Raw genomic sequence first — 69228 nt, forward strand, 5'->3', positions numbered from 1 at the left:
GTCAGGGAGCGTCAAGGCAGGCATGAATGCCGCCCTCAAAATGGGAAAGCAGGGCTAGTTCCAGCAGGCCCCCGTGTTCATGGGCACACTCGGCGTACATCCCTGTGGTTTCTGACGAGTCCCAGGAGACACCGGTTACCCTGCGTTTCCTTCCCCGAGTCAACTTATCGCAGGAGGGAGTCCCGCATCCAGCGAACTGTCTCAACCAAGGAACGCCGTAGCCGCTCCTCTGGGCCTGGGGCTGCCTGCAGTGCCAAAGAAGGAACAGGACTTGAATTGCAGTAAGAACCCAAGCCGCCGTCCTCTAGGAGGCGCGGTGCCTTCAGTCAGGAGGTCCTGGATGGAATGCGAAGACGAGGGTTACTCTGAGCGCAGCTCCGATTAGGGCAACGCGTAAGACCTCCGCGCCATGTGGGATGTGGCAGAACGGCGTTCGTGAACGTGTGCGAGTGCTGAGGAAACCAAGCTGCTCCAAAAGAGAGGGCAGTGCGTTCCCCTACGCTCGGCGTGCACAGAGGGGCTCTAAGGGGCTACGGGCCTGGATGGTGCTTAGCAGAGCCAGGTGCGCCTGGGGTTACTCAGTGTTCCTGCCGGGAACAGGGCGCCCCGGCTAGCCTCCCAGGTGTCCAGAAGGCTGTGCTGCCGTTCAAGGTATGCAGAGCAGAGGCCACCGCCTCCTGGAAAGTGCAGCACGCCTCCGCTTCTGCACGGCAAACCAGGGCCTTACTTCCAGGCATGGCTTCATGCGGGGTGTGCCGGGAGCCACACAGCACGCTAAGGTGCTGACTTTCTCCTCGAGCAGAGTGACTTCAGGCACGAGGGCGGGCCTCGCAGTGTTGCAAGCACAGCATTCTCTCATGGCAGCTCACACAAGGGCCATGACAGAGTCTTCCTGGGCACCTCGCACCCACCAGCCATGTTGTCCCGAAGGGCGTTCGAGGGCTCTGGAGAGGTAGCGCTCCTCAAGGAACGCGCAGTGTGTGGTTGCCCGGCACTCGGCACGCACGGGGGTCCTCCGAGGGAATCAACCAATGGACCTCGACGTTGCTCAGCCGGCCCACAGGTGTCTGGAGGCACTCAGGGACCTTGGAGGGAAAACGCTGCACGCCCCTGGGGCCTAGGAGTCCCCGGGCGTGTACTGCCTTGAAAGCAAAGCGACTAAGAACTCCCGGAAAGAGCTGCATGCCTCCCTTTCTGCACGGCTACTCAGGGCCTAACCTGGAGGCCAGTTCTCACGTTGAGGCTCCCTTTGGCTCTGGAGCCTGCCGTGCGGACCGCCACCGCGGCCGCGGAAGCCCCTGGTTTAGAGAGAGCAAACTCATGATTTTCCCCGAAGCACTCTTCCAGGGCTCACTGGCCTGTCGGGAGCCGGGAATGTCAGGGAGCGTCAAGGCAGGCATGAATGCCGCCCTCAAAATGGGAAAGCAGGGCTAGATCCAGCAGGCCCCCGTGTTCATGGGCACACTCGGCGTACATCCCTGTGGTTTCTGACGAGTCCCAGGAGACACCGGTTACCCTGCGTTTCCTTCCCCGAGTCAACTTATCGCAGGAGGGAGTCCCGCATCCAGCGAACTGTCTCAACCAAGGAACGCCGTAGCCGCTCCTCTGGGCCTGGGGCTGCCTGCAGTGCCAAAGAAGGAACAGGACTTGAATTGCAGTAAGAACCCAAGCCGCCGTCCTCTAGGAGGCGCGGTGCCTTCAGTCAGGAGGTCCTGGATGGAATGCGAAGACGAGGGTTACTCTGAGCGCAGCTCCGATTAGGGCAACGCGTAAGACCTCCGCGCCATGTGGGATGTGGCAGAACGGCGTTCGTGAACGTGTGCGAGTGCTGAGGAAACCAAGCTGCTCCAAAAGAGAGGGCAGTGCGTTCCCCTACGCTCGGCGTGCACAGAGGGGCTCTAAGGGGCTACGGGCCTGGATGGTGCTTAGCAGAGCCAGGTGCGCCTGGGGTTACTCAGTGTTCCTGCCGGGAACAGGGCGCCCCGGCTAGCCTCCCAGGTGTCCAGAAGGCTGTGCTGCCGTTCAAGGTATGCAGAGCAGAGGCCACCGCCTCCTGGAAAGTGCAGCACGCCTCCGCTTCTGCACGGCAAACCAGGGCCTTACTTCCAGGCATGGCTTCATGCGGGGTGTGCCGGGAGCCACACAGCACGCTAAGGTGCTGACTTTCTCCTCGAGCAGAGTGACTTCAGGCACGAGGGCGGGCCTCGCAGTGTTGCAAGCACAGCGTTCTCTCATGGCAGCTCACACAAGGGCCATGACAGAGTCTTCCTGGGCACCTCGCACCCACCAGCCATGTTGTCCCGAAGGGCGTTCGAGGGCTCTGGAGATGTAGCGCTCCTCAAGGAACGCGCAGTGTGTGGTTGCCCAGCACTCGGCACGCACGGGGGTCCTCCGAGGGAATCAACCAATGGACCTCGACGTTGCTCAGCCGGCCCACAGGTGTCTGGAGGCACTCAGGGACCTTGGAGGGAAAACGCTGCACGCCCCTGGGGCCTAGGAGTCCCCAGGCGTGTACTGCCTTGAAAGCAAAGCGACTAAGAACTCCCGGAAAGAGCTGCATGCCTCCCTTTCTGCACGGCTACTCAGGGCCTAACCTGGAGGCCAGTTCTCACGTTGAGGCTCCCTTTGGCTCTGGAGCCTGCCGTGCGGACCGCCACCGCGGCCGCGGAAGCCCCTGGTTTAGAGAGAGCAAACTCATGATTTTCCCCGAAGCACTCTTCCAGGGCTCACTGGCCTGTCGGGAGCCGGGAATGTCAGGGAGCGTCAAGGCAGGCATGAATGCCGCCCTCAAAATGGGAAAGCAGGGCTAGTTCCAGCAGGCCCCCGTGTTCATGGGCACACTCGGCGTACATCCCTGTGGTTTCTGACGAGTCCCAGGAGACACCGGTTACCCTGCGTTTCCTTCCCCGAGTCAACTTATCGCAGGAGGGAGTCCCGCATCCAGCGAACTGTCTCAACCAAGGAACGCCGTAGCCGCTCCTCTGGGCCTGGGGCTGCCTGCAGTGCCAAAGAAGGAACAGGACTTGAATTGCAGTAAGAACCCAAGCCGCCGTCCTCTAGGAGGCGCGGTGCCTTCAGTCAGGAGGTCCTGGATGGAATGCGAAGACGAGGGTTACTCTGAGCGCAGCTCCGATTAGGGCAACGCGTAAGACCTCCGCGCCATGTGGGATGTGGCAGAACGGCGTTCGTGAACGTGTGCGAGTGCTGAGGAAACCAAGCTGCTCCAAAAGAGAGGGCAGTGCGTTCCCCTACGCTCGGCGTGCACAGAGGGGCTCTAAGGGGCTACGGGCCTGGATGGTGCTTAGCAGAGCCAGGTGCGCCTGGGGTTACTCAGTGTTCCTGCCGGGAACAGGGCGCCCCGGCTAGCCTCCCAGGTGTCCAGAAGGCTGTGCTGCCGTTCAAGGTATGCAGAGCAGAGGCCACCGCCTCCTGGAAAGTGCAGCACGCCTCCGCTTCTGCACGGCAAACCAGGGCCTTACTTCCAGGCATGGCTTCATGCGGGGTGTGCCGGGAGCCACACAGCACGCTAGGTGCTGACTTTCTCCTCGAGCAGAGTGACTTCAGGCACGAGGGCGGGCCTCGCAGTGTTGCAAGCACAGCGTTCTCTCATGGCAGCTCACACAAGGGCCATGACAGAGTCTTCCTGGGCACCTCGCACCCACCAGCCATGTTGTCCCGAAGGGCGTTCGAGGGCTCTGGAGAGGTAGCGCTCCTCAAGGAACGCGCAGTGTGTGGTTGCCCAGCACTCGGCACGCACGGGGGTCCTCCGAGGGAATCAACCAATGGACCTCGACGTTGCTCAGCCGGCCCACAGGTGTCTGGAGGCACTCAGGGACCTTGGAGGGAAAACGCTGCACGCCCCTGGGGCCTAGGAGTCCCCGGGCGTGTACTGCCTTGAAAGCAAAGCGACTAAGAACTCCCGGAAAGAGCTGCATGCCTCCCTTTCTGCACGGCTACTCAGGGCCTAACCTGGAGGCCAGTTCTCACGTTGAGGCTCCCTTTGGCTCTGGAGCCTGCCGTGCGGACCGCCACCACGGCCGCGGAAGCCCCTGGTTTAGAGAGAGCAAACTCATGATTTTCCCCGAAGCACTCTTCCAGGGCTCACTGGCCTGTCGGGAGCCGGGAATGTCAGGGAGCGTCAAGGCAGGCATGAATGCCGCCCTCAAAATGGGAAAGCAGGGCTAGTTCCAGCAGGCCCCCGTGTTCATGGGCACACTCGGCGTACATCCCTGTGGTTTCTGACGAGTCCCAGGAGACACCGGTTACCCTGCGTTTCCTTCCCCGAGTCAACTTATCGCAGGAGGGAGTCCCGCATCCAGCGAACTGTCTCAACCAAGGAACGCCGTAGCCGCTCCTCTGGGCCTGGGGCTGCCTGCAGTGCCAAAGAAGGAACAGGACTTGAATTGCAGTAAGAACCCAAGCCGCCGTCCTCTAGGAGGCATGGTGCCTTCAGTCAGGAGGTCCTGGATGGAATGCGAAGACGAGGGTTACTCTGAGCGCAGCTCCGATTAGGGCAACGCGTAAGAACTCCGCGCCATGTGGGATGTGGCAGAACGGCGTTCGTGAACGTGTGCGAGTGCTGAGGAAACCAAGCTGCTCCAAAAGAGAGGGCAGTGCGTTCCCCTACGCTCGGCGTGCACAGAGGGGCTCTAAGGGGCTACGGGCCTGGATGGTGCTTAGCAGAGCCAGGTGCGCCTGGGGTTACTCAGTGTTCCTGCCGGGAACAGGGCGCCCCGGCTAGCCTCCCAGGTGTCCAGAAGGCTGTGCTGCCGTTCAAGGTATGCAGAGCAGAGGCCACCGCCTCCTGGAAAGTGCAGCACGCCTCCGCTTCTGCACGGCAAACCAGGGCCTTACTTCCAGGCATGGCTTCATGCGGGGTGTGCCGGGAGCCACACAGCACGCTAAGGTGCTGACTTTCTCCTCGAGCAGAGTGACTTCAGGCACGAGGGCGGGCCTCGCAGTGTTGCAAGCACAGCGTTCTCTCATGGCAGCTCACACAAGGGCCATGACAGAGTCTTCCTGGGCACCTCGCACCCACCAGCCATGTTGTCCCGAAGGGCGTTCGAGGGCTCTGGAGATGTAGCGCTCCTCAAGGAACGCGCAGTGTGTGGTTGCCCAGCACTCGGCACGCACGGGGGTCCTCCGAGGGAATCAACCAATGGACCTCGACGTTGCTCAGCCGGCCCACAGGTGTCTGGAGGCACTCAGGGACCTTGGAGGGAAAACGCTGCACGCCCCTGGGGCCTAGGAGTCCCCGGGCGTGTACTGCCTTGAAAGCAAAGCGACTAAGAACTCCCGGAAAGAGCTGCATGCCTCCCTTTCTGCACGGCTACTCAGGGCCTAACCTGGAGGCCAGTTCTCACGTTGAGGCTCCCTTTGGCTCTGGAGCCTGCCGTGCGGACCGCCACCGCGGCCGCGGAAGCCCCTGGTTTAGAGAGAGCAATCTCATGATTTTCCCCGAAGCACTCTTCCAGGGCTCACTGGCCTGTCGGGAGCCGGGAATGTCAGGGAGCGTCAAGGCAGGCATGAATGCCGCCCTCAAAATGGGAAAGCAGGGCTAGTTCCAGCAGGCCCCCGTGTTCATGGGCACACTCGGCGTACATCCCTGTGGTTTCTGACGAGGCCCAGGAGACACCGGTTACCCTGCGTTTCCTTCCCCGAGTCAACTTATCGCAGGAGGGAGTCCCGCATCCAGCGAACTGTCTCAACCAAGGAACGCCGTAGCCGCTCCTCTGGGCCTGGGGCTGCCTGCAGTGCCAAAGAAGGAACAGGACTTGAATTGCAGTAAGAACCCAAGCCGCCGTCCTCTAGGAGGCGCGGTGCCTTCAGTCAGGAGGTCCTGGATGGAATGCGAAGACGAGGGTTACTCTGAGCGCAGCTCCGATTAGGGCAACGCGTAAGACCTCCGCGCCATGTGGGATGTGGCAGAACGGCGTTCGTGAACGTGTGCGAGTGCTGAGGAAACCAAGCTGCTCCAAAAGAGAGGGCAGTGCGTTCCCCTACGCTCGGCGTGCACAGAGGGGCTCTAAGGGGCTACGGGCCTGGATGGTGCTTAGCAGAGCCAGGTGCGCCTGGGGTTACTCAGTGTTCCTGCCGGGAACAGGGCGCCCCGGCTAGCCTCCCAGGTGTCCAGAAGGCTGTGCTGCCGTTCAAGGTATGCAGAGCAGAGGCCACCGCCTCCTGGAAAGTGCAGCACGCCTCCGCTTCTGCACGGCAAACCAGGGCCTTACTTCCAGGCATGGCTTCATGCGGGGTGTGCCGGGAGCCACACAGCACGCTAAGGTGCTGACTTTCTCCTCGAGCAGAGTGACTTCAGGCACGAGGGCGGGCCTCGCAGTGTTGCAAGCACAGCGTTCTCTCATGGCAGCTCACACAAGGGCCATGACAGAGTCTTCCTGGGCACCTCGCACCCACCAGCCATGTTGTCCCGAAGGGCGTTCGAGGGCTCTGGAGATGTAGCGCTCCTCAAGGAACGCGCAGTGTGTGGTTGCCCAGCACTCGGCACGCACGGGGGTCCTCTGAGGGAATCAACCAATGGACCTCGACGTTGCTCAGCCGGCCCACAGGTGTCTGGAGGCACTCAGGGACCTTGGAGGGAAAACGCTGCACGCCCCTGGGGCCTAGGAGTCCCCGGGCGTGTACTGCCTTGAAAGCAAAGCGACTAAGAACTCCCGGAAAGAGCTGCATGCCTCCCTTTCTGCACGGCTACTCAGGGCCTAACCTGGAGGCCAGTTCTCACGTTGAGGCTCCCTTTGGCTCTGGAGCCTGCCGTGCGGACCGCCACCGCGGCCGCGGAAGCCCCTGGTTTAGAGAGAGCAAACTCATGATTTTCCCCGAAGCACTCTTCCAGGGCTCACTAGCCTGTCGGGAGCCGGGAATGTCAGGGAGCGTCAAGGCAGGCATGAATGCCGCCCTCAAAATGGGAAAGCAGGGCTAGTTCCAGCAGGCCCCCGTGTTCATGGGCACACTCGGCGTACATCCCTGTGGTTTCTGACGAGGCCCAGGAGACACCGGTTACCCTGCATTTCCTTCCCCGAGTCAACTTATCGCAGGAGGGAGTCCCGCATCCAGCGAACTGTCTCAACCAAGGAACGCCGTAGCCGCTCCTCTGGGCCTGGGGCTGCCTGCAGTGCCAAAGAAGGAACAGGACTTGAATTGCAGTAAGAACCCAAGCCGCCGTCCTCTAGGAGGCGCGGTGCCTTCAGTCAGGAGGTCCTGGATGGAATGCGAAGACGAGGGTTACTCTGAGCGCAGCTCCGATTAGGGCAACGCGTAAGACCTCCGCGCCATGTGGGATGTGGCAGAACGGCGTTCGTGAACGTGTGCGAGTGCTGAGGAAACCAAGCTGCTCCAAAAGAGAGGGCAGTGCGTTCCCCTACGCTCGGCGTGCACAGAGGGGCTCTAAGGGGCTACGGGCCTGGATGGTGCTTAGCAGAGCCAGGTGCGCCTGGGGTTACTCAGTGTTCCTGCCGGGAACAGGGCGCCCCGGCTAGCCTCCCAGGTGTCCAGAAGGCTGTGCTGCCGTTCAAGGTATGCAGAGCAGAGGCCACCGCCTCCTGGAAAGTGCAGCACGCCTCCGCTTCTGCACGGCAAACCAGGGCCTTACTTCCAGGCATGGCTTCATGCGGGGTGTGCCGGGAGCCACACAGCACGCTAAGGTGCTGACTTTCTCCTCGAGCAGAGTGACTTCAGGCACGAGGGCGGGCCTCGCAGTGTTGCAAGCACAGCGTTCTCTCATGGCAGCTCACACAAGGGCCATGACAGAGTCTTCCTGGGCACCTCGCACCCACCAGCCATGTTGTCCCGAAGGGCGTTCGAGGGCTCTGGAGATGTAGCGCTCCTCAAGGAACGCGCAGTGTGTGGTTGCCCAGCACTCGGCACGCACGGGGGTCCTCCGAGGGAATCAACCAATGGACCTCGACGTTGCTCAGCCGGCCCACAGGTGTCTGGAGGCACTCAGGGACCTTGGAGGGAAAACGCTGCACGCCCCTGGGGCCTAGGAGTCCCCGGGCGTGTACTGCCTTGAAAGCAAAGCGACTAAGAACTCCCGGAAAGAGCTGCATGCCTCCCTTTCTGCACGGCTACTCAGGGCCTAACCTGGAGGCCAGTTCTCACGTTGAGGCTCCCTTTGGCTCTGGAGCCTGCCGTGCGGACCGCCACCGCGGCCGCGGAAGCCCCTGGTTTAGAGAGAGCAAACTCATGATTTTCCCCGAAGCACTCTTCCAGGGCTCACTGGCCTGTCGGGAGCCGGGAATGTCAGGGAGCGTCAAGGCAGGCATGAATGCCGCCCTCAAAATGGGAAAGCAGGGCTAGTTCCAGCAGGCCCCCGTGTTCATGGGCACACTCGGCGTACATCCCTGTGGTTTCTGACGAGTCCCAGGAGACACCGGTTACCCTGCGTTTCCTTCCCCGAGTCAACTTATCGCAGGAGGGAGTCCCGCATCCAGCGAACTGTCTCAACCAAGGAACGCCGTAGCCGCTCCTCTGGGCCTGGGGCTGCCTGCAGTGCCAAAGAAGGAACAGGACTTGAATTGCAGTAAGAACCCAAGCCGCCGTCCTCTAGGAGGCGCGGTGCCTTCAGTCAGGAGGTCCTGGATGGAATGCGAAGACGAGGGTTACTCTGAGCGCAGCTCCGATTAGGGCAACGCGTAAGACCTCCGCGCCATGTGGGATGTGGCAGAACGGCGTTCGTGAACGTGTGCGAGTGCTGAGGAAACCAAGCTGCTCCAAAAGAGAGGGCAGTGCGTTCCCCTACGCTCGGCGTGCACAGAGGGGCTCTAAGGGGCTACGGGCCTGGATGGTGCTTAGCAGAGCCAGGTGCGCCTGGGGTTACTCAGTGTTCCTGCCGGGAACAGGGCGCCCCGGCTAGCCTCCCAGGTGTCCAGAAGGCTGTGCTGCCGTTCAAGGTATGCAGAGCAGAGGCCACCGCCTCCTGGAAAGTGCAGCACGCCTCCGCTTCTGCACGGCAAACCAGGGCCTTACTTCCAGGCATGGCTTCATGCGGGGTGTGCCGGGAGCCACACAGCACGCTAAGGTGCTGACTTTCTCCTCGAGCAGAGTGACTTCAGGCACGAGGGCGGGCCTCGCAGTGTTGCAAGCACAGCGTTCTCTCATGGCAGCTCACACAAGGGCCATGACAGAGTCTTCCTGGGCACCTCGCACCCACCAGCCATGTTGTCCCGAAGGGCGTTCGAGGGCTCTGGAGATGTAGCGCTCCTCAAGGAACGCGCAGTGTGTGGTTGCCCAGCACTCGGCACGCACGGGGGTCCTCCGAGGGAATCAACCAATGGACCTCGACGTTGCTCAGCCGGCCCACAGGTGTCTGGAGGCACTCAGGGACCTTGGAGGGAAAACGCTGCACGCCCCTGGAGCCTAGGAGTCCCCGGGCGTGTACTGCCTTGAAAGCAAAGCGACTAAGAACTCCCGGAAAGAGCTGCATGCCTCCCTTTCTGCACGGCTACTCAGGGCCTAACCTGGAGGCCAGTTCTCACGTTGAGGCTCCCTTTGGCTCTGGAGCCTGCCGTGCGGACCGCCACCGCGGCCGCGGAAGCCCCTGGTTTAGAGAGAGCAAACTCATGATTTTCCCCGAAGCACTCTTCCAGGGCTCACTGGCCTGTCGGGAGCCGGGAATGTCAGGGAGCGTCAAGGCAGGCATGAATGCCGCCCTCAAAATGGGAAAGCAGGGCTAGTTCCAGCAGGCCCCCGTGTTCATGGGCACACTCGGCGTACATCCCTGTGGTTTCTGACGAGTCCCAGGAGACACCGGTTACCCTGCGTTTCCTTCCCCGAGTCAACTTATCGCAGGAGGGAGTCCCGCATCCAGCGAACTGTCTCAACCAAGGAACGCCGTAGCCGCTCCTCTGGGCCTGGGGCTGCCTGCAGTGCCAAAGAAGGAACAGGACTTGAATTGCAGTAAGAACCCAAGCCGCCGTCCTCTAGGAGGCACGGTGCCTTCAGTCAGGAGGTCCTGGATGGAATGCGAAGACGACGGTTACTCTGAGCGCAGCTCCGATTAGGGCAACGCGTAAGACCTCCGCGCCATGTGGGATGTGGCAGAACGGCGTTCGTGAACGTGTGCGAGTGCTGAGGAAACCAAGCTGCTCCAAAAGAGAGGGCAGTGCGTTCCCCTACGCTCGGCGTGCACAGAGGGGCTCTAAGGGGCTACGGGCCTGGATGGTGCTTAGCAGAGCCAGGTGCGCCTGGGGTTACTCAGTGTTCCTGCCGGGAACAGGGCGCCCCGGCTAGCCTCCCAGGTGTCCAGAAGGCTGTGCTGCCGTTCAAGGTATGCAGAGCAGAGGCCACCGCCTCCTGGAAAGTGCAGCACGCCTCCGCTTCTGCACGGCAAACCAGGGCCTTACTTCCAGGCATGGCTTCATGCGGGGTGTGCCGGGAGCCACACAGCACGCTAAGGTGCTGACTTTCTCCTCGAGCAGAGTGACTTCAGGCACGAGGGCGGGCCTCGCAGTGTTGCAAGCACAGCGTTCTCTCATGGCAGCTCACACAAGGGCCATGACAGAGTCTTCCTGGGCACCTCGCACCCACCAGCCATGTTGTCCCGAAGGGCGTTCGAGGGCTCTGGAGAGGTAGCGCTCCTCAAGGAACGCGCAGTGTGTGGTTGCCCAGCACTCGGCACGCACGGGGGTCCTCCGAGGGAATCAACCAATGGACCTCGACGTTGCTCAGCCGGCCCACAGGTGTCTGGAGGCACTCAGGGACCTTGGAGGGAAAACGCTGCACGCCCCTGGGGCCTAGGAGTCCCCGGGCGTGTACTGCCTTGAAAGCAAAGCGACTAAGAACTCCCGGAAAGAGCTGCATGCCTCCCTTTCTGCACGGCTACTCAGGGCCTAACCTGGAGGCCAGTTCTCACGTTGAGGCTCCCTTTGGCTCTGGAGCCTGCCGTGCGGACCGCCACCGCGGCCGCGGAAGCCCCTGGTTTAGAGAGAGCAAACTCATGATTTTCCCCGAAGCACTCTTCCAGGGCTCACTGGCCTGTCGGGAGCCGGGAATGTCAGGGAGCGTCAAGGCAGGCATGAATGCCGCCCTCAAAATGGGAAAGCAGGGCTAGTTCCAGCAGGCCCCCGTGTTCATGGGCACACTCGGCGTACATCCCTGTGGTTTCTGACGAGTCCCAGGAGACACCGGTTACCCTGCGTTTCCTTCCCCGAGTCAACTTATCGCAGGAGGGAGTCCCGCATCCAGCGAACTGTCTCAACCAAGGAACGCCGTAGCCGCTCCTCTGGGCCTGGGGCTGCCTGCAGTGCCAAAGAAGGAACAGGACTTGAATTGCAGTAAGAACCCAAGCCGCCGTCCTCTAGGAGGCGCGGTGCCTTCAGTCAGGAGGTCCTGGATGGAATGCGAAGACGAGGGTTACTCTGAGCGCAGCTCCGATTAGGGCAACGCGTAAGACCTCCGCGCCATGTGGGATGTGGCAGAACGGCGTTCGTGAACGTGTGCGAGTGCTGAGGAAACCAAGCTGCTCCAAAAGAGAGGGCAGTGCGTTTCCCTACGCTCGGCGTGCACAGAGGGGCTCTAAGGGGCTACGGGCCTGGATGGTGCTTAGCAGAGCCAGGTGCGCCTGGGGTTACTCAGTGTTCCTGCCGGGAACAGGGCGCCCCGGCTAGCCTCCCAGGTGTCCAGAAGGCTGTGCTGCCGTTCAAGGTATGCAGAGCAGAGGCCACCGCCTCCTGGAAAGTGCAGCACGCCTCCGCTTCTGCACGGCAAACCAGGGCCTTACTTCCAGGCATGGCTTCATGCGGGGTGTGCCGGGAGCCACACAGCACGCTAAGGTGCTGACTTTCTCCTCGAGCAGAGTGACTTCAGGCACGAGGGCGGGCCTCGCAGTGTTGCAAGCACAGCGTTCTCTCATGGCAGCTCACACAAGGGCCATGACAGAGTCTTCCTGGGCACCTCGCACCCACCAGCCATGTTGTCCCGAAGGGCGTTCGAGGGCTCTGGAGAGGTAGCGCTCCTCAAGGAACGCGCAGTGTGTGGTTGCCCAGCACTCGGCACGCACGGGGGTCCTCCGAGGGAATCAACCAATGGACCTCGACGTTGCTCAGCCGGCCCACAGGTGTCTGGAGGCACTCAGGGACCTTGGAGGGAAAACGCTGCACACCCCTGGGGCCTAGGAGTCCCCGGGCGTGTACTGCCTTGAAAGCAAAGCGACTAAGAACTCCCGGAAAGAGCTGCATGCCTCCCTTTCTGCACGGCTACTCAGGGCCTAACCTGGAGGCCAGTTCTCACGTTGAGGCTCCCTTTGGCTCTGGAGCCTGCCGTGCGGACCGCCACCGCGGCCGCGGAAGCCCCTGGTTTAGAGAGAGCAAACTCATGATTTTCCCCGAAGCACTCTTCCAGGGCTCACTGGCCTGTCGGGAGCCGGGAATGTCAGGGAGCGTCAAGGCAGGCATGAATGCCGCCCTCAAAATGGGAAAGCAGGGCTAGTTCCAGCAGGCCCCCGTGTTCATGGGCACACTCGGCGTACATCCCTGTGGTTTCTGACGAGTCCCAGGAGACACCGGTTACCCTGCGTTTCCTTCCCCGAGTCAACTTATCGCAGGAGGGAGTCCCGCATCCAGCGAACTGTCTCAACCAAGGAACGCCGTAGCCGCTCCTCTGGGCCTGGGGCTGCCTGCAGTGCCAAAGAAGGAACAGGACTTGAATTGCAGTAAGAACCCAAGCCGCCGTCCTCTAGGAGGCGCGGTGCCTTCAGTCAGGAGGTCCTGGATGGAATGCGAAGACGAGGGTTACTCTGAGCGCAGCTCCGATTAGGGCAACGCGTAAGACCTCCGCGCCATGTGGGATGTGGCAGAACGGCGTTCGTGAACGTGTGCGAGTGCTGAGGAAACCAAGCTGCTCCAAAAGAGAGGGCAGTGCGTTTCCCTACGCTCGGCGTGCACAGAGGGGCTCTAAGGGGCTACGGGCCTGGATGGTGCTTAGCAGAGCCAGGTGCGCCTGGGGTTACTCAGTGTTCCTGCCGGGAACAGGGCGCCCCGGCTAGCCTCCCAGGTGTCCAGAAGGCTGTGCTGCCGTTCAAGGTATGCAGAGCAGAGGCCACCGCCTCCTGGAAAGTGCAGCACGCCTCCGCTTCTGCACGGCAAACCAGGGCCTTACTTCCAGGCATGGCTTCATGCGGGGTGTGCCGGGAGCCACACAGCACGCTAAGGTGCTGACTTTCTCCTCGAGCAGAGTGACTTCAGGCACGAGGGCGGGCCTCGCAGTGTTGCAAGCACAGCGTTCTCTCATGGCAGCTCACACAAGGGCCATGACAGAGTCTTCCTGGGCACCTCGCACCCACCAGCCATGTTGTCCCGAAGGGCGTTCGAGGGCTCTGGAGAGGTAGCGCTCCTCAAGGAACGCGCAGTGTGTGGTTGCCCAGCACTCGGCACGCACGGGGGTCCTCCGAGGGAATCAACCAATGGACCTCGACGTTGCTCAGCCGGCCCACAGGTGTCTGGAGGCACTCAGGGACCTTGGAGGGAAAACGCTGCACGCCCCTGGGGCCTAGGAGTCCCCGGGCGTGTACTGCCTTGAAAGCAAAGCGACTAAGAACTCCCGGAAAGAGCTGCATGCCTCCCTTTCTGCACGGCTACTCAGGGCCTAACCTGGAGGCCAGTTCTCACGTTGAGGCTCCCTTTGGCTCTGGAGCCTGCCGTGCGGACCGCCACCGCGGCCGCGGAAGCCCCTGGTTTAGAGAGAGCAAACTCATGATTTTCCCCGAAGCACTCTTCCAGGGCTCACTGGCCTGTCGGGAGCCGGGAATGTCAGGGAGCGTCAAGGCAGGCATGAATGCCGCCCTCAAAATGGGAAAGCAGGGCTAGTTCCAGCAGGCCCCCATGTTCATGGGCACACTCGGCGTACATCCCTGTGGTTTCTGACGAGGCCCAGGAGACACCGGTTACCCTGCGTTTCCTTCCCCGAGTCAACTTATCGCAGGAGGGAGTCCCGCATCCAGCGAACTGTCTCAACCAAGGAACGCCGTAGCCGCTCCTCTGGGCCTGGGGCTGCCTGCAGTGCCAAAGAAGGAACAGGACTTGAATTGCAGTAAGAACCCAAGCCGCCGTCCTCTAGGAGGCGCGGTGCCTTCAGTCAGGAGGTCCTGGATGGAATGCGAAGACGAGGGTTACTCTGAGCGCAGCTCCGATTAGGGCAACGCGTAAGACCTCCGCGCCATGTGGGATGTGGCAGAACGGCGTTCGTGAACGTGTGCGAGTGCTGAGGAAACCAAGCTGCTCCAAAAGAGAGGGCAGTGCATTCCCCTACGCTCGGCGTGCACAGAGGGGCTCTAAGGGGCTACGGGCCTGGATGGTGCTTAGCAGAGCCAGGTGCGCCTGGGGTTACTCAGTGTTCCTGCCGGGAACAGGGCGCCCCGGCTAGCCTCCCAGGTGTCCAGAAGGCTGTGCTGCCGTTCAAGGTATGCAGAGCAGAGGCCACCGCCTCCTGGAAAGTGCAGCACGCCTCCGCTTCTGCACGGCAAACCAGGGCCTTACTTCCAGGCATGGCTTCATGCGGGGTGTGCCGGGAGCCACACAGCACGCTAAGGTGCTGACTTTCTCCTCGAGCAGAGTGACTTCAGGCACGAGGGCGGGCCTCGCAGTGTTGCAAGCACAGCGTTCTCTCATGGCAGCTCACACAAGGGCCATGACAGAGTCTTCCTGGGCACCTCGCACCCACCAGCCATGTTGTCCCGAAGGGCGTTCGAGGGCTCTGGAGAGGTAGCGCTCCTCAAGGAACGCGCAGTGTGTGGTTGCCCAGCACTCGGCACGCACGGGGGTCCTCCGAGGGAATCAACCAATGGACCTCGACGTTGCTCAGCCGGCCCACAGGTGTCTGGAGGCACTCAGGGACCTTGGAGGGAAAACGCTGCACGCCCCTGGGGCCTAGGAGTCCCCGGGCGTGTACTGCCTTGAAAGCAAAGCGACTAAGAACTCCCGGAAAGAGCTGCATGCCTCCCTTTCTGCACGGCTACTCAGGGCCTAACCTGGAGGCCAGTTCTCACGTTGAGGCTCCCTTTGGCTCTGGAGCCTGCCGTGCGGACCGCCACCGCGGCCGCGGAAGCCCCTGGTTTAGAGAGAGCAAACTCATGATTTTCCCCGAAGCACTCTTCCAGGGCTCACTGGCCTGTCGGGAGCCGGGAATGTCAGGGAGCGTCAAGGCAGGCATGAATGCCGCCCTCAAAATGGGAAAGCAGGGCTAGTTCCAGCAGGCCCCCGTGTTCATGGGCACACTCGGCGTACATCCCTGTGGTTTCTGACGAGTCCCAGGAGACACCGGTTACCCTGCGTTTCCTTCCCCGAGTCAACTTATCGCAGGAGGGAGTCCCGCATCCAGCGAACTGTCTCAACCAAGGAACGCCGTAGCCGCTCCTCTGGGCCTGGGGCTGCCTGCAGTGCCAAAGAAGGAACAGGACTTGAATTGCAGTAAGAACCCAAGCCGCCGTCCTCTAGGAGGCGCGGTGCCTTCAGTCAGGAGGTCCTGGATGGAATGCGAAGACGCGGGTTACTCTGAGCGCAGCTCCGATTAGGGCAACGCGTAAGACCTCCGCGCCATGTGGGATGTGGCAGAACGGCGTTCGTGAACGTGTGCGAGTGCTGAGGAAACCAAGCTGCTCCAAAAGAAAGGGCAGTGCGTTCCCCTACGCTCGGCGTGCACAGAGGGGCTCTAAGGGGCTACGGGCCTGGATGGTGCTTAGCAGAGCCAGGTGCGCCTGGGGTTACTCAGTGTTCCTGCCGGGAACAGGGCTCCCCGGCTAGCCTCCCAGGTGTCCAGAAGGCTGTGCTGCCATTCAAGGTATGCAGAGCAGAGGCCACCGCCTCCTGGAAAGTGCAGCACGCCTCCGCTTCTGCACGGCAAACCAGGGCCTTACTTCCAGGCATGGCTTCATGCGGGGTGTGCCGGGAGCCACACAGCACGCTAAGGTGCTGACTTTCTCCTCGAGCAGAGTGACTTCAGGCACGAGGGCGGGCCTCGCAGTGTTGCAAGCACAGCGTTCTCTCATGGCAGCTCACACAAGGGCCATGACAGAGTCTTCCTGGGCACCTCGCACCCACCAGCCATGTTGTCCCGAAGGGCGTTCGAGGGCTCTGGAGAGGTAGCGCTCCTCAAGGAACGCGCAGTGTGTGGTTGCCCAGCACTCGGCACGCACGGGGGTCCTCCGAGGGAATCAACCAATGGACCTCGACGTTGCTCAGCCGGCCCACAGGTGTCTGGAGGCACTCAGGGACCTTGGAGGGAAAACGCTGCACGCCCCTGGGGCCTAGGAGTCCCCGGGCGTGTACTGCCTTGAAAGCAAAGCGACTAAGAACTCCCGGAAAGAGCTGCATGCCTCCCTTTCTGCACGGCTACTCAGGGCCTAACCTGGAGGCCAGTTCTCACGTTGAGGCTCCCTTTGGCTCTGGAGCCTGCCGTGCGGACCGCCACCGCGGCCGCGGAAGCCCCTGGTTTAGAGAGAGCAAACTCATGATTTTCCCCGAAGCACTCTTCCAGGGCTCACTGGCCTGTCGGGAGCCGGGAATGTCAGGGAGCGTCAAGGCAGGCATGAATGCCGCCCTCAAAATGGGAAAGCAGGGCTAGTTCCAGCAGGCCCCCGTGTTCATGGGCACACTCGGCGTACATCCCTGTGGTTTCTGACGAGTCCCAGGAGACACCGGTTACCCTGCGTTTCCTTCCCCGAGTCAACTTATCGCAGGAGGGAGTCCCGCATCCAGCGAACTGTCTCAACCAAGGAACGCCGTAGCCGCTCCTCTGGGCCTGGGGCTGCCTGCAGTGCCAAAGAAGGAACAGGACTTGAATTGCAGTAAGAACCCAAGCCGCCGTCCTCTAGGAGGCACAGTGCCTTCAGTCAGGAGGTCCTGGATGGAATGCGAAGACGCGGGTTACTCTGAGCGCAGCTCCGATTAGGGCAACGCGTAAGACCTCCGCGCCATGTGGGATGTGGCAGAACGGCGTTCGTGAACGTGTGCGAGTGCTGAGGAAACCAAGCTGCTCCAAAAGAGAGGGCAGTGCGTTTCCCTACGCTCGGCGTGCACAGAGGGGCTCTAAGGGGCTACGGGCCTGGATGGTGCTTAGCAGAGCCAGGTGCGCCTGGGGTTACTCAGTGTTCCTGCCGGGAACAGGGCGCCCCGGCTAGCCTCCCAGGTGTCCAGAAGGCTGTGCTGCCGTTCAAGGTATGCAGAGCAGAGGCCACCGCCTCCTGGAAAGTGCAGCACGCCTCCGCTTCTGCACGGCAAACCAGGGCCTTACTTCCAGGCATGGCTTCATGCGGGGTGTGCCGGGAGCCACACAGCACGCTAAGGTGCTGACTTTCTCCTCGAGCAGAGTGACTTCAGGCACGAGGGCGGGCCTCGCAGTGTTGCAAGCACAGCGTTCTCTCATGGCAGCTCACACAAGGGCCATGACAGAGTCTTCCTGGGCACCTCGCACCCACCAGCCATGTTGTCCCGAAGGGCGTTCGAGGGCTCTGGAGAGGTAGCGCTCCTCAAGGAACGCGCAGTGTGTGGTTGCCCGGCACTCGGCATGCACGGGGGTCCTCCGAGGGAATCAACCAATGGACCTCGACGTTGCTCAGCCGGCCCACAGGTGTCTGGAGGCACTCAGGGACCTTGGAGGGAAAACGCTGCACGCCCCTGGGGCCTAGGAATCCCCAGGCGTGTACTGCCTTGAAAGCAAAGCGACTAAGAACTCCCGGAAAGAGCTGCATGCCTCCCTTTCTGCACGGCTACTCAGGGCCTAACCTGGAGGCCAGTTCTCACGTTGAGGCTCCCTTTGGCTCTGGAGCCTGCCGTGCGGACCGCCACCGCGGCCGCCGAAGCCCCTGGTTTAGAGAGAGCAAACTCATGATTTTCCCCGAAGCACTCTTCCAGGGCTCACTGGCCTGTCGGGAGCCGGGAATGTCAGGGAGCGTCAAGGCAGGCATGAATGCCGCCCTCAAAATGGGAAAGCAGGGCTAGTTCCAGCAGGCCCCCGTGTTCATGGGCACACTCGGCGTACATCCCTGTGGTTTCTGACGAGTCCCAGGAGACACCGGTTACCCTGCGTTTCCTTCCCCGAGTCAACTTATCGCAGGAGGGAGTCCCGCATCCAGCGAACTGTCTCAACCAAGGAGCGCCGTAGCCGCTCCTCTGGGCCTGGGGCTGCCTGCAGTGCCAAAGAAGGAACAGGACTTGAATTGCAGTAAGAACCCAAGCCGCCGTCCTCTAGGAGGCACGGTGCCTTCAGTCAGGAGGTCCTGGATGGAATGCGAAGACGAGGGTTACTCTGAGCGCAGCTCCGATTAGGGCAACGCGTAAGACCTCCGCGCCATGTGGGATGTGGCAGAACGGCGTTCGTGAACGTGTGCGAGTGCTGAGGAAACCAAGCTGCTCCAAAAGAGAGGGCAGTGCGTTTCCCTACGCTCGGCGTGCACAGAGGGGCTCTAAGGGGCTACGGGCCTGGATGGTGCTTAGCAGAGCCAGGTGCGCCTGGGGTTACTCAGTGTTCCTGCCGGGAACAGGGCGCCCCGGCTAGCCTCCCAGGTGTCCAGAAGGCTGTGCTGCCGTTCAAGGTATGCAGAGCAGAGGCCACCGCCTCCTGGAAAGTGCAGCACGCCTCCGCTTCTGCACGGCAAACCAGGGCCTTACTTCCAGGCATGGCTTCATGCGGGGTGTGCCGGGAGCCACACAGCACGCTAAGGTGCTGACTTTCTCCTCGAGCAGAGTGACTTCAGGCACGAGGGCGGGCCTCGCAGTGTTGCAAGCACAGCGTTCTCTCATGGCAGCTCACACAAGGGCCATGACAGAGTCTTCCTGGGCACCTCGCACCCACCAGCCATGTTGTCCCGAAGGGCGTTCGAGGGCTCTGGAGAGGTAGCGCTCCTCAAGGAACGCGCAGTGTGTGGTTGCCCGGCACTCGGCACGCACGGGGGTCCTCCGAGGGAATCAACCAATGGACCTCGACGTTGCTCAGCCGGCCCACAGGTGTCTGGAGGCACTCAGGGACCTTGGAGGGAAAACGCTGCACGCCCCTGGGGCCTAGGAGTCCCCGGGCGTGTACTGCCTTGAAAGCAAAGCGACTAAGAACTCCCGGAAAGAGCTGCATGCCTCCCTTTCTGCACGGCTACTCAGGGCCTAACCTGGAGGCCAGTTCTCACGTTGAGGCTCCCTTTGGCTCTGGAGCCTGCCGTGCGGACCGCCACCGCGGCCGCGGAAGCCCCTGGTTTAGAGAGAGCAAACTCATGATTTTCCCCGAAGCACTCTTCCAGGGCTCACTGGCCTGTCGGGAGCCGGGAATGTCAGGGAGCGTCAAGGCAGGCATGAATGCCGCCCTCAAAATGGGAAAGCAGGGCTAGTTCCAGCAGGCCCCCGTGTTCATGGGCACACTCGGCGTACATCCCTGTGGTTTCTGACGAGTCCCAGGAGACACCGGTTACCCTGCGTTTCCTTCCCCGAGTCAACTTATCGCAGGAGGGAGTCCCGCATCCAGCGAACTGTCTCAACCAAGGAACGCCGTAGCCGCTCCTCTGGGCCTGGGGCTGCCTGCAGTGCCAAAGAAGGAACAGGACTTGAATTGCAGTAAGAACCCAAGCCGCCGTCCTCTAGGAGGCGCGGTGCCTTCAGTCAGGAGGTCCTGGATGGAATGCGAAGACGAGGGTTACTCTGAGCGCAGCTCCGATTAGGGCAACGCGTAAGACCTCCGCGCCATGTGGGATGTGGCAGAACGGCGTTCGTGAACGTGTGCGAGTGCTGAGGAAACCAAGCTGCTCCAAAAGAGAGGGCAGTGCGTTTCCCTACGCTCGGCGTGCACAGAGGGGCTCTAAGGGGCTACGGGCCTGGATGGTGCTTAGCAGAGCCAGGTGCGCCTGGGGTTACTCAGTGTTCCTGCCGGGAACAGGGCGCCCCGGCTAGCCTCCCAGGTGTCCAGAAGGCTGTGCTGCCGTTCAAGGTATGCAGAGCAGAGGCCACCGCCTCCTGGAAAGTGCAGCACGCCTCCGCTTCTGCACGGCAAACCAGGGCCTTACTTCCAGGCATGGCTTCATGCGGGGTGTGCCGGGAGCCACACAGCACGCTAAGGTGCTGACTTTCTCCTCGAGCAGAGTGACTTCAGGCACGAGGGCGGGCCTCGCAGTGTTGCAAGCACAGCGTTCTCTCATGGCAGCTCACACAAGGGCCATGACAGAGTCTTCCTGGGCACCTCGCACCCACCAGCCATGTTGTCCCGAAGGGCGTTCGAGGGCTCTGGAGAGGTAGCGCTCCTCAAGGAACGCGCAGTGTGTGGTTGCCCGGCACTCGGCATGCACGGGGGTCCTCCGAGGGAATCAACCAATGGACCTCGACGTTGCTCAGCCGGCCCACAGGTGTCTGGAGGCACTCAGGGACCTTGGAGGGAAAACGCTGCACGCCCCTGGGGCCTAGGAGTCCCCGGGCGTGTACTGCCTTGAAAGCAAAGCGACTAAGAACTCCCGGAAAGAGCTGCATGCCTCCCTTTCTGCACGGCTACTCAGGGCCTAACCTGGAGGCCAGTTCTCACGTTGAGGCTCCCTTTGGCTCTGGAGCCTGCCGTGCAGACCGCCACCGCGGCCGCGGAAGCCCCTGGTTTAGTGAGAGCAAACTCATGATTTTCCCCGAAGCACTCTTCCAGGGCTCACTGGCCTGTCGGGAGCCGGGAATGTCAGGGAGCGTCAAGGCAGGCATGAATGCCGCCCTCAAAATGGGAAAGCAGGGCTAGTTCCAGCAGGCCCCCGTGTTCATGGGCACACTCGGCGTACATCCCTGTGGTTTCTGACGAGTCCCAGGAGACACCGGTTACCCTGCGTTTCCTTCCCCGAGTCCACTTATCGCAGGAGGGAGTCCCGCATCCAGCGAACTGTCTCAACCAAGGAACGCCGTAGCCGCTCCTCTGGGCCTGGGGCTGCCTGCAGTGCCAAAGAAGGAACAGGACTTGAATTGCAGTAAGAACCCAAGCCGCCGTCCTCTAGGAGGCGCGGTGCCTTCAGTCAGGAGGTCCTGGATGGAATGCGAAGACGAGGGTTACTCTGAGCGCAGCTCCGATTAGGGCAACGCGTAAGACCTCCGCGCCATGTGGGATGTGGCAGAACGGCGTTCGTGAACGTGTGCGAGTGCTGAGGAAACCAAGCTGCTCCAAAAGAGAGGGCAGTGCGTTCCCCTACGCTCGGCGTGCACAGAGGGGCTCTAAGGGGCTACGGGCCTGGATGGTGCTTAGCAGAGCCAGGTGCGCCTGGGGTTACTCAGTGTTCCTGCCGGGAACAGGGCGCCCCGGCTAGCCTCCCAGGTGTCCAGAAGGCTGTGCTGCCGTTCAAGGTATGCAGAGCAGAGGCCACCGCCTCCTGGAAAGTGCAGCACGCCTCCGCTTCTGCACGGCAAACCAGGGCCTTACTTCCAGGCATGGCTTCATGCGGGGTGTGCCGGGAGCCACACAGCACGCTAAGGTGCTGACTTTCTCCTCGAGCAGAGTGACTTCAGGCACGAGGGCGGGCCTCGCAGTGTTGCAAGCACAGCGTTCTCTCATGGCAGCTCACACAAGGGCCATGACAGAGTCTTCCTGGGCACCTCGCACCCACCAGCCATGTTGTCCCGAAGGGCGTTCGAGGGCTCTGGAGAGGTAGCGCTCCTCAAGGAACGCGCAGTGTGTGGTTGCCCAGCACTCGGCACGCACGGGGGTCCTCCGAGGGAATCAACCAATGGACCTCGACGTTGCTCAGCCGGCCCACAGGTGTCTGGAGGCACTCAGGGACCTTGGAGGGAAAACGCTGCACGCCCCTGGGGCCTAGGAGTCCCCGGGCGTGTACTGCCTTGAAAGCAAAGCGACTAAGAACTCCCGGAAAGAGCTGCATGCCTCCCTTTCTGCACGGCTACTCAGGGCCTAACCTGGAGGCCAGTTCTCACGTTGAGGCTCCCTTTGGCTCTGGAGCCTGCCGTGCGGACCGCCACCGCGGCCGCGGAAGCCCCTGGTTTAGAGAGAGCAAACTCATGATTTTCCCCGAAGCACTCTTCCAGGGCTCACTGGCCTGTCGGGAGCCGGGAATGTCAGGGAGCGTCAAGGCAGGCATGAATGCCGCCCTCAAAATGGGAAAGCAGGGCTAGTTCCAGCAGGCCCCCGTGTTCATGGGCACACTCGGCGTACATCCCTGTGGTTTCTGACGAGTCCCAGGAGACACCGGTTACCCTGCGTTTCCTTCCCCGAGTCAACTTATCGCAGGAGGGAGTCCCGCATCCAGCGAACTGTCTCAACCAAGGAACGCCGTAGCCGCTCCTCTGGGCCTGGGGCTGCCTGCAGTGCCAAAGAAGGAACAGGACTTGAATTGCAGTAAGAACCCAAGCCGCCGTCCTCTAGGAGGCGCGGTGCCTTCAGTCAGGAGGTCCTGGATGGAATGCGAAGACGAGGGTTACTCTGAGCGCAGCTCCGATTAGGGCAACGCGTAAGACCTCCGCGCCATGTGGGATGTGGCAGAACGGCGTTCGTGAACGTGTGCGAGTGCTGAGGAAACCAAGCTGCTCCAAAAGAGAGGGCAGTGCGTTTCCCTACGCTCGGCGTGCACAGAGGGGCTCTAAGGGGCTACGGGCCTGGATGGTGCTTAGCAGAGCCAGGTGCGCCTGGGGTTACTCAGTGTTCCTGCCGGGAACAGGGCGCCCCGGCTAGCCTCCCAGGTGTCCAGAAGGCTGTGCTGCCGTTCAAGGTATGCAGAGCAGAGGCCACCGCCTCCTGGAAAGTGCAGCACGCCTCCGCTTCTGCACGGCAAACCAGGGCCTTACTTCCAGGCATGGCTTCATGCGGGGTGTGCCGGGAGCCACACAGCACGCTAAGGTGCTGACTTTCTCCTCGAGCAGAGTGACTTCAGGCACGAGGGCGGGCCTCGCAGTGTTGCAAGCACAGCGTTCTCTCATGGCAGCTCACACAAGGGCCATGACAGAGTCTTCCTGGGCACCTCGCACCCACCAGCCATGTTGTCCCGAAGGGCGTTCGAGGGCTCTGGAGAGGTAGCGCTCCTCAAGGAACGCGCAGTGTGTGGTTGCCCGGCACTCGGCATGCACGGGGGTCCTCCGAGGGAATCAACCAATGGACCTCGACGTTGCTCAGCCGGCCCACAGGTGTCTGGAGGCACTCAGGGACCTTGGAGGGAAAACGCTGCACGCCCCTGGGGCCTAGGAGTCCCCAGGCGTGTACTGCCTTGAAAGCAAAGCGACTAAGAACTCCCGGAAAGAGCTGCATGCCTCCCTTTCTGCACGGCTACTCAGGGCCTAACCTGGAGGCCAGTTCTCACGTTGAGGCTCCCTTTGGCTCTGGAGCCTGCCGTGCGGACCGCCACCGCGGTCGCCGAAGCCCCTGGTTTAGAGAGAGCAAACTCATGATTTTCCCCGAAGCACTCTTCCAGGGCTCACTGGCCTGTCGGGAGCCGGGAATGTCAGGGAGCGTCAAGGCAGGCATGAATGCCGCCCTCAAAATGGGAAAGCAGGGCTAGTTCCAGCAGGCCCCCGTGTTCATGGGCACACTCGGCGTACATCCCTGTGGTTTCTGACGAGTCCCAGGAGACACCGGTTACCCTGCGTTTCCTTCCCCGAGTCAACTTATCGCAGGAGGGAGTCCCGCATCCAGCGAACTGTCTCAACCAAGGAGCGCCGTAGCCGCTCCTCTGGGCCTGGGGCTGCCTGCAGTGCCAAAGAAGGAACAGGACTTGAATTGCAGTAAGAACCCAAGCCGCCGTCCTCTAGGAGGCGCGGTGCCTTCAGTCAGGAGGTCCTGGATGGAATGCGAAGACGAGGGTTACTCTGAGCGCAGCTCCGATTAGGGCAACGCGTAAGACCTCCGCGCCATGTGGGATGTGGCAGAACGGCGTTCGTGAACGTGTGCGAGTGCTGAGGAAACCAAGCTGCTCCAAAAGAGAGGGCAGTGCGTTTCCCTACGCTCGGCGTGCACAGAGGGGCTCTAAGGGGCTACGGGCCTGGATGGTGCTTAGCAGAGCCAGGTGCGCCTGGGGTTACTCAGTGTTCCTGCCGGGAACAGGGCGCCCCGGCTAGCCTCCCAGGTGTCCAGAAGGCTGTGCTGCCGTTCAAGGTATGCAGAGCAGAGGCCACCGCCTCCTGGAAAGTGCAGCACGCCTCCGCTTCTGCACGGCAAACCAGGGCCTTACTTCCAGGCATGGCTTCATGCGGGGTGTGCCGGGAGCCACACAGCACGCTAAGGTGCTGACTTTCTCCTCGAGCAGAGTGACTTCAGGCACGAGGGCGGGCCTCGCAGTGTTGCAAGCACAGCGTTCTCTCATGGCAGCTCACACAAGGGCCATGACAGAGTCTTCCTGGGCACCTCGCACCCACCAGCCATGTTGTCCCGAAGGGCGTTCGAGGGCTCTGGAGAGGTAGCGCTCCTCAAGGAACGCGCAGTGTGTGGTTGCCCGGCACTCGGCACGCACGGGGGTCCTCCGAGGGAATCAACCAATGGACCTCGACGTTGCTCAGCCGGCCCACAGGTGTCTGGAGGCACTCAGGGACCTTGGAGGGAAAACGCTGCACGCCCCTGGGGCCTAGGAGTCCCCGGGCGTGTACTGCCTTGAAAGCAAAGCGACTAAGAACTCCCGGAAAGAGCTGCATGCCTCCCTTTCTGCACGGCTACTCAGGGCCTAACCTGGAGGCCAGTTCTCACGTTGAGGCTCCCTTTGGCTCTGGAGCCTGCCGTGCGGACCGCCACCGCGGCCGCGGAAGCCCCTGGTTTAGAGAGAGCAAACTCATGATTTTCCCCGAAGCACTCTTCCAGGGCTCACTGGCCTGTCGGGAGCCGGGAATGTCAGGGAGCGTCAAGGCAGGCATGAATGCCGCCCTCAAAATGGGAAAGCAGGGCTAGTTCCAGCAGGCCCCCGTGTTCATGGGCACACTCGGCGTACATCCCTGTGGTTTCTGACGAGTCCCAGGAGACACCGGTTACCCTGCGTTTCCTTCCCCGAGTCAACTTATCGCAGGAGGGAGTCCCGCATCCAGCGAACTGTCTCAACCAAGGAACGCCGTAGCCGCTCCTCTGGGCCTGGGGCTGCCTGCAGTGCCAAAGAAGGAACAGGACTTGAATTGCAGTAAGAACCCAAGCCGCCGTCCTCTAGGAGGCGCGGTGCCTTCAGTCAGGAGGTCCTGGATGGAATGCGAAGACGAGGGTTACTCTGAGCGCAGCTCCGATTAGGGCAACGCGTAAGACCTCCGCGCCATGTGGGATGTGGCAGAACGGCGTTCGTGAACGTGTGCGAGTGCTGAGGAAACCAAGCTGCTCCAAAAGAGAGGGCAGTGCGTTTCCCTACGCTCGGCGTGCACAGAGGGGCTCTAAGGGGCTACGGGCCTGGATGGTGCTTAGCAGAGCCAGGTGCGCCTGGGGTTACTCAGTGTTCCTGCCGGGAACAGGGCGCCCCGGCTAGCCTCCCAGGTGTCCAGAAGGCTGTGCTGCCGTTCAAGGTATGCAGAGCAGAGGCCACCGCCTCCTGGAAAGTGCAGCACGCCTCCGCTTCTGCACGGCAAACCAGGGCCTTACTTCCAGGCATGGCTTCATGCGGGGTGTGCCGGGAGCCACACAGCACGCTAAGGTGCTGACTTTCTCCTAGCAGAGTGACTTCAGGCACGAGGGCGGGCCTCGCAGTGTTGCAAGCACAGCATTCTCTCATGGCAGCTCACACAAGGGCCATGACAGAGTCTTCCTGGGCACCTCGCACCCACCAGCCATGTTGTCCCGAAGGGCGTTCGAGGGCTCTGGAGAGGTAGCGCTCCTCAAGGAACGCGCAGTGTGTGGTTGCCCGGCACTCGGCACGCACGGGGGTCCTCCGAGGGAATCAACCAATGGACCTCGACGTTGCTCAGCCGGCCCACAGGTGTCTGGAGGCACTCAGGGACCTTGGAGGGAAAACGCTGCACGCCCCTGGGGCCTAGGAGTCCCCGGGCGTGTACTGCCTTGAAAGCAAAGCGACTAAGAACTCCCGGAAAGAGCTGCATGCCTCCCTTTCTGCACGGCTACTCAGGGCCTAACCTGGAGGCCAGTTCTCACGTTGAGGCTCCCTTTGGCTCTGGAGCCTGCCGTGCAGACCGCCACCGCGGCCGCGGAAGCCCCTGGTTTAGAGAGAGCAAACTCATGATTTTCCCCGAAGCACTCTTCCAGGGCTCACTGGCCTGTCGGGAGCCGGGAATGTCAGGGAGCGTCAAGGCAGGCATGAATGCCGCCCTCAAAATGGGAAAGCAGGGCTAGTTCCAGCAGGCCCCCGTGTTCATGGGCACACTCGGCGTACATCCCTGTGGTTTCTGACGAGTCCCAGGAGACACCGGTTACCCTGCGTTTCCTTCCCCGAGTCCACTTATCGCAGGAGGGAGTCCCGCATCCAGCGAACTGTCTCAACCAAGGAACGCCGTAGCCGCTCCTCTGGGCCTGGGGCTGCCTGCAGTGCCAAAGAAGGAACAGGACTTGAATTGCAGTAAGAACCCAAGCCGCCGTCCTCTAGGAGGCGCGGTGCCTTCAGTCAGGAGGTCCTGGATGGAATGCGAAGACGAGGGTTACTCTGAGCGCAGCTCCGATTAGGGCAACGCGTAAGACCTCCGCGCCATGTGGGATGTGGCAGAACGGCGTTCGTGAACGTGTGCGAGTGCTGAGGAAACCAAGCTGCTCCAAAAGAGAGGGCAGTGCGTTCCCCTACGCTCGGCGTGCACAGAGGGGCTCTAAGGGGCTACGGGCCTGGATGGTGCTTAGCAGAGCCAGGTGCGCCTGGGGTTACTCAGTGTTCCTGCCGGGAACAGGGCGCCCCGGCTAGCCTCCCAGGTGTCCAGAAGGCTGTGCTGCCGTTCAAGGTATGCAGAGCAGAGGCCACCGCCTCCTGGAAAGTGCAGCACGCCTCCGCTTCTGCACGGCAAACCAGGGCCTTACTTCCAGGCATGGCTTCATGCGGGGTGTGCCGGGAGCCACACAGCACGCTAAGGTGCTGACTTTCTCCTCGAGCAGAGTGACTTCAGGCACGAGGGCGGGCCTCGCAGTGTTGCAAGCACAGCGTTCTCTCATGGCAGCTCACACAAGGGCCATGACAGAGTCTTCCTGGGCACCTCGCACCCACCAGCCATGTTGTCCCGAAGGGCGTTCGAGGGCTCTGGAGAGGTAGCGCTCCTCAAGGAACGCGCAGTGTGTGGTTGCCCGGCACTCGGCACGCACGGGGGTCCTCCGAGGGAATCAACCAATGGACCTCGACGTTGCTCAGCCGGCCCACAGGTGTCTGGAGGCACTCAGGGACCTTGGAGGGAAAACGCTGCACGCCCCTGGGGCCTAGGAGTCCCCGGGCGTGTACTGCCTTGAAAGCAAAGCGACTAAGAACTCCCGGAAAGAGCTGCATGCCTCCCTTTCTGCACGGCTACTCAGGGCCTAACCTGGAGGCCAGTTCTCACGTTGAGGCTCCCTTTGGCTCTGGAGCCTGCCGTGCGGACCGCCACCGCGGCCGCGGAAGCCCCTGGTTTAGAGAGAGCAAACTCATGATTTTCCCCGAAGCACTCTTCCAGGGCTCACTGGCCTGTCGGGAGCCGGGAATGTCAGGGAGCGTCAAGGCAGGCATGAATGCCGCCCTCAAAATGGGAAAGCAGGGCTAGTTCCAGCAGGCCCCCGTGTTCATGGGCACACTCAGCGTACATCCCTGTGGTTTCTGACGAGTCCCAGGAGACACCGGTTACCCTGCGTTTCCTTCCCCGAGTCAACTTATCGCAGGAGGGAGTCCCGCATCCAGCGAACTGTCTCAACCAAGGAACGCCATAGCCGCTCCTCTGGGCCTGGGGCTGCCTGCAGTGCCAAAGAAGGAACAGGACTTGAATTGCAGTAAGAACCCAAGCCGCCGTCCTCTAGGAGGCACGGTGCCTTCAGTCAGGAGGTCCTGGATGGAATGCGAAGACGAGGGTTACTCTGAGCGCAGCTCCGATTAGGGCAACGCGTAAGACCTCCGCGCCATGTGGGATGTGGCAGAACGGCGTTCGTGAACGTGTGCGAGTGCTGAGGAAACCAAGCTGCTCCAAAAGAGAGGGCAGTGCGTTCCCCTACGCTCGGCGTGCACAGAGGGGCTCTAAGGGGCTACGGGCCTGGATGGTGCTTAGCAGAGCCAGGTGCGCCTGGGGTTACTCAGTGTTCCTGCCGGGAACAGGGCGCCCCGGCTAGCCTCCCAGGTGTCCAGAAGGCTGTGCTGCCGTTCAAGGTATGCAGAGCAGAGGCCACCGCCTCCTGGAAAGTGCAGCACGCCTCCGCTTCTGCACGGCAAACCAGGGCCTTACTTCCAGGCATGGCTTCATGCGGGGTGCGCCGGGAGCCACACAGCACGCTAAGGTGCTGACTTTCTCCTCGAGCAGAGTGACTTCAGGCACGAGGGCGGGCCTCGCAGTGTTGCAAGCACAGCGTTCTCTCATGGCAGCTCACACAAGGGCCATGACAGAGTCTTCCTGGGCACCTCGCACCCACCAGCCATGTTGTCCCGAAGGGCGTTCGAGGGCTCTGGAGAGGTAGCGCTCCTCAAGGAACGCGCAGTGTGTGGTTGCCCGGCACTCGGCACGCACGGGGGTCCTCCGAGGGAATCAACCAATGGACCTCGACGTTGCTCAGCCGGCCCACAGGTGTCTGGAGGCACTCAGGGACCTTGGAGGGAAAACGCTGCACGCCCCTGGGGCCTAGGAGTCCCCGGGCGTGTACTGCCTTGAAAGCAAAGCGACTAAGAACTCCCGGAAAGAGCTGCATGCCTCCCTTTCTGCACGGCTACTCAGGGCCTAACCTGGAGGCCAGTTCTCACGTTGAGGCTCCCTTTGGCTCTGGAGCCTGCCGTGCGGACCGCCACCGCGGCCGCGGAAGCCCCTGGTTTAGAGAGAGCAAACTCATGATTTTCCCCGAAGCACTCTTCCAGGGCTCACTGGCCTGTCGGGAGCCGGGAATGTCAGGGAGCGTCAAGGCAGGCATGAATGCCGCCCTCAAAATGGGAAAGCAGGGCTAGTTCCAGCAGGCCCCCGTGTTCATGGGCACACTCAGCGTACATCCCTGTGGTTTCTGACGAGTCCCAGGAGACACCGGTTACCCTGTGTTTCCTTCCCCGAGTCAACTTATCGCAGGAGGGAGTCCCGCATCCAGCGAACTGTCTCAACCAAGGAACGCCGTAGCCGCTCCTCTGGGCCTGGGGCTGCCTGCAGTGCCAAAGAAGGAACAGGACTTGAATTGCAGTAAGAACCCAAGCCGCCGTCCTCTAGGAGGCGCGGTGCCTTCAGTCAGGAGGTCCTGGATGGAATGCGAAGACGAGGGTTACTCTGAGCGCAGCTCTGATTAGGGCAACGCGTAAGACCTCCGCGCCATGTGGGATGTGGCAGAACGGCGTTCGTGAACGTGTGCGAGTGCTGAGGAAACCAAGCTGCTCCAAAAGAGAGGGCAGTGCGTTCCCCTACGCTCGGCGTGCACAGAGGGGCTCTAAGGGGCTACGGGCCTGGATGGTGCTTAGCAGAGCCAGGTGCGCCTGGGGTTACTCAGTGTTCCTGCCGGGAACAGGGCGCCCCGGCTAGCCTCCCAGGTGTCCAGAAGGCTGTGCTGCCGTTCAAGGTATGCAGAGCAGAGGCCACCGCCTCCTGGAAAGTGCAGCACGCCTCCGCTTCTGCACGGCAAACCAGGGCCTTACTTCCAGGCATGGCTTCATGCGGGGTGTGCCGGGAGCCACACAGCACGCTAAGGTGCTGACTTTCTCCTCGAGCAGAGTGACTTCAGGCACGAGGGCGGGCCTCGCAGTGTTGCAAGCACAGCGTTCTCTCATGGCAGCTCACACAAGGGCCATGACAGAGTCTTCCTGGGCACCTCGCACCCACCAGCCATGTTGTCCCGAAGGGCGTTCGAGGGCTCTGGAGAGGTAGCGCTCCTCAAGGAACGCGCAGTGTGTGGTTGCCCGGCACTCGGCACGCACGGGGGTCCTCCGAGGGAATCAACCAATGGACCTCGACGTTGCTCAGCCGGCCCACAGGTGTCTGGAGGCACTCAGGGACCTTGGAGGGAAAACGCTGCACGCCCCTGGGGCCTAGGAGTCCCCGGGCGTGTACTGCCTTGAAAGCAAAGCGACTAAGAACTCCCGGAAAGAGCTGCATGCCTCCCTTTCTGCACGGCTACTCAGGGCCTAACCTGGAGGCCAGTTCTCACGTTGAGGCTCCCTTTGGCTCTGGAGCCTGCCGTGCGGACCGCCACCGCGGCCGCGGAAGCCCCTGGTTTAGAGAGAGCAAACTCATGATTTTCCCCGAAGCACTCTTCCAGGGCTCACTGGCCTGTCGGGAGCCGGGAATGTCAGGGAGCGTCAAGGCAGGCATGAATGCCGCCCTCAAAATGGGAAAGCAGGGCTAGTTCCAGCAGGCCCCCGTGTTCATGGGCACACTCGGCGTACATCCCTGTGGTTTCTGACGAGTCCCAGGAGACACCGGTTACCCTGCGTTTCCTTCCCCGAGTCAACTTATCGCAGGAGGGAGTCCCGCATCCAGCGAACTGTCTCAACCAAGGAACGCCGTAGCCGCTCCTCTGGGCCTGGGGCTGCCTGCAGTGCCAAAGAAGGAACAGGACTTGAATTGCAGTAAGAACCCAAGCCGCCGTCCTCTAGGAGGCGCGGTGCCTTCAGTCAGGAGGTCCTGGATGGAATGCGAAGACGAGGGTTACTCTGAGCGCAGCTCCGATTAGGGCAACGCGTAAGACCTCCGCGCCATGTGGGATGTGGCAGAACGGCGTTCGTGAACGTGTGCGAGTGCTGAGGAAACCAAGCTGCTCCAAAAGAGAGGGCAGTGCGTTCCCCTACGCTCGGCGTGCACAGAGGGGCTCTAAGGGGCTACGGGCCTGGATGGTGCTTAGCAGAGCCAGGTGCGCCTGGGGTTACTCAGTGTTCCTGCCGGGAACAGGGCGCCCCGGCTAGCCTCCCAGGTGTCCAGAAGGCTGTGCTGCCGTTCAAGGTATGCAGAGCAGAGGCCACCGCCTCCTGGAAAGTGCAGCACGCCTCCGCTTCTGCACGGCAAACCAGGGCCTTACTTCCAGGCATGGCTTCATGCGGGGTGTGCCGGGAGCCACACAGCACGCTAAGGTGCTGACTTTCTCCTCGAGCAGAGTGACTTCAGGCACGAGGGCGGGCCTCGCAGTGTTGCAAGCACAGCGTTCTCTCATGGCAGCTCACACAAGGGCCATGACAGAGTCTTCCTGGGCACCTCGCACCCACCAGCCATGTTGTCCCGAAGGGCGTTCGAGGGCTCTGGAGAGGTAGCGCTCCTCAAGGAACGCGCAGTGTGTGGTTGCCCGGCACTCGGCACGCACGGGGGTCCTCCGAGGGAATCAACCAATGGACCTCGACGTTGCTCAGCCGGCCCACAGGTGTCTGGAGGCACTCAGGGACCTTGGAGGGAAAACGCTGCACGCCCCTGGGGCCTAGGAGTCCCCGGGCGTGTACTGCCTTGAAAGCAAAGCGACTAAGAACTCCCGGAAAGAGCTGCATGCCTCCCTTTCTGCACGGCTACTCAGGGCCTAACCTGGAGGCCAGTTCTCACGTTGAGGCTCCCTTTGGCTCTGGAGCCTGCCGTGCGGACCACCACCGCGGCCGCGGAAGCCCCTGGTTTAGAGAGAGCAAACTCATGATTTTCCCCGAAGCACTCTTCCAGGGCTCACTGGCCTGTCGGGAGCCGGGAATGTCAGGGAGCGTCAAGGCAGGCATGAATGCCGCCCTCAAAATGGGAAAGCAGGGCTAGTTCCAGCAGGCCCCCGTGTTCATGGGCACACTCGGCGTACATCCCTGTGGTTTCTGACGAGTCCCAGGAGACACCGGTTACCCTGCGTTTCCTTCCCCGAGTCAACTTATCGCAGGAGGGAGTCCCGCATCCAGCGAACTGTCTCAACCAAGGAACGCCGTAGCCGCTCCTCTGGGCCTGGGGCTGCCTGCAGTGCCAAAGAAGGAACAGGACTTGAATTGCAGTAAGAACCCAAGCCGCCGTCCTCTAGGAGGCGCGGTGCCTTCAGTCAGGAGGTCCTGGATGGAATGCGAAGACGAGGGTTACTCTGAGCGCAGCTCCGATTAGGGCAACGCGTAAGACCTCCGCGCCATGTGGGATGTGGCAGAACGGCGTTCGTGAACGTGTGCGAGTGCTGAGGAAACCAAGCTGCTCCAAAAGAGAGGGCAGTGCGTTTCCCTACGCTCGGCGTGCACAGAGGGGCTCTAAGGGGCTACGGGCCTGGATGGTGCTTAGCAGAGCCAGGTGCGCCTGGGGTTACTCAGTGTTCCTGCCGGGAACAGGGCGCCCCGGCTAGCCTCCCAGGTGTCCAGAAGGCTGTGCTGCCGTTCAAGGTATGCAGAGCAGAGGCCACCGCCTCCTGGAAAGTGCAGCACGCCTCCGCTTCTGCACGGCAAACCAGGGCCTTACTTCCAGGCATGGCTTCATGCGGGGTGTGCCGGGAGCCACACAGCACGCTAAGGTGCTGACTTTCTCCTCGAGCAGAGTGACTTCAGGCACGAGGGCGGGCCTCGCAGTGTTGCAAGCACAGCGTTCTCTCATGGCAGCTCACACAAGGGCCATGACAGAGTCTTCCTGGGCACCTCGCACCCACCAGCCATGTTGTCCCGAAGGGCGTTCGAGGGCTCTGGAGAGGTAGCGCTCCTCAAGGAACGCGCAGTGTGTGGTTGCCCGGCACTCGGCACGCACGGGGGTCCTCCGAGGGAATCAACCAATGGACCTCGACGTTGCTCAGCCGGCCCACAGGTGTCTGGAGGCACTCAGGGACCTTGGAGGGAAAACGCTGCACGCCCCTGGGGCCTAGGAGTCCCCGGGCGTGTACTGCCTTGAAAGCAAAGCGACTAAGAACTCCCGGAAAGAGCTGCATGCCTCCCTTTCTGCACGGCTACTCAGGGCCTAACCTGGAGGCCAGTTCTCACGTTGAGGCTCCCTTTGGCTCTGGAGCCTGCCGTGCGGACCGCCACCGCGGCCGCGGAAGCCCCTGGTTTAGAGAGAGCAAACTCATGATTTTCCCCGAAGCACTCTTCCAGGGCTCACTGGCCTGTCGGGAGCCGGGAATGTCAGGGAGCGTCAAGGCAGGCATGAATGCCGCCCTCAAAATGGGAAAGCAGGGCTAGTTCCAGCAGGCCCCCGTGTTCATGGGCACACTCGGTGTACATCCCTGTGGTTTCTGACGAGTCCCAGGAGACACCGGTTACCCTGCGTTTCCTTCCCCGAGTCAACTTATCGCAGGAGGGAGTCCCGCATCCAGCGAACTGTCTCAACCAAGGAACGCCGTAGCCGCTCCTCTGGGCCTGGGGCTGCCTGCAGTGCCAAAGAAGGAACAGGACTTGAATTGCAGTAAGAACCCAAGCCGCCGTCCTCTAGGAGGCGCGGTGCCTTCAGTCAGGAGGTCCTGGATGGAATGCGAAGACGAGGGTTACTCTGAGCGCAGCTCCGATTAGGGCAACGCGTAAGACCTCCGCGCCATGTGGGATGTGGCAGAACGGCGTTCGTGAACGTGTGCGAGTGCTGAGGAAACCAAGCTGCTCCAAAAGAGAGGGCAGTGCGTTCCCCTACGCTCGGCGTGCACAGAGGGGCTCTAAGGGGCTACGGGCCTGGATGGTGCTTAGCAGAGCCAGGTGCGCCTGGGGTTACTCAGTGTTCCTGCCGGGAACAGGGCGCCCCGGCTAGCCTCCCAGGTGTCCAGAAGGCTGTGCTGCCGTTCAAGGTATGCAGAGCAGAGGCCACCGCCTCCTGGAAAGTGCAGCACGCCTCCGCTTCTGCACGGCAAACCAGGGCCTTACTTCCAGGCATGGCTTCATGCGGGGTGTGCCGGGAGCCACACAGCACGCTAAGGTGCTGACTTTCTCCTCGAGCAGAGTGACTTCAGGCACGAGGGCGGGCCTCGCAGTGTTGCAAGCACAGCGTTCTCTCATGGCAGCTCACACAAGGGCCATGACAGAGTCTTCCTGGGCACCTCGCACCCACCAGCCATGTTGTCCCGAAGGGCGTTCGAGGGCTCTGGAGAGGTAGCGCTCCTCAAGGAACGCGCAGTGTGTGGTTGCCCGGCACTCGGCACGCACGGGGGTCCTCCGAGGGAATCAACCAATGGACCTCGACGTTGCTCAGCCGGCCCACAGGTGTCTGGAGGCACTCAGGGACCTTGGAGGGAAAACGCTGCACGCCCCTGGGGCCTAGGAGTCCCCGGGCGTGTACTGCCTTGAAAGCAAAGCGACTAAGAACTCCCGGAAAGAGCTGCATGCCTCCCTTTCTGCACGGCTACTCAGGGCCTAACCTGGAGGCCAGTTCTCACGTTGAGGCTCCCTTTGGCTCTGGAGCCTGCCGTGCGGACCGCCACCGCGGCCGCGGAAGCCCCTGGTTTAGAGAGAGCAAACTCATGATTTTCCCCGAAGCACTCTTCCAGGGCTCACTGGCCTGTCGGGAGCCGGGAATGTCAGGGAGCGTCAAGGCAGGCATGAATGCCGCCCTCAAAATGGGAAAGCAGGGCTAGTTCCAGCAGGCCCCCGTGTTCATGGGCACACTCGGCGTACATCCCTGTGGTTTCTGACGAGTCCCAGGAGACACCGGTTACCCTGCGTTTCCTTCCCCGAGTCAACTTATCGCAGGAGGGAGTCCCGCATCCAGCGAACTGTCTCAACCAAGGAACGCCGTAGCCGCTCCTCTGGGCCTGGGGCTGCCTGCAGTGCCAAAGAAGGAACAGGACTTGAATTGCAGTAAGAACCCAAGCCGCCGTCCTCTAGGAGGCGCGGTGCCTTCAGTCAGGAGGTCCTGGATGGAATGCGAAGACGAGGGTTACTCTGAGCGCAGCTCCGATTAGGGCAACGCGTAAGACCTCCGCGCCATGTGGGATGTGGCAGAACGGCGTTCGTGAACGTGTGCGAGTGCTGAGGAAACCAAGCTGCTCCAAAAGAGAGGGCAGTGCGTTCCCCTACGCTCGGCGTGCACAGAGGGGCTCTAAGGGGCTACGGGCCTGGATGGTGCTTAGCAGAGCCAGGTGCGCCTGGGGTTACTCAGTGTTCCTGCCGGGAACAGGGCGCCCCGGCTAGCCTCCCAGGTGTCCAGAAGGCTGTGCTGCCGTTCAAGGTATGCAGAGCAGAGGCCACCGCCTCCTGGAAAGTGCAGCACGCCTCCGCTTCTGCACGGCAAACCAGGGCCTTACTTCCAGGCATGGCTTCATGCGGGGTGTGCCGGGAGCCACACAGCACGCTAAGGTGCTGACTTTCTCCTCGAGCAGAGTGACTTCAGGCACGAGGGCGGGCCTCGCAGTGTTGCAAGCACAGCGTTCTCTCATGGCAGCTCACACAAGGGCCATGACAGAGTCTTCCTGGGCACCTCGCACCCACCAGCCATGTTGTCCCGAAGGGCGTTCGAGGGCTCTGGAGAGGTAGCGCTCCTCAAGGAACGCGCAGTGTGTGGTTGCCCGGCACTCGGCACGCACGGGGGTCCTCCGAGGGAATCAACCAATGGACCTCGACGTTGCTCAGCCGGCCCACAGGTGTCTGGAGGCACTCAGGGACCTTGGAGGGAAAACGCTGCACGCCCCTGGGGCCTAGGAGTCCCCGGGCGTGTACTGCCTTGAAAGCAAAGCGACTAAGAACTCCCGGAAAGAGCTGCATGCCTCCCTTTCTGCACGGCTACTCAGGGCCTAACCTGGAGGCCAGTTCTCACGTTGAGGCTCCCTTTGGCTCTGGAGCCTGCCGTGCGGACCGCCACCGCGGCCGCGGAAGCCCCTGGTTTAGAGAGAGCAAACTCATGATTTTCCCCGAAGCACTCTTCCAGGGCTCACTGGCCTGTCGGGAGCCGGGAATGTCAGGGAGCGTCAAGGCAGGCATGAATGCCGCCCTCAAAATGGGAAAGCAGGGCTAGTTCCAGCAGGCCCCCGTGTTCATGGGCACACTCGGCGTACATCCCTGTGGTTTCTGACGAGTCCCAGGAGACACCGGTTACCCTGCGTTTCCTTCCCCGAGTCAACTTATCGCAGGAGGGAGTCCCGCATCCAGCGAACTGTCTCAACCAAGGAACGCCGTAGCCGCTCCTCTGGGCCTGGGGCTGCCTGCAGTGCCAAAGAAGGAACAGGACTTGAATTGCAGTAAGAACCCAAGCCGCCGTCCTCTAGGAGGCGCGGTGCCTTCAGTCAGGAGGTCCTGGATGGAATGCGAAGACGAGGGTTACTCTGAGCGCAGCTCCGATTAGGGCAACGCGTAAGACCTCCGCGCCATGTGGGATGTGGCAGAACGGCGTTCGTGAACGTGTGCGAGTGCTGAGGAAACCAAGCTGCTCCAAAAGAGAGGGCAGTGCGTTTCCCTACGCTCGGCGTGCACAGAGGGGCTCTAAGGGGCTACGGGCCTGGATGGTGCTTAGCAGAGCCAGGTGCGCCTGGGGTTACTCAGTGTTCCTGCCGGGAACAGGGCGCCCCGGCTAGCCTCCCAGGTGTCCAGAAGGCTGTGCTGCCGTTCAAGGTATGCAGAGCAGAGGCCACCGCCTCCTGGAAAGTGCAGCACGCCTCCGCTTCTGCACGGCAAACCAGGGCCTTACTTCCAGGCATGGCTTCATGCGGGGTGTGCCGGGAGCCACACAGCACGCTAAGGTGCTGACTTTCTCCTCGAGCAGAGTGACTTCAGGCACGAGGGCGGGCCTCGCAGTGTTGCAAGCACAGCGTTCTCTCATGGCAGCTCACACAAGGGCCATGACAGAGTCTTCCTGGGCACCTCGCACCCACCAGCCATGTTGTCCCGAAGGGCGTTCGAGGGCTCTGGAGAGGTAGCGCTCCTCAAGGAACGCGCAGTGTGTGGTTGCCCGGCACTCGGCACGCACGGGGGTCCTCCGAGGGAATCAACCAATGGACCTCGACGTTGCTCAGCCGGCCCACAGGTGTCTGGAGGCACTCAGGGACCTTGGAGGGAAAACGCTGCACGCCCCTGGGGCCTAGGAGTCCCCGGGCGTGTACTGCCTTGAAAGCAAAGCGACTAAGAACTCCCGGAAAGAGCTGCATGCCTCCCTTTCTGCACGGCTACTCAGGGCCTAACCTGGAGGCCAGTTCTCACGTTGAGGCTCCCTTTGGCTCTGGAGCCTGCCGTGCGGACCGCCACCGCGGCCGCGGAAGCCCCTGGTTTAGAGAGAGCAAACTCATGATTTTCCCCGAAGCACTCTTCCAGGGCTCACTGGCCTGTCGGGAGCCGGGAATGTCAGGGAGCGTCAAGGCAGGCATGAATGCCGCCCTCAAAATGGGAAAGCAGGGCTAGTTCCAGCAGGCCCCCGTGTTCATGGGCACACTCGGCGTACATCCCTGTGGTTTCTGACGAGTCCCAGGAGACACCGGTTACCCTGCGTTTCCTTCCCCGAGTCAACTTATCGCAGGAGGGAGTCCCGCATCCAGCGAACTGTCTCAACCAAGGAACGCCGTAGCCGCTCCTCTGGGCCTGGGGCTGCCTGCAGTGCCAAAGAAGGAACAGGACTTGAATTGCAGTAAGAACCCAAGCCGCCGTCCTCTAGGAGGCGCGGTGCCTTCAGTCAGGAGGTCCTGGATGGAATGCGAAGACGAGGGTTACTCTGAGCGCAGCTCCGATTAGGGCAACGCGTAAGACCTCCGCGCCATGTGGGATGTGGCAGAACGGCGTTCGTGAACGTGTGCGAGTGCTGAGGAAACCAAGCTGCTCCAAAAGAGAGGGCAGTGCGTTCCCCTACGCTCGGCGTGCACAGAGGGGCTCTAAGGGGCTACGGGCCTGGATGGTGCTTAGCAGAGCCAGGTGCGCCTGGGGTTACTCAGTGTTCCTGCCGGGAACAGGGCGCCCCGGCTAGCCTCCCAGGTGTCCAGAAGGCTGTGCTGCCGTTCAAGGTATGCAGAGCAGAGGCCACCGCCTCCTGGAAAGTGCAGCACGCCTCCGCTTCTGCACGGCAAACCAGGGCCTTACTTCCAGGCATGGCTTCATGCGGGGTGTGCCGGGAGCCACACAGCACGCTAAGGTGCTGACTTTCTGCTCGAGCAGAGTGACTTCAGGCACGAGGGCGGGCCTCGCAGTGTTGCAAGCACAGCGTTCTCTCATGGCAGCTCACACAAGGGCCATGACAGAGTCTTCCTGGGCACCTCGCACCCACCAGCCATGTTGTCCCGAAGGGCGTTCGAGGGCTCTGGAGAGGTAGCGCTCCTCAAGGAACGCGCAGTGTGTGGTTGCCCGGCACTCGGCACGCACGGGGGTCCTCCGAGGGAATCAACCAATGGACCTCGACGTTGCTCAGCCGGCCCACAGGTGTCTGGAGGCACTCAGGGACCTTGGAGGGAAAACGCTGCACGCCCCTGGGGCCTAGGAGTCCCCGGGCGTGTACTGCCTTGAAAGCAAAGCGACTAAGAACTCCCGGAAAGAGCTGCATGCCTCCCTTTCTGCACGGCTACTCAGGGCCTAACCTGGAGGCCAGTTCTCACGTTGAGGCTCCCTTTGGCTCTGGAGCCTGCCGTGCGGACCGCCACCGCGGCCGCGGAAGCCCCTGGTTTAGAGAGAGCAAACTCATGATTTTCCCCGAAGCACTCTTCCAGGGCTCACTGGCCTGTCGGGAGCCGGGAATGTCAGGGAGCGTCAAGGCAGGCATGAATGCCGCCCTCAAAATGGGAAAGCAGGGCTAGATCCAGCAGGCCCCCGTGTTCATGGGCACACTCGGCGTACATCCCTGTGGTTTCTGACGAGTCCCAGGAGACACCGGTTACCCTGCGTTTCCTTCCCCGAGTCAACTTATCGCAGGAGGGAGTCCCGCATCCAGCGAACTGTCTCAACCAAGGAACGCCGTAGCCGCTCCTCTGGGCCTGGGGCTGCCTGCAGTGCCAAAGAAGGAACAGGACTTGAATTGCAGTAAGAACCCAAGCCGCCGTCCTCTAGGAGGCGCGGTGCCTTCAGTCAGGAGGTCCTGGATGGAATGCGAAGACGAGGGTTACTCTGAGCGCAGCTCCGATTAGGGCAACGCGTAAGACCTCCGCGCCATGTGGGATGTGGCAGAACGGCGTTCGTGAACGTGTGCGAGTGCTGAGGAAACCAAGCTGCTCCAAAAGAGAGGGCAGTGCGTTCCCCTACGCTCGGCGTGCACAGAGGGGCTCTAAGGGGCTACGGGCCTGGATGGTGCTTAGCAGAGCCAGGTGCGCCTGGGGTTACTCAGTGTTCCTGCCGGGAACAGGGCGCCCCGGCTAGCCTCCCAGGTGTCCAGAAGGCTGTGCTGCCGTTCAAGGTATGCAGAGCAGAGGCCACCGCCTCCTGGAAAGTGCAGCACGCCTCCGCTTCTGCACGGCAAACCAGGGCCTTACTTCCAGGCATGGCTTCATGCGGGGTGTGCCGGGAGCCACACAGCACGCTAAGGTGCTGACTTTCTGCTCGAGCAGAGTGACTTCAGGCACGAGGGCGGGCCTCGCAGTGTTGCAAGCACAGCGTTCTCTCATGGCAGCTCACACAAGGGCCATGACAGAGTCTTCCTGGGCACCTCGCACCCACCAGCCATGTTGTCCCGAAGGGCGTTCGAGGGCTCTGGAGAGGTAGCGCTCCTCAAGGAACGCGCAGTGTGTGGTTGCCCGGCACTCGGCACGCACGGGGGTCCTCCGAGGGAATCAACCAATGGACCTCGACGTTGCTCAGCCGGCCCACAGGTGTCTGGAGGCACTCAGGGACCTTGGAGGGAAAACGCTGCACGCCCCTGGGGCCTAGGAGTCCCCGGGCGTGTACTGCCTTGAAAGCAAAGCGACTAAGAACTCCCGGAAAGAGCTGCATGCCTCCCTTTCTGCACGGCTACTCAGGGCCTAACCTGGAGGCCAGTTCTCACGTTGAGGCTCCCTTTGGCTCTGGAGCCTGCCGTGCGGACCGCCACCGCGGCCGCGGAAGCCCCTGGTTTAGAGAGAGCAAACTCATGATTTTCCCCGAAGCACTCTTCCAGGGCTCACTGGCCTGTCGGGAGCCGGAAATGTCAGGGAGCGTCAAGGCAGGCATGAATGCCGCCCTCAAAATGGGAAAGCAGGGCTAGTTCCAGCAGGCCCCCGTGTTCATGGGCACACTCGGCGTACATCCCTGTGGTTTCTGACGAGTCCCAGGAGACACCGGTTACCCTGCGTTTCCTTCCCCGAGTCAACTTATCGCAGGAGGGAGTCCCGCATCCAGCGAACTGTCTCAACCAAGGAACGCCGTAGCCGCTCCTCTGGGCCTGGGGCTGCCTGCAGTGCCAAAGAAGGAACAGGACTTGAATTGCAGTAAGAACCCAAGCCGCCGTCCTCTAGGAGGCGCGGTGCCTTCAGTCAGGAGGTCCTGGATGGAATGCGAAGACGAGGGTTACTCTGAGCGCAGCTCCGATTAGGGCAACGCGTAAGACCTCCGCGCCATGTGGGATGTGGCAGAACGGCGTTCGTGAACGTGTGCGAGTGCTGAGGAAACCAAGCTGCTCCAAAAGAGAGGGCAGTGCGTTCCCCTACGCTCGGCGTGCACAGAGGGGCTCTAAGGGGCTACGGGCCTGGATGGTGCTTAGCAGAGCCAGGTGCGCCTGGGGTTACTCAGTGTTCCTGCCGGGAACAGGGCGCCCCGGCTAGCCTCCCAGGTGTCCAGAAGGCTGTGCTGCCATTCAAGGTATGCAGAGCAGAGGCCACCGCCTCCTGGAAAGTGCAGCACGCCTCCGCTTCTGCACGGCAAACCAGGGCCTTACTTCCAGGCATGGCTTCATGCGGGGTGTGCCGGGAGCCACACAGCACGCTAAGGTGCTGACTTTCTCCTCGAGCAGAGTGACTTCAGGCACGAGGGCGGGCCTCGCAGTGTTGCAAGCACAGCGTTCTCTCATGGCAGCTCACACAAGGGCCATGACAGAGTCTTCCTGGGCACCTCGCACCCACCAGCCATGTTGTCCCGAAGGGCGTTCGAGGGCTCTGGAGAGGTAGCGCTCCTCAAGGAACGCGCAGTGTGTGGTTGCCCGGCACTCGGCACGCACGGGGGTCCTCCGAGGGAATCAACCAATGGACCTCGACGTTGCTCAGCCGGCCCACAGGTGTCTGGAGGCACTCAGGGACCTTGGAGGGAAAACGCTGCACGCCCCTGGGGCCTAGGAGTCCCCGGGCGTGTACTGCCTTGAAAGCAAAGCGACTAAGAACTCCCGGAAAGAGCTGCATGCCTCCCTTTCTGCACGGCTACTCAGGGCCTAACCTGGAGGCCAGTTCTCACGTTGAGGCTCCCTTTGGCTCTGGAGCCTGCCGTGCGGACCGCCACCGCGGCCGCGGAAGCCCCTGGTTTAGAGAGAGCAAACTCATGATTTTCCCCGAAGCACTCTTCCAGGGCTCACTGGCCTGTCGGGAGCCGGGAATGTCAGGGAGCGTCAAGGCAGGCATGAATGCCGCCCTCAAAATGGGAAAGCAGGGCTAGTTCCAGCAGGCCCCCGTGTTCATGGGCACACTCGGCGTACATCCCTGTGGTTTCTGACGAGTCCCAGGAGACACCGGTTACCCTGCGTTTCCTTCCCCGAGTCAACTTATCGCAGGAGGGAGTCCCGCATCCAGCGAACTGTCTCAACCAAGGAACGCCGTAGCCGCTCCTCTGGGCCTGGGGCTGCCTGCAGTGCCAAAGAAGGAACAGGACTTGAATTGCAGTAAGAACCCAAGCCGCCGTCCTCTAGGAGGCGCGGTGCCTTCAGTCAGGAGGTCCTGGATGGAATGCGAAGACGAGGGTTACTCTGAGCGCAGCTCCGATTAGGGCAACGCGTAAGACCTCCGCGCCATGTGGGATGTGGCAGAACGGCGTTCGTGAACGTGTGCGAGTGCTGAGGAAACCAAGCTGCTCCAAAAGAGAGGGCAGTGCGTTCCCCTACGCTCGGCGTGCACAGAGGGGCTCTAAGGGGCTACGGGCCTGGATGGTGCTTAGCAGAGCCAGGTGCGCCTGGGGTTACTCAGTGTTCCTGCCGGGAACAGGGCGCCCCGGCTAGCCTCCCAGGTGTCCAGAAGGCTGTGCTGCCGTTCAAGGTATGCAGAGCAGAGGCCACCGCCTCCTGGAAAGTGCAGCACGCCTCCGCTTCTGCACGGCAAACCAGGGCCTTACTTCCAGGCATGGCTTCATGCGGGGTGTGCCGGGAGCCACACAGCACGCTAAGGTGCTGACTTTCTCCTCGAGCAGAGTGACTTCAGGCACGAGGGCGGGCCTCGCAGTGTTGCAAGCACAGCGTTCTCTCATGGCAGCTCACACAAGGGCCATGACAGAGTCTTCCTGGGCACCTCGCACCCACCAGCCATGTTGTCCCGAAGGGCGTTCGAGGGCTCTGGAGAGGTAGCGCTCCTCAAGAAACGCGCAGTGTGTGGTTGCCCGGCACTCGGCACGCACGGGGGTCCTCCGAGGGAATCAACCAATGGACCTCGACGTTGCTCAGCCGGCCCACAGGTGTCTGGAGGCACTCAGGGACCTTGGAGGGAAAACGCTGCACGCCCCTGGGGCCTAGGAGTCCCCGGGCGTGTACTGCCTTGAAAGCAAAGCGACTAAGAACTCCCGGAAAGAGCTGCATGCCTCCCTTTCTGCACGGCTACTCAGGGCCTAACCTGGAGGCCAGTTCTCACGTTGAGGCTCCCTTTGGCTCTGGAGCCTGCCGTGCGGACCGCCACCGCGGCCGCGGAAGCCCCTGGTTTAGAGAGAGCAAACTCATGATTTTCCCCGAAGCACTCTTCCAGGGCTCACTGGCCTGTCGGGAGCCGGGAATGTCAGGGAGCGTCAAGGCAGGCATGAATGCCGCCCTCAAAATGGGAAAGCAGGGCTAGTTCCAGCAGGCCCCCGTGTTCATGGGCACACTCGGCGTACATCCCTGTGGTTTCTGACGAGTCCCAGGAGACACCGGTTACCCTGCGTTTCCTTCCCCGAGTCAACTTATCGCAGGAGGGAGTCCCGCATCCGGCGAACTGTCTCAACCAAGGAACGCCGTAGCCGCTCCTCTGGGCCTGGGGCTGCCTGCAGTGCCAAAGAAGGAACAGGACTTGAATTGCAGTAAGAACCCAAGCCGCCGTCCTCTAGGAGGCGCGGTGCCTTCAGTCAGGAGGTCCTGGATGGAATGCGAAGACGAGGGTTACTCTGAGCGCAGCTCCGATTAGGGCAACGCGTAAGACCTCCGCGCCATGTGGGATGTGGCAGAACGGCGTTCGTGAACGTGTGCGAGTGCTGAGGAAACCAAGCTGCTCCAAAAGAGAGGGCAGTGCGTTCCCCTACGCTCGGCGTGCACAGAGGGGCTCTAAGGGGCTACGGGCCTGGATGGTGCTTAGCAGAGCCAGGTGCGCCTGGGGTTACTCAGTGTTCCTGCCGGGAACAGGGCGCCCCGGCTAGCCTCCCAGGTGTCCAGAAGGCTGTGCTGCCGTTCAAGGTATGCAGAGCAGAGGCCACCGCCTCCTGGAAAGTGCAGCACGCCTCCGCTTCTGCACGGCAAACCAGGGCCTTACTTCCAGGCATGGCTTCATGCGGGGTGTGCCGGGAGCCACACAGCACGCTAAGGTGCTGACTTTCTCCTCGAGCAGAGTGACTTCAGGCACGAGGGCGGGCCTCGCAGTGTTGCAAGCACAGCGTTCTCTCATGGCAGCTCACACAAGGGCCATGACAGAGTCTTCCTGGGCACCTCGCACCCACCAGCCATGTTGTCCCGAAGGGCGTTCGAGGGCTCTGGAGAGGTAGCGCTCCTCAAGGAACGCGCAGTGTGTGGTTGCCCGGCACTCGGCACGCACGGGGGTCCTCCGAGGGAATCAACCAATGGACCTCGACGTTGCTCAGCCGGCCCACAGGTGTCTGGAGGCACTCAGGGACCTTGGAGGGAAAACGCTGCACGCCCCTGGGGCCTAGGAGTCCCCGGGCGTGTACTGCCTTGAAAGCAAAGCGACTAAGAACTCCCGGAAAGAGCTGCATGCCTCCCTTTCTGCACGGCTACTCAGGGCCTAACCTGGAGGCCAGTTCTCACGTTGAGGCTCCCTTTGGCTCTGGAGCCTGCCGTGCGGACCGCCACCGCGGCCGCGGAAGCCCCTGGTTTAGAGAGAGCAAACTCATGATTTTCCCCGAAGCACTCTTCCAGGGCTCACTGGCCTGTCGGGAGCCGGGAATGTCAGGGAGCGTCAAGGCAGGCATGAATGCCGCCCTCAAAATGGGAAAGCAGGGCTAGTTCCAGCAGGCCCCCGTGTTCATGGGCACACTCGGCGTACATCCCTGTGGTTTCTGACGAGTCCCAGGAGACACCGGTTACCCTGCGTTTCCTTCCCCGAGTCAACTTATCGCAGGAGGGAGTCCCGCATCCAGCGAACTGTCTCAACCAAGGAACGCCGTAGCCGCTCCTCTGGGCCTGGGGCTGCCTGCAGTGCCAAAGAAGGAACAGGACTTGAATTGCAGTAAGAACCCAAGCCGCCGTCCTCTAGGAGGCGCGGTGCCTTCAGTCAGGAGGTCCTGGATGGAATGCGAAGACGAGGGTTACTCTGAGCGCAGCTCCGATTAGGGCAACGCGTAAGACCTCCGCGCCATGTGGGATGTGGCAGAACGGCGTTCGTGAACGTGTGCGAGTGCTGAGGAAACCAAGCTGCTCCAAAAGAGAGGGCAGTGCGTTCCCCTACGCTCGGCGTGCACAGAGGGGCTCTAAGGGGCTACGGGCCTGGATGGTGCTTAGCAGAGCCAGGTGCGCCTGGGGTTACTCAGTGTTCCTGCCGGGAACAGGGCGCCCCGGCTAGCCTCCCAGGTGTCCAGAAGGCTGTGCTGCCATTCAAGGTATGCAGAGCAGAGGCCACCGCCTCCTGGAAAGTGCAGCACGCCTCCGCTTCTGCACGGCAAACCAGGGCCTTACTTCCAGGCATGGCTTCATGCGGGGTGTGCCGGGAGCCACACAGCACGCTAAGGTGCTGACTTTCTCCTCGAGCAGAGTGACTTCAGGCACGAGGGCGGGCCTCGCAGTGTTGCAAGCACAGCGTTCTCTCATGGCAGCTCACACAAGGGCCATGACAGAGTCTTCCTGGGCACCTCGCACCCACCAGCCATGTTGTCCCGAAGGGCGTTCGAGGGCTCTGGAGATGTAGCGCTCCTCAAGGAACGCGCAGTGTGTGGTTGCCCGGCACTCGGCACGCACGGGGGTCCTCCGAGGGAATCAACCAATGGACCTCGACGTTGCTCAGCCGGCCCACAGGTGTCTGGAGGCACTCAGGGACCTTGGAGGGAAAACGCTGCACGCCCCTGGGGCCTAGGAGTCCCCGGGCGTGTACTGCCTTGAAAGCAAAGCGACTAAGAACTCCCGGAAAGAGCTGCATGCCTCCCTTTCTGCACGGCTACTCAGGGCCTAACCTGGAGGCCAGTTCTCACGTTGAGGCTCCCTTTGGCTCTGGAGCCTGCCGTGCGGACCGCCACCGCGGCCGCGGAAGCCCCTGGTTTAGAGAGAGCAAACTCATGATTTTCCCCGAAGCACTCTTCCAGGGCTCACTGGCCTGTCGGGAGCCGGGAATGTCAGGGAGCGTCAAGGCAGGCATGAATGCCGCCCTCAAAATGGGAAAGCAGGGCTAGTTCCAGCAGGCCCCCGTGTTCATGGGCACACTCGGCGTACATCCCTGTGGTTTCTGACGAGTCCCAGGAGACACCGGTTACCCTGCGTTTCCTTCCCCGAGTCAACTTATCGCAGGAGGGAGTCCCGCATCCGGCGAACTGTCTCAACCAAGGAACGCCGTAGCCGCTCCTCTGGGCCTGGGGCTGCCTGCAGTGCCAAAGAAGGAACAGGACTTGAATTGCAGTAAGAACCCAAGCCGCCGTCCTCTAGGAGGCACGGTGCCTTCAGTCAGGAGGTCCTGGATGGAATGCGAAGACGAGGGTTACTCTGAGCGCAGCTCCGATTAGGGCAACGCGTAAGACCTCCGCGCCATGTGGGATGTGGCAGAACGGCGTTCGTGAACGTGTGCGAGTGCTGAGGAAACCAAGCTGCTCCAAAAGGGAGGGCAGTGCGTTCCCCTACGCTCGGCGTGCACAGAGGGGCTCTAAGGGGCTACGGGCCTGGATGGTGCTTAGCAGAGCCAGGTGCGCCTGGGGTTACTCAGTGTTCCTGCCGGGAACAGGGCGCCCCGGCTAGCCTCCCAGGTGTCCAGAAGGCTGTGCTGCCGTTCAAGGTATGCAGAGCAGAGGCCACCGCCTCCTGGAAAGTGCAGCACGCCTCCGCTTCTGCACGGCAAACCAGGGCCTTACTTCCAGGCATGGCTTCATGCGGGGTGTGCCGGGAGCCACACAGCACGCTAAGGTGCTGACTTTCTCCTCGAGCAGAGTGACTTCAGGCACGAGGGCGGGCCTCGCAGTGTTGCAAGCACAGCGTTCTCTCATGGCAGCTCACACAAGGGCCATGACAGAGTCTTCCTGGGCACCTCGCACCCACCAGCCATGTTGTCCCGAAGGGCGTTCGAGGGCTCTGGAGAGGTAGCGCTCCTCAAGGAACGCGCAGTGTGTGGTTGCCCGGCACTCGGCACGCACGGGGGTCCTCCGAGGGAATCAACCAATGGACCTCGACGTTGCTCAGCCGGCCCACAGGTGTCTGGAGGCACTCAGGGACCTTGGAGGGAAAACGCTGCACGCCCCTGGGGCCTAGGAGTCCCCGGGCGTGTACTGCCTTGAAAGCAAAGCGACTAAGAACTCCCGGAAAGAGCTGCATGCCTCCCTTTCTGCACGGCTACTCAGGGCCTAACCTGGAGGCCAGTTCTCACGTTGAGGCTCCCTTTGGCTCTGGAGCCTGCCGTGCGGACCGCCACCGCGGCCGCGGAAGCCCCTGGTTTAGAGAGCGCAAACTCATGATTTTCCCCGAAGCACTCTTCCAGGGCTCACTGGCCTGTCGGGAGCCGGGAATGTCAGGGAGCGTCAAGGCAGGCATGAATGCCGCCCTCAAAATGGGAAAGCAGGGCTAGTTCCAGCAGGCCCCCGTGTTCATGGGCACACTCGGCGTACATCCCTGTGGTTTCTGACGAGTCCCAGGAGACACCGGTTACCCTGCGTTTCCTTCCCCGAGTCAACTTATCGCAGGAGGGAGTCCCGCATCCAGCGAACTGTCTCAACCAAGGAACGCCGTAGCCGCTCCTCTGGGCCTGGGGCTGCCTGCAGTGCCAAAGAAGGAACAGGACTTGAATTGCAGTAAGAACCCAAGCCGCCGTCCTCTAGGAGGCGCGGTGCCTTCAGTCAGGAGGTCCTGGATGGAATGCGAAGACGAGGGTTACTCTGAGCGCAGCTCCGATTAGGGCAACGCGTAAGACCTCCGCGCCATGTGGGATGTGGCAGAACGGCGTTCGTGAACGTGTGCGAGTGCTGAGGAAACCAAGCTGCTCCAAAAGAGAGGGCAGTGCGTTCCCCTACGCTCGGCGTGCACAGAGGGGCTCTAAGGGGCTACGGGCCTGGATGGTGCTTAGCAGAGCCAGGTGCGCCTGGGGTTACTCAGTGTTCCTGCCGGGAACAGGGCGCCCCGGCTAGCCTCCCAGGTGTCCAGAAGGCTGTGCTGCCGTTCAAGGTATGCAGAGCAGAGGCCACCACCTCCTGGAAAGTGCAGCACGCCTCCGCTTCTGCACGGCAAACCAGGGCCTTACTTCCAGGCATGGCTTCATGCGGGGTGTGCCGGGAGCCACACAGCACGCTAAGGTGCTGACTTTCTCCTCGAGCAGAGTGACTTCAGGCACGAGGGCGGGCCTCGCAGTGTTGCAAGCACAGCGTTCTCTCATGGCAGCTCACACAAGGGCCATGACAGAGTCTTCCTGGGCACCTCGCACCCACCAGCCATGTTGTCCCGAAGGGCGTTCGAGGGTTCTGGAGAGGTAGCGCTCCTCAAGGAACGCGCAGTGTGTGGTTGCCCGGCACTCGGCACGCACGGGGGTCCTCCGAGGGAATCAACCAATGGACCTCGACGTTGCTCAGCCGGCCCACAGGTGTCTGGAGGCACTCAGGGACCTTGGAGGGAAAACGCTGCACGCCCCTGGGGCCTAGGAGTCCCCGGGCGTGTACTGCCTTGAAAGCAAAGCGACTAAGAACTCCCGGAAAGAGCTGCATGCCTCCCTTTCTGCACGGCTACTCAGGGCCTAACCTGGAGGCCAGTTCTCACGTTGAGGCTCCCTTTGGCTCTGGAGCCTGCCGTGCGGACCGCCACCGCGGCCGCGGAAGCCCCTGGTTTAGAGAGAGCAAACTCATGATTTTCCCCGAAGCACTCTTCCAGGGCTCACTGGCCTGTCGGGAGCCGGGAATGTCAGGGAGCGTCAAGGCAGGCATGAATGCCGCCCTCAAAATGGGAAAGCAGGGCTAGTTCCAGCAGGCCCCCGTGTTCATGGGCACACTCGGCGTACATCCCTGTGGTTTCTGACGAGTCCCAGGAGACACCGGTTACCCTGCGTTTCCTTCCCCGAGTCAACTTATCGCAGGAGGGAGTCCCGCATCCAGCGAACTGTCTCAACCAAGGAACGCCGTAGCCGCTCCTCTGGGCCTGGGGCTGCCTGCAGTGCCAAAGAAGGAACAGGACTTGAATTGCAGTAAGAACCCAAGCCGCCGTCCTCTAGGAGGCGCGGTGCCTTCAGTCAGGAGGTCCTGGATGGAATGCGAAGACGAGGGTTACTCTGAGCGCAGCTCCGATTAGGGCAACGCGTAAGACCTCCGCGCCATGTGGGATGTGGCAGAACGGCGTTCGTGAACGTGTGCGAGTGCTGAGGAAACCAAGCTGCTCCAAAAGAGAGGGCAGTGCGTTCCCCTACGCTCGGCGTGCACAGAGGGGCTCTAAGGGGCTACGGGCCTGGATGGTGCTTAGCAGAGCCAGGTGCGCCTGGGGTTACTCAGTGTTCCTGCCGGGAACAGGGCGCCCCGGCTAGCCTCCCAGGTGTCCAGAAGGCTGTGCTGCCGTTCAAGGTATGCAGAGCAGAGGCCACCGCCTCCTGGAAAGTGCAGCACGCCTCCGCTTCTGCACGGCAAACCAGGGCCTTACTTCCAGGCATGGCTTCATGCGGGGTGTGCCGGGAGCCACACAGCACGCTAAGGTGCTGACTTTCTCCTCGAGCAGAGTGACTTCAGGCACGAGGGCGGGCCTCGCAGTGTTGCAAGCACAGCGTTCTCTCATGGCAGCTCACACAAGGGCCATGACAGAGTCTTCCTGGGCACCTCGCACCCACCAGCCATGTTGTCCCGAAGGGCGTTCGAGGGCTCTGGAGAGGTAGCGCTCCTCAAGGAACGCGCAGTGTGTGGTTGCCCGGCACTCGGCACGCACGGGGGTCCTCCGAGGGAATCAACCAATGGACCTCGACGTTGCTCAGCCGGCCCACAGGTGTCTGGAGGCACTCAGGGACCTTGGAGGGAAAACGCTGCACGCCCCTGGGGCCTAGGAGTCCCCGGGCGTGTACTGCCTTGAAAGCAAAGCGACTAAGAACTCCCGGAAAGAGCTGCATGCCTCCCTTTCTGCACGGCTACTCAGGGCCTAACCTGGAGGCCAGTTCTCACGTTGAGGCTCCCTTTGGCTCTGGAGCCTGCCGTGCGGACCGCCACCGCGGCCGCGGAAGCCCCTGGTTTAGAGAGAGCAAACTCATGATTTTCCCCGAAGCACTCTTCCAGGGCTCACTGGCCTGTCGGGAGCCGGGAATGTCAGGGAGCGTCAAGGCAGGCATGAATGCCGCCCTCAAAATGGGAAAGCAGGGCTAGTTCCAGCAGGCCCCCGTGTTCATGGGCACACTCAGCGTACATCCCTGTGGTTTCTGACGAGTCCCAGGAGACACCGGTTACCCTGCGTTTCCTTCCCCGAGTCAACTTATCGCAGGAGGGAGTCCCGCATCCAGCGAACTGTCTCAACCAAGGAACGCCGTAGCCGCTCCTCTGGGCCTGGGGCTGCCTGCAGTGCCAAAGAAGGAACAGGACTTGAATTGCAGTAAGAACCCAAGCCGCCGTCCTCTAGGAGGCACGGTGCCTTCAGTCAGGAGGTCCTGGATGGAATGCGAAGACGAGGGTTACTCTGAGCGCAGCTCCGATTAGGGCAACGCGTAAGACCTCCGCGCCATGTGGGATGTGGCAGAACGGCGTTCGTGAACGTGTGCGAGTGCTGAGGAAACCAAGCTGCTCCAAAAGAGAGGGCAGTGCGTTCCCCTACGCTCGGCGTGTACAGAGGGGCTCTAAGGGGCTACGGGCCTGGATGGTGCTTAGCAGAGCCAGGTGCGCCTGGGGTTACTCAGTGTTCCTGCCGGGAACAGGGCGCCCCGGCTAGCCTCCCAGGTGTCCAGAAGGCTGTGCTGCCGTTCAAGGTATGCAGAGCAGAGGCCACCGCCTCCTGGAAAGTGCAGCACGCCTCCGCTTCTGCACGGCAAACCAGGGCCTTACTTCCAGGCATGGCTTCATGCTGGGTGTGCCGGGAGCCACACAGCACGCTAAGGTGCTGACTTTCTCCTCGAGCAGAGTGACTTCAGGCACGAGGGCGGGCCTCGCAGTGTTGCAAGCACAGCGTTCTCTCATGGCAGCTCACACAAGGGCCGTGACAGAGTCTTCCTGGGCACCTCGCACCCACCAGCCATGTTGTCCCGAAGGGCGTTCGAGGGCTCTGGAGAGGTAGCGCTCCTCAAGGAACACGCAGTGTGTGGTTGCCCAGGACTCGGCACGCACGGGGGTCCTCCGAGGGAATCAACCAATGGACCTCGACGTTGCTCAGCCGGCCCACAGGTGTCTGGAGGCACTCAGGGACCTTGGAGGGAAAACGCTGCACGCCCCTGGGGCCTAGGAGTCCCCGGGCGTGTACTGCCTTGAAAGCAAAGCGACTAGGAACTCCCGGAAAGAGCTGCATGCCTCCCTTTCTGCATGGCTACTCAGGGCCTAACCTGGAGGCCAGTTCTCACGTTGAGGCTCCCTTTGGCTCTGGAGCCTGCCGTGCGGACCGCCACCGCGGCCGCGGAAGCCCCTGGTTTAGAGAGAGCAAACTCATGATTTTCCCCGAAGCACTCTTCCAGGGCTCACTGGCCTGTCGGGAGCCGGGAATGTCAGGGAGCGTCAAGGCAGGCATGAATGCCGCCCTCAAAATGGGAAAGCAGGGCTAGTTCCAGCAGGCCCCCGTGTTCATGGGCACACTCAGCGTACATCCCTGTGGTTTCTGACGAGTCCCAGGAGACACCGGTTACCCTGCGTTTCCTTCCCCGAGTCAACTTATCGCAGGAGGGAGTCCCGCATCCAGCGAACTGTCTCAACCAAGGAACGCCGTAGCCGCTCCTCTGGGCCTGGGGCTGCCTGCAGTGCCAAAGAAGGAACAGGACTTGAATTGCAGTAAGAACCCAAGCCGCCGTCCTCTAGGAGGCACGGTGCCTTCAGTCAGGAGGTCCTGGATGGAATGCGAAGACGAGGGTTACTCTGAGCGCAGCTCCGATTAGGGCAACGTGTAAGACCTCTGCGCCATGTGGGATGTGGCAGAACGGCGTTCGTGAACGTGTGAGAGTGCTGAGGAAACCAAGCTGCTCCAAAAGAGAGGGCAGTGCGTTCCCCTACGCTCGGCGTGCACAGAGGGGCTCTAAGGGGCTACGGGCCTGGATGGTGCTTAGCAGAGCCAGGTGCGCCTGGGGTTACTCAGTGTTCCTGCCGGGAACAGGGCGCCCCGGCTAGCCTCCCAGGTGTCCAGAAGGCTGTGCTGCCGTTCAAGGTATGCAGAGCAGAGGCCACCGCCTCCTGGAAAGTGCAGCACGCCTCCGCTTCTGCACGGCAAACCAGGGCCTTACTTCCAGGCATGGCTTCATGCGGGGTGTGCCGGGAGCCACACAGCACGCTAAGGTGCTGACTTTCTGCTCGAGCAGAGTGACTTCAGGCACGAGGGCGGGCCTCGCAGTGTTGCAAGCACAGCGTTCTCTCATGGCAGCTCACACAAGGGCCGTGACAGAGTCTTCCTGGGCACCTCGCACCCACCAGCCATGTTGTCCCGAAGGGCGTTCGAGGGCTTTGGAGAGGTAGCGCTCCTCAAGGAACGCGCAGTGTGTGGTTGCCCGGCACTCGGCACGCACGGGGGTCCTCCGAGGGAATCAACCAATGGACCTCGACGTTGCTCAGCCGGCCCACAGGTGTCTGGAGGCACTCAGGGACCTTGGAGGGAAAACGCTGCACGCCCCTGGGGCCTAGGAGTCCCCGGGCGTGTACTGCCTTGAAAGCAAAGCGACTAAGAACTCCCGGAAAGAGCTGCATGCCTCCCTTTCTGCACGGCTACTCAGGGCCTAACCTGGAGGCCAGTTCACACGTTGAGGCTCCCTTTGGCTCTGGAGCCTGCCGTGCGGACCGCCACCGCGGCCGCGGAAGCCCCTGGTTTAGAGAGCGCAAACTCATGATTTTCCCCGAAGCACTCTTCCAGGGCTCACTGGCCTGTCGGGAGCCGGGAATGTCAGGGAGCGTCAAGGCAGGCATGAATGCCGCCCTCAAAATGGGAAAGCAGGGCTAGTTCCAGCAGGCCCCCGTGTTCATGGGCACACTCAGCGTACATCCCTGTTGTTTCTGACGAGTCCCAGGAGACACCGGTTACCCTGCGTTTCCTTCCCCGAGTCAACTTATCGCAGGAGGGAGTCCCGCATCCAGCGAACTGTCTCAACCAAGGAACGCCGTAGCCGCTCCTCTGGGCCTGGGGCTGCCTGCAGTGCCAAAGAAGGAACAGGACTTGAATTGCAGTAAGAACCCAAGCCGCCGTCCTCTAGGAGGCACGGTGCCTTCAGTCAGGAGGTCCTGGATGGAATGCGAAGACGAGGGTTACTCTGAGCGCAGCTCCGATTAGGGCAACGCGTAAGACCTCCGCGCCATGTGGGATGTGGCAGAACGGCGTTCGTGAACGTGTGCGAGTGCTGAGGAAACCAAGCTGCTCCAAAAGAGAGGGCAGTGCGTTTCCCTACGCTCGGCGTGCACAGAGGGGCTCTAAGGGGCTACGGGCCTGGATGGTGCTTAGCAGAGCCAGGTGCGCCTGGGGTTACTCAGTGTTCCTGCCGGGAACAGGGCGCCCCGGCTAGCCTCCCAGGTGTCCAGAAGGCTGTGCTGCCGTTCAAGGTATGCAGAGCAGAGGCCACCGCCTCCTGGAAAGTGCAGCACGCCTCCGCTTCTGCACGGCAAACCAGGGCCTTACTTCCAGGCATGGCTTCATGCGGGGTGTGCCGGGAGCCACACAGCACGCTAAGGTGCTGACTTTCTCCTCGAGCAGAGTGACTTCAGGCACGAGGGCGGGCCTCGCAGTGTTGCAAGCACAGCGTTCTCTCATGGCAGCTCACACAAGGGCCGTGACAGAGTCTTCCTGGGCACCTCGCACCCACCAGCCATGTTGTCCCGAAGGGCGTTCGAGGGCTCTGGAGAGGTAGCGCTCCTCAAGGAACGCGCAGTGTGTGGTTGCCCAGCACTCGGCACGCACGGGGGTCCTCCGAGGGAATCAACCAATGGACCTCGACGTTGCTCAGCCGGCCCACAGGTGTCTGGAGGCACTCAGGGACCTTGGAAGGAAAACGCTGCACGCCCCTGGGGCCTAGGAGTCCCCGGGCGTGTACTGCCTTGAAAGCAAAGCGACTAAGAACTCCCGGAAAGAGCTGCATGCCTCCCTTTCTGCACGGCTACTCAGGGCCTAACCTGGAGGCCAGTTCTCACGTTGAGGCTCCCTTTGGCTCTGGAGCCTGCCGTGCGGACCGCCACCGCGGCCGCGGCAGCCCCTGGTTTAGAGAGAGCAAACTCATGATTTTCCCCGAAGCACTCTTCCAGGGCTCACTGGCCTGTCGGGAGCCGGGAATGTCAGGGAGCGTCAAGGCAGGCATGAATGCCGCCCTCAAAATGGGAAAGCAGGGCTAGTTCCAGCAGGCCCCCGTGTTCATGGGCACACTCGGCGTACATCCCTGTGGTTTCTGACGAGTCCCAGGAGACACCGGTTACCCTGCGTTTCCTTCCCCGAGTCAACTTATCGCAGGAGGGAGTCCCGCATCCGGCGAACTGTCTCAACCAAGGAACGCCGTAGCCGCTCCTCTGGGCCTGGGGCTGCCTGCAGTGCCAAAGAAGGAACAGGACTTGAATTGCAGTAAGAACCCAAGCCGCCGTCCTCTAGGAGGCGCGGTGCCTTCAGTCAGGAGGTCCTGGATGGAATGCGAAGACGAGGGTTACTCTGAGCGCAGCTCCGATTAGGGCAACGCGTAAGACCTCCGCGCCATGTGGGATGTGGCAGAACGGCGTTCGTGAACGTGTGCGAGTGCTGAGGAAACCAAGCTGCTCCAAAAGAGAGGGCAGTGCGTTCCCCTACGCTCGGCGTGCACAGAGGGGCTCTAAGGGGCTACGGGCCTGGATGGTGCTTAGCAGAGCCAGGTGCGCCTGGGGTTACTCAGTGTTCCTGCCGGGAACAGGGCGCCCCGGCTAGCCTCCCAGGTGTCCAGAAGGCTGTGCTGCCGTTCAAGGTATGCAGAGCAGAGGCCACCGCCTCCTGGAAAGTGCAGCACGCCTCCGCTTCTGCACGGCAAACCAGGGCCTTACTTCCAGGCATGGCTTCATGCGGGGTGTGCCGGGAGCCACACAGCACGCTAAGGTGCTGACTTTCTCCTCGAGCAGAGTGACTTCAGGCACGAGGGCGGGCCTCGCAGTGTTGCAAGCACAGCGTTCTCTCATGGCAGCTCACACAAGGGCCATGACAGAGTCTTCCTGGGCACCTCGCACCCACCAGCCATGTTGTCCCGAAGGGCGTTCGAGGGCTCTGGAGAGGTAGCGCTCCTCAAGGAACGCGCAGTGTGTGGTTGCCCGGCACTCGGCACGCACGGGGGTCCTCCGAGGGAATCAACCAATGGACCTCGACGTTGCTCAGCCGGCCCACAGGTGTCTGGAGGCACTCAGGGACCTTGGAGGGAAAACGCTGCACGCCCCTGGGGCCTAGGAGTCCCCGGGCGTGTACTGCCTTGAAAGCAAAGCGACTAAGAACTCCCGGAAAGAGCTGCATGCCTCCCTTTCTGCACGGCTACTCAGGGCCTAACCTGGAGGCCAGTTCTCACGTTGAGGCTCCCTTTGGCTCTGGAGCCTGCCGTGCGGACCGCCACCGCGGCCGCGGAAGCCCCTGGTTTAGAGAGAGCAAACTCATGATTTTCCCCGAAGCACTCTTCCAGGGCTCACTGGCCTGTCGGGAGCCGGGAATGTCAGGGAGCGTCAAGGCAGGCATGAATGCCGCCCTCAAAATGGGAAAGCAGGGCTAGTTCCAGCAGGCCCCCGTGTTCATGGGCACACTCGGCGTACATCCCTGTGGTTTCTGACGAGTCCCAGGAGACACCGGTTACCCTGCGTTTCCTTCCCCGAGTCAACTTATCGCAGGAGGGAGTCCCGCATCCAGCGAACTGTCTCAACCAAGGAACGCCGTAGCCGCTCCTCTGGGCCTGGGGCTGCCTGCAGTGCCAAAGAAGGAACAGGACTTGAATTGCAGTAAGAACCCAAGCCGCCGTCCTCTAGGAGGCGCGGTGCCTTCAGTCAGGAGGTCCTGGATGGAATGCGAAGACGAGGGTTACTCTGAGCGCAGCTCCGATTAGGGCAACGCGTAAGACCTCCGCGCCATGTGGGATGTGGCAGAACGGCGTTCGTGAACGTGTGCGAGTGCTGAGGAAACCAAGCTGCTCCAAAAGAGAGGGCAGTGCGTTCCCCTACGCTCGGCGTGCACAGAGGGGCTCTAAGGGGCTACGGGCCTGGATGGTGCTTAGCAGAGCCAGGTGCGCCTGGGGTTACTCAGTGTTCCTGCCGGGAACAGGGCGCCCCGGCTAGCCTCCCAGGTGTCCAGAAGGCTGTGCTGCCATTCAAGGTATGCAGAGCAGAGGCCACCGCCTCCTGGAAAGTGCAGCACGCCTCCGCTTCTGCACGGCAAACCAGGGCCTTACTTCCAGGCATGGCTTCATGCGGGGTGTGCCGGGAGCCACACAGCACGCTAAGGTGCTGACTTTCTCCTCGAGCAGAGTGACTTCAGGCACGAGGGCGGGCCTCGCAGTGTTGCAAGCACAGCGTTCTCTCATGGCAGCTCACACAAGGGCCATGACAGAGTCTTCCTGGGCACCTCGCACCCACCAGCCATGTTGTCCCGAAGGGCGTTCGAGGGCTCTGGAGATGTAGCGCTCCTCAAGGAACGCGCAGTGTGTGGTTGCCCGGCACTCGGCACGCACGGGGGTCCTCCGAGGGAATCAACCAATGGACCTCGACGTTGCTCAGCCGGCCCACAGGTGTCTGGAGGCACTCAGGGACCTTGGAGGGAAAACGCTGCACGCCCCTGGGGCCTAGGAGTCCCCGGGCGTGTACTGCCTTGAAAGCAAAGCGACTAAGAACTCCCGGAAAGAGCTGCATGCCTCCCTTTCTGCACGGCTACTCAGGGCCTAACCTGGAGGCCAGTTCTCACGTTGAGGCTCCCTTTGGCTCTGGAGCCTGCCGTGCGGACCGCCACCGCGGCCGCGGAAGCCCCTGGTTTAGAGAGAGCAAACTCATGATTTTCCCCGAAGCACTCTTCCAGGGCTCACTGGCCTGTCGGGAGCCGGGAATGTCAGGGAGCGTCAAGGCAGGCATGAATGCCGCCCTCAAAATGGGAAAGCAGGTCTAGTTCCAGCAGGCCCCCGTGTTCATGGGCACACTCGGCGTACATCCCTGTGGTTTCTGACGAGTCCCAGGAGACACCGGTTACCCTGCGTTTCCTTCCCCGAGTCAACTTATCGCAGGAGGGAGTCCCGCATCCGGCGAACTGTCTCAACCAAGGAACGCCGTAGCCGCTCCTCTGGGCCTGGGGCTGCCTGCAGTGCCAAAGAAGGAACAGGACTTGAATTGCAGTAAGAACCCAAGCCGCCGTCCTCTAGGAGGCACGGTGCCTTCAGTCAGGAGGTCCTGGATGGAATGCGAAGACGAGGGTTACTCTGAGCGCAGCTCCGATTAGGGCAACGCGTAAGACCTCCGCGCCATGTGGGATGTGGCAGAACGGCGTTCGTGAACGTGTGCGAGTGCTGAGGAAACCAAGCTGCTCCAAAAGGGAGGGCAGTGCGTTCCCCTACGCTCGGCGTGCACAGAGGGGCTCTAAGGGGCTACGGGCCTGGATGGTGCTTAGCAGAGCCAGGTGCGCCTGGGGTTACTCAGTGTTCCTGCCGGGAACAGGGCGCCCCGGCTAGCCTCCCAGGTGTCCAGAAGGCTGTGCTGCCGTTCAAGGTATGCAGAGCAGAGGCCACCGCCTCCTGGAAAGTGCAGCACGCCTCCGCTTCTGCACGGCAAACCAGGGCCTTACTTCCAGGCATGGCTTCATGCGGGGTGTGCCGGGAGCCACACAGCACGCTAAGGTGCTGACTTTCTCCTCGAGCAGAGTGACTTCAGGCACGAGGGCGGGCCTCGCAGTGTTGCAAGCACAGCGTTCTCTCATGGCAGCTCACACAAGGGCCATGACAGAGTCTTCCTGGGCACCTCGCACCCACCAGCCATGTTGTCCCGAAGGGCGTTCGAGGGCTCTGGAGAGGTAGCGCTCCTCAAGGAACGCGCAGTGTGTGGTTGCCCGGCACTCGGCACGCACGGGGGTCCTCCGAGGGAATCAACCAATGGACCTCGACGTTGCTCAGCCGGCCCACAGGTGTCTGGAGGCACTCAGGGACCTTGGAGGGAAAACGCTGCACGCCCCTGGGGCCTAGGAGTCCCCGGGCGTGTACTGCCTTGAAAGCAAAGCGACTAAGAACTCCCGGAAAGAGCTGCATGCCTCCCTTTCTGCACGGCTACTCAGGGCCTAACCTGGAGGCCAGTTCTCACGTTGAGGCTCCCTTTGGCTCTGGAGCCTGCCGTGCGGACCGCCACCGCGGCCGCGGAAGCCCCTGGTTTAGAGAGAGCAAACTCATGATTTTCCCCGAAGCACTCTTCCAGGGCTCACTGGCCTGTCGGGAGCCGGGAATGTCAGGGAGCGTCAAGGCAGGCATGAATGCCGCCCTCAAAATGGGAAAGCAGGGCTAGTTCCAGCAGGCCCCCGTGTTCATGGGCACACTCGGCGTACATCCCTGTGGTTTCTGACGAGTCCCAGGAGACACCGGTTACCCTGCGTTTCCTTCCCCGAGTCAACTTATCGCAGGAGGGAGTCCCGCATCCAGCGAACTGTCTCAACCAAGGAACGCCGTAGCCGCTCCTCTGGGCCTGGGGCTGCCTGCAGTGCCAAAGAAGGAACAGGACTTGAATTGCAGTAAGAACCCAAGCCGCCGTCCTCTAGGAGGCGCGGTGCCTTCAGTCAGGAGGTCCTGGATGGAATGCGAAGACGAGGGTTACTCTGAGCGCAGCTCCGATTAGGGCAACGCGTAAGACCTCCGCGCCATGTGGGATGTGGCAGAACGGCGTTCGTGAACGTGTGCGAGTGCTGAGGAAACCAAGCTGCTCCAAAAGAGAGGGCAGTGCGTTCCCCTACGCTCGGCGTGCACAGAGGGGCTCTAAGGGGCTACGGGCCTGGATGGTGCTTAGCAGAGCCAGGTGCGCCTGGGGTTACTCAGTGTTCCTGCCGGGAACAGGGCGCCCCGGCTAGCCTCCCAGGTGTCCAGAAGGCTGTGCTGCCGTTCAAGGTATGCAGAGCAGAGGCCACCACCTCCTGGAAAGTGCAGCACGCCTCCGCTTCTGCACGGCAAACCAGGGCCTTACTTCCAGGCATGGCTTCATGCGGGGTGTGCCGGGAGCCACACAGCACGCTAAGGTGCTGACTTTCTCCTCGAGCAGAGTGACTTCAGGCACGAGGGCGGGCCTCGCAGTGTTGCAAGCACAGCGTTCTCTCATGGCAGCTCACACAAGGGCCATGACAGAGTCTTCCTGGGCACCTCGCACCCACCAGCCATGTTGTCCCGAAGGGCGTTCGAGGGCTCTGGAGAGGTAGCGCTCCTCAAGGAACGCGCAGTGTGTGGTTGCCCGGCACTCGGCACGCACGGGGGTCCTCCGAGGGAATCAACCAATGGACCTCGACGTTGCTCAGCCGGCCCACAGGTGTCTGGAGGCACTCAGGGACCTTGGAGGGAAAACGCTGCACGCCCCTGGGGCCTAGGAGTCCCCGGGCGTGTACTGCCTTGAAAGCAAAGCGACTAAGAACTCCCGGAAAGAGCTGCATGCCTCCCTTTCTGCACGGCTACTCAGGGCCTAACCTGGAGGCCAGTTCTCACGTTGAGGCTCCCTTTGGCTCTGGAGCCTGCCGTGCGGACCGCCACCGCGGCCGCGGAAGCCCCTGGTTTAGAGAGAGCAAACTCATGATTTTCCCCGAAGCACTCTTCCAGGGCTCACTGGCCTGTCGGGAGCCGGGAATGTCAGGGAGCGTCAAGGCAGGCATGAATGCCGCCCTCAAAATGGGAAAGCAGGGCTAGTTCCAGCAGGCCCCCGTGTTCATGGGCACACTCGGCGTACATCCCTGTGGTTTCTGACGAGTCCCAGGAGACACCGGTTACCCTGCGTTTCCTTCCCCGAGTCAACTTATCGCAGGAGGGAGTCCCGCATCCAGCGAACTGTCTCAACCAAGGAACGCCGTAGCCGCTCCTCTGGGCCTGGGGCTGCCTGCAGTGCCAAAGAAGGAACAGGACTTGAATTGCAGTAAGAACCCAAGCCGCCGTCCTCTAGGAGGCGCGGTGCCTTCAGTCAGGAGGTCCTGGATGGAATGCGAAGACGAGGGTTACTCTGAGCGCAGCTCCGATTAGGGCAACGCGTAAGACCTCCGCGCCATGTGGGATGTGGCAGAACGGCGTTCGTGAACGTGTGCGAGTGCTGAGGAAACCAAGCTGCTCCAAAAGAGAGGGCAGTGCGTTCCCCTACGCTCGGCGTGCACAGAGGGGCTCTAAGGGGCTACGGGCCTGGATGGTGCTTAGCAGAGCCAGGTGCGCCTGGGGTTACTCAGTGTTCCTGCCGGGAACAGGGCGCCCCGGCTAGCCTCCCAGGTGTCCAGAAGGCTGTGCTGCCGTTCAAGGTATGCAGAGCAGAGGCCACCGCCTCCTGGAAAGTGCAGCACGCCTCCGCTTCTGCACGGCAAACCAGGGCCTTACTTCCAGGCATGGCTTCATGCGGGGTGTGCCGGGAGCCACACAGCACGCTAAGGTGCTGACTTTCTCCTCGAGCAGAGTGACTTCAGGCACGAGGGCGGGCCTCGCAGTGTTGCAAGCACAGCGTTCTCTCATGGCAGCTCACACAAGGGCCATGACAGAGTCTTCCTGGGCACCTCGCACCCACCAGCCATGTTGTCCCGAAGGGCGTTCGAGGGCTCTGGAGAGGTAGCGCTCCTCAAGGAACGCGCAGTGTGTGGTTGCCCGGCACTCGGCACGCACGGGGGTCCTCCGAGGGAATCAACCAATGGACCTCGACGTTGCTCAGCCGGCCCACAGGTGTCTGGAGGCACTCAGGGACCTTGGAGGGAAAACGCTGCACGCCCCTGGGGCCTAGGAGTCCCCGGGCGTGTACTGCCTTGAAAGCAAAGCGACTAAGAACTCCCGGAAAGAGCTGCATGCCTCCCTTTCTGCACGGCTACTCAGGGCCTAACCTGGAGGCCAGTTCTCACGTTGAGGCTCCCTTTGGCTCTGGAGCCTGCCGTGCGGACCGCCACCGCGGCCGCGGAAGCCCCTGGTTTAGAGAGAGCAAACTCATGATTTTCCCCGAAGCACTCTTCCAGGGCTCACTGGCCTGTCGGGAGCCGGGAATGTCAGGGAGCGTCAAGGCAGGCATGAATGCCGCCCTCAAAATGGGAAAGCAGGGCTAGTTCCAGCAGGCCCCCGTGTTCATGGGCACACTCAGCGTACATCCCTGTGGTTTCTGACGAGTCCCAGGAGACACCGGTTACCCTGCGTTTCCTTCCCCGAGTCAACTTATCGCAGGAGGGAGTCCCGCATCCAGCGAACTGTCTCAACCAAGGAACGCCGTAGCCGCTCCTCTGGGCCTGGGGCTGCCTGCAGTGCCAAAGAAGGAACAGGACTTGAATTGCAGTAAGAACCCAAGCCGCCGTCCTCTAGGAGGCACGGTGCCTTCAGTCAGGAGGTCCTGGATGGAATGCGAAGACGAGGGTTACTCTGAGCGCAGCTCCGATTAGGGCAACGCGTAAGACCTCCGCGCCATGTGGGATGTGGCAGAACGGCGTTCGTGAACGTGTGCGAGTGCTGAGGAAACCAAGCTGCTCCAAAAGAGAGGGCAGTGCGTTCCCCTACGCTCGGCGTGTACAGAGGGGCTCTAAGGGGCTACGGGCCTGGATGGTGCTTAGCAGAGCCAGGTGCGCCTGGGGTTACTCAGTGTTCCTGCCGGGAACAGGGCGCCCCGGCTAGCCTCCCAGGTGTCCAGAAGGCTGTGCTGCCGTTCAAGGTATGCAGAGCAGAGGCCACCGCCTCCTGGAAAGTGCAGCACGCCTCCGCTTCTGCACGGCAAACCAGGGCCTTACTTCCAGGCATGGCTTCATGCTGGGTGTGCCGGGAGCCACACAGCACGCTAAGGTGCTGACTTTCTCCTCGAGCAGAGTGACTTCAGGCACGAGGGCGGGCCTCGCAGTGTTGCAAGCACAGCGTTCTCTCATGGCAGCTCACACAAGGGCCGTGACAGAGTCTTCCTGGGCACCTCGCACCCACCAGCCATGTTGTCCCGAAGGGCGTTCGAGGGCTCTGGAGAGGTAGCGCTCCTCAAGGAACACGCAGTGTGTGGTTGCCCAGGACTCGGCACGCACGGGGGTCCTCCGAGGGAATCAACCAATGGACCTCGACGTTGCTCAGCCGGCCCACAGGTGTCTGGAGGCACTCAGGGACCTTGGAGGGAAAACGCTGCACGCCCCTGGGGCCTAGGAGTCCCCGGGCGTGTACTGCCTTGAAAGCAAAGCGACTAGGAACTCCCGGAAAGAGCTGCATGCCTCCCTTTCTGCATGGCTACTCAGGGCCTAACCTGGAGGCCAGTTCTCACGTTGAGGCTCCCTTTGGCTCTGGAGCCTGCCGTGCGGACCGCCACCGCGGCCGCGGAAGCCCCTGGTTTAGAGAGAGCAAACTCATGATTTTCCCCGAAGCACTCTTCCAGGGCTCACTGGCCTGTCGGGAGCCGGGAATGTCAGGGAGCGTCAAGGCAGGCATGAATGCCGCCCTCAAAATGGGAAAGCAGGGCTAGTTCCAGCAGGCCCCCGTGTTCATGGGCACACTCAGCGTACATCCCTGTGGTTTCTGACGAGTCCCAGGAGACACCGGTTACCCTGCGTTTCCTTCCCCGAGTCAACTTATCGCAGGAGGGAGTCCCGCATCCAGCGAACTGTCTCAACCAAGGAACGCCGTAGCCGCTCCTCTGGGCCTGGGGCTGCCTGCAGTGCCAAAGAAGGAACAGGACTTGAATTGCAGTAAGAACCCAAGCCGCCGTCCTCTAGGAGGCACGGTGCCTTCAGTCAGGAGGTCCTGGATGGAATGCGAAGACGAGGGTTACTCTGAGCGCAGCTCCGATTAGGGCAACGTGTAAGACCTCTGCGCCATGTGGGATGTGGCAGAACGGCGTTCGTGAACGTGTGAGAGTGCTGAGGAAACCAAGCTGCTCCAAAAGAGAGGGCAGTGCGTTCCCCTACGCTCGGCGTGCACAGAGGGGCTCTAAGGGGCTACGGGCCTGGATGGTGCTTAGCAGAGCCAGGTGCGCCTGGGGTTACTCAGTGTTCCTGCCGGGAACAGGGCGCCCCGGCTAGCCTCCCAGGTGTCCAGAAGGCTGTGCTGCCGTTCAAGGTATGCAGAGCAGAGGCCACCGCCTCCTGGAAAGTGCAGCACGCCTCCGCTTCTGCACGGCAAACCAGGGCCTTACTTCCAGGCATGGCTTCATGCGGGGTGTGCCGGGAGCCACACAGCACGCTAAGGTGCTGACTTTCTGCTCGAGCAGAGTGACTTCAGGCACGAGGGCGGGCCTCGCAGTGTTGCAAGCACAGCGTTCTCTCATGGCAGCTCACACAAGGGCCGTGACAGAGTCTTCCTGGGCACCTCGCACCCACCAGCCATGTTGTCCCGAAGGGCGTTCGAGGGCTTTGGAGAGGTAGCGCTCCTCAAGGAACGCGCAGTGTGTGGTTGCCCGGCACTCGGCACGCACGGGGGTCCTCCGAGGGAATCAACCAATGGACCTCGACGTTGCTCAGCCGGCCCACAGGTGTCTGGAGGCACTCAGGGACCTTGGAGGGAAAACGCTGCACGCCCCTGGGGCCTAGGAGTCCCCGGGCGTGTACTGCCTTGAAAGCAAAGCGACTAAGAACTCCCGGAAAGAGCTGCATGCCTCCCTTTCTGCACGGCTACTCAGGGCCTAACCTGGAGGCCAGTTCACACGTTGAGGCTCCCTTTGGCTCTGGAGCCTGCCGTGCGGACCGCCACCGCGGCCGCGGAAGCCCCTGGTTTAGAGAGCGCAAACTCATGATTTTCCCCGAAGCACTCTTCCAGGGCTCACTGGCCTGTCGGGAGCCGGGAATGTCAGGGAGCGTCAAGGCAGGCATGAATGCCGCCCTCAAAATGGGAAAGCAGGGCTAGTTCCAGCAGGCCCCCGTGTTCATGGGCACACTCAGCGTACATCCCTGTTGTTTCTGACGAGTCCCAGGAGACACCGGTTACCCTGCGTTTCCTTCCCCGAGTCAACTTATCGCAGGAGGGAGTCCCGCATCCAGCGAACTGTCTCAACCAAGGAACGCCGTAGCCGCTCCTCTGGGCCTGGGGCTGCCTGCAGTGCCAAAGAAGGAACAGGACTTGAATTGCAGTAAGAACCCAAGCCGCCGTCCTCTAGGAGGCACGGTGCCTTCAGTCAGGAGGTCCTGGATGGAATGCGAAGACGAGGGTTACTCTGAGCGCAGCTCCGATTAGGGCAACGCGTAAGACCTCCGCGCCATGTGGGATGTGGCAGAACGGCGTTCGTGAACGTGTGCGAGTGCTGAGGAAACCAAGCTGCTCCAAAAGAGAGGGCAGTGCGTTTCCCTACGCTCGGCGTGCACAGAGGGGCTCTAAGGGGCTACGGGCCTGGATGGTGCTTAGCAGAGCCAGGTGCGCCTGGGGTTACTCAGTGTTCCTGCCGGGAACAGGGCGCCCCGGCTAGCCTCCCAGGTGTCCAGAAGGCTGTGCTGCCGTTCAAGGTATGCAGAGCAGAGGCCACCGCCTCCTGGAAAGTGCAGCACGCCTCCGCTTCTGCACGGCAAACCAGGGCCTTACTTCCAGGCATGGCTTCATGCGGGGTGTGCCGGGAGCCACACAGCACGCTAAGGTGCTGACTTTCTCCTCGAGCAGAGTGACTTCAGGCACGAGGGCGGGCCTCGCAGTGTTGCAAGCACAGCGTTCTCTCATGGCAGCTCACACAAGGGCCGTGACAGAGTCTTCCTGGGCACCTCGCACCCACCAGCCATGTTGTCCCGAAGGGCGTTCGAGGGCTCTGGAGAGGTAGCGCTCCTCAAGGAACGCGCAGTGTGTGGTTGCCCAGCACTCGGCACGCACGGGGGTCCTCCGAGGGAATCAACCAATGGACCTCGACGTTGCTCAGCCGGCCCACAGGTGTCTGGAGGCACTCAGGGACCTTGGAAGGAAAACGCTGCACGCCCCTGGGGCCTAGGAGTCCCCGGGCGTGTACTGCCTTGAAAGCAAAGCGACTAAGAACTCCCGGAAAGAGCTGCATGCCTCCCTTTCTGCACGGCTACTCAGGGCCTAACCTGGAGGCCAGTTCTCACGTTGAGGCTCCCTTTGGCTCTGGAGCCTGCCGTGCGGACCGCCACCGCGGCCGCGGCAGCCCCTGGTTTAGAGAGAGCAAACTCATGATTTTCCCCGAAGCACTCTTCCAGGGCTCACTGGCCTGTCGGGAGCCGGGAATGTCAGGGAGCGTCAAGGCAGGCATGAATGCCGCCCTCAAAATGGGAAAGCAGGGCTAGTTCCAGCAGGCCCCCGTGTTCATGGGCACACTCAGCGTACATCCCTGTGGTTTCTGACGAGTCCCAGGAGACACCGGTTACCCTGCGTTTCCTTCCCCGAGTCAACTTATCGCAGGAGGGAGTCCCGCATCCAGCGAACTGTCTCAACCAAGGAACGCCGTAGCCGCTCCTCTGGGCCTGGGGCTGCCTGCAGTGCCAAAGAAGGAACAGGACTTGAATTGCAGTAAGAACCCAAGCCGCCGTCCTCTAGGAGGCACGGTGCCTTCAGTCAGGAGGTCCTGGATGGAATGCGAAGACGAGGGTTACTCTGAGCGCAGCTCCGATTAGGGCAACGCGTAAGACCTCCGCGCCATGTGGGATGTGGCAGAACGGCGTTCGTGAACGTGTGCGAGTGCTGAGGAAACCAAGCTGCTCCAAAAGAGAGGGCAGTGCGTTTCCCTACGCTCGGCGTGCACAGAGGGGCTCTAAGGGGCTACGGGCCTGGATGGTGCTTAGCAGAGCCAGGTGCGCCTGGGGTTGGTTACTCAGTGTTCCTGCCGGGAACAGGGCGCCCCGGCTAGCCTCCCAGGTGTCCAGAAGGCTGTGCTGCCGTTCAAGGTATGCAGAGCAGAGGCCACCGCCTCCTGGAAAGTGCAGCACGCCTCCGCTTCTGCACGGCAAACCAGGGCCTTACTTCCAGGCATGGCTTCATGCTGGGTGTGCCGGGAGCCACACAGCACGCTAAGGTGCTGACTTTCTCCTCGAGCAGAGTGACTTCAGGCACGAGGGCGGGCCTCGCAGTGTTGCAAGCACAGCGTTCTCTCATGGCAGCTCACACAAGGGCCGTGACAGAGTCTTCCTGGGCACCTCGCACCCACCAGCCATGTTGTCCCGAAGGGCGTTCGAGGGCTCTGGAGAGGTAGCGCTCCTCAAGGAACGCGCAGTGTGTGGTTGCCCGGCACTCGGCACGCACGGGGGTCCTCCGAGGGAATCAACCAATGGACCTCGACGTTGCTCAGCCGGCCCACAGGTGTCTGGAGGCACTCAGGGACCTTGGAGGGAAAACGCTGCACGCCCCTGGGGCCTAGGAGTCCCCGGGCGTGTACTGCCTTGAAAGCAAAGCGACTAAGAACTCCCGGAAAGAGCTGCATGCCTCCCTTTCTGCACGGCTACTCAGGGCCTAACCTGGAGGCCAGTTCTCACGTTGAGGCTCCCTTTGGCTCTGGAGCCTGCCGTGCGGACCGCCACCGCGGCCGCGGCAGCCCCTGGTTTAGAGAGAGCAAACTCATGATTTTCCCCGAAGCACTCTTCCAGGGCTCACTGGCCTGTCGGGAGCCGGGAATGTCAGGGAGCGTCAAGGCAGGCATGAAGGCCGCCCTCAAAATGGGAAAGCAGGGCTAGTTCCAGCAGGCCCCCGTGTTCATGGGCACACTCAGCGTACATCCCTGTGGTTTCTGACGAGTCCCAGGAGACACCGGTTACCCTGCGTTTCCTTCCCCGAGTCAACTTATCGCAGGAGGGCGTCCCGCATCCAGCGAACTGTCTCAACCAAGGAACGCCGTAGCCGCTCCTCTGGGCCTGGGGCTGCCTGCAGTGCCAAAGAAGGAACAGGACTTGAATTGCAGTAAGAACCCAAGCCGCCGTCCTCTAGGAGGCGCGGTGCCTTCAGTCAGGAGGTCCTGGATGGAATGCGAAGACGAGGGTTACTCTGAGCGCAGCTCCGATTAGGGCAACGTGTAAGACCTCTGCGCCATGTGGGATGTGGCAGAACGGCGTTCGTGAACGTGTGAGAGTGCTGAGGAAACCAAGCTGCTCCAAAAGAGAGGGCAGTGCGTTCCCCTACGCTCGGCGTGCACAGAGGGGCTCTAAGGGGCTACGGGCCTGGATGGTGCTTAGCAGAGCCAGGTGCGCCTGGGGTTACTCAGTGTTCCTGCCGGGAACAGGGCGCCCCGGCTAGCCTCCCAGGTGTCCAGAAGGCTGTGCTGCCGTTCAAGGTATGCAGAGCAGAGGCCACCGCCTCCTGGAAAGTGCAGCACGCCTCCGCTTCTGCACGGCAAACCAGGGCCTTACTTCCAGGCATGGCTTCATGCGGGGTGTGCCGGGAGCCACACAGCACGCTAAGGTGCTGACTTTCTGCTCGAGCAGAGTGACTTCAGGCACGAGGGCGGGCCTCGCAGTGTTGCAAGCACAGCGTTCTCTCATGGCAGCTCACACAAGGGCCATGACAGAGTCTTCCTGGGCACCTCGCACCCACCAGCCATGTTGTCCCGAAGGGCGTTCGAGGGCTTTGGAGAGGTAGCGCTCCTCAAGGAACGCGCAGTGTGTGGTTGCCCGGCACTCGGCACGCACGGGGGTCCTCCGAGGGAATCAACCAATGGACCTCGACGTTGCTCAGCCGGCCCACAGGTGTCTGGAGGCACTCAGGGACCTTGGAGGGAAAACGCTGCACGCCCCTGGGGCCTAGGAGTCCCCGGGCGTGTACTGCCTTGAAAGCAAAGCGACTAAGAACTCCCGGAAAGAGCTGCATGCCTCCCTTTCTGCACGGCTACTCAGGGCCTAACCTGGAGGCCAGTTCACACGTTGAGGCTCCCTTTGGCTCTGGAGCCTGCCGTGCGGACCGCCACCGCGGCCGCGGAAGCCCCTGGTTTAGAGAGCGCAAACTCATGATTTTCCCCGAAGCACTCTTCCAGGGCTCACTGGCCTGTCGGGAGCCGGGAATGTCAGGGAGCGTCAAGGCAGGCATGAATGCCGCCCTCAAAATGGGAAAGCAGGGCTAGTTCCAGCAGGCCCCCGTGTTCATGGGCACACTCAGCGTACATCCCTGTTGTTTCTGACGAGTCCCAGGAGACACCGGTTACCCTGCGTTTCCTTCCCCGAGTCAACTTATCGCAGGAGGGAGTCCCGCATCCAGCGAACTGTCTCAACCAAGGAACGCCGTAGCCGCTCCTCTGGGCCTGGGGCTGCCTGCAGTGCCAAAGAAGGAACAGGACTTGAATTGCAGTAAGAACCCAAGCCGCCGTCCTCTAGGAGGCACGGTGCCTTCAGTCAGGAGGTCCTGGATGGAATGCGAAGACGAGGGTTACTCTGAGCGCAGCTCCGATTAGGGCAACGCGTAAGACCTCCGCGCCATGTGGGATGTGGCAGAACGGCGTTCGTGAACGTGTGCGAGTGCTGAGGAAACCAAGCTGCTCCAAAAGAGAGGGCAGTGCGTTTCCCTACGCTCGGCGTGCACAGAGGGGCTCTAAGGGGCTACGGGCCTGGATGGTGCTTAGCAGAGCCAGGTGCGCCTGGGGTTGGTTACTCAGTGTTCCTGCCGGGAACAGGGCGCCCCGGCTAGCCTCCCAGGTGTCCAGAAGGCTGTGCTGCCGTTCAAGGTATGCAGAGCAGAGGCCACCGCCTCCTGGAAAGTGCAGCACGCCTCCGCTTCTGCACGGCAAACCAGGGCCTTACTTCCAGGCATGGCTTCATGCTGGGTGTGCCGGGAGCCACACAGCACGCTAAGGTGCTGACTTTCTCCTCGAGCAGAGTGACTTCAGGCACGAGGGCGGGCCTCGCAGTGTTGCAAGCACAGCGTTCTCTCATGGCAGCTCACACAAGGGCCGTGACAGAGTCTTCCTGGGCACCTCGCACCCACCAGCCATGTTGTCCCGAAGGGCGTTCGAGGGCTCTGGAGAGGTAGCGCTCCTCAAGGAACGCGCAGTGTGTGGTTGCCCGGCACTCGGCACGCACGGGGGTCCTCCGAGGGAATCAACCAATGGACCTCGACGTTGCTCAGCCGGCCCACAGGTGTCTGGAGGCACTCAGGGACCTTGGAGGGAAAACGCTGCACGCCCCTGGGGCCTAGGAGTCCCCGGGCGTGTACTGCCTTGAAAGCAAAGCGACTAAGAACTCCCGGAAAGAGCTGCATGCCTCCCTTTCTGCACGGCTACTCAGGGCCTAACCTGGAGGCCAGTTCTCACGTTGAGGCTCCCTTTGGCTCTGGAGCCTGCCGTGCGGACCGCCACCGCGGCCGCGGCAGCCCCTGGTTTAGAGAGAGCAAACTCATGATTTTCCCCGAAGCACTCTTCCAGGGCTCACTGGCCTGTCGGGAGCCGGGAATGTCAGGGAGCGTCAAGGCAGGCATGAAGGCCGCCCTCAAAATGGGAAAGCAGGGCTAGTTCCAGCAGGCCCCCGTGTTCATGGGCACACTCAGCGTACATCCCTGTGGTTTCTGACGAGTCCCAGGAGACACCGGTTACCCTGCGTTTCCTTCCCCGAGTCAACTTATCGCAGGAGGGCGTCCCGCATCCAGCGAACTGTCTCAACCAAGGAACGCCGTAGCCGCTCCTCTGGGCCTGGGGCTGCCTGCAGTGCCAAAGAAGGAACAGGACTTGAATTGCAGTAAGAACCCAAGCCGCCGTCCTCTAGGAGGCGCGGTGCCTTCAGTCAGGAGGTCCTGGATGGAATGCGAAGACGAGGGTTACTCTGAGCGCAGCTCCGATTAGGGCAACGCGTAAGACCTCCGCGCCATGTGGGATGTGGC

The sequence above is a fragment of the Lagenorhynchus albirostris genome, chromosome 8 (assembly GCF_949774975.1).
Source record: "Lagenorhynchus albirostris chromosome 8, mLagAlb1.1, whole genome shotgun sequence".
NCBI classification, from domain to species: Eukaryota; Metazoa; Chordata; class Mammalia; order Artiodactyla; family Delphinidae; genus Lagenorhynchus; species Lagenorhynchus albirostris.